The 63,479-nt window shown below is 47.7% G+C and overlaps 2 protein-coding genes, 2 non-coding genes and 1 pseudogene across 4 annotated transcripts; 4 read left to right on the forward strand and 1 right to left on the reverse strand.

Moving 5' to 3' along the window:
* The first annotated feature begins 6,892 nt into the window (after positions 1-6,892).
* Positions 6,893-30,569, forward strand: LOC132591476 (glutamine synthetase-like). The gene is given in 9 exon segments (XM_060270110.1): positions 6,893-6,970; positions 22,067-22,241; positions 24,346-24,507; positions 24,630-24,776; positions 27,111-27,238; positions 28,045-28,244; positions 29,523-29,694; positions 29,696-29,811; positions 29,813-30,569. Coding segments are annotated over 8 exon segments (1,152 nt in total). The 5' UTR covers positions 6,893-6,970; positions 22,067-22,075; the 3' UTR covers positions 29,874-30,569.
* Positions 30,570-33,768: 3,199 nt separating this feature from the next.
* On the forward strand, positions 33,769-39,193 carry LOC118077786 (large ribosomal subunit protein uL11-like). Its single transcript, XM_035101513.2, has 7 exons — positions 33,769-33,925; positions 35,146-35,219; positions 36,131-36,229; positions 37,591-37,672; positions 38,365-38,451; positions 38,874-38,986; positions 39,096-39,193. Exons 1-7 carry the CDS (start codon positions 33,889-33,891, stop codon positions 39,099-39,101), a joined length of 498 nt encoding a protein of 165 aa, XP_034957404.2. The 5' UTR covers positions 33,769-33,888; the 3' UTR covers positions 39,102-39,193.
* Positions 35,341-35,409, forward strand: LOC118077787 (small nucleolar RNA SNORD38). The gene has a single exon (XR_004691682.1). It is a non-coding gene; the product is annotated as a small nucleolar RNA SNORD38 (small nucleolar RNA).
* Positions 38,112-38,243, forward strand: LOC118077788 (small nucleolar RNA SNORA65). Its single transcript, XR_004691683.2, has one exon. It is a non-coding gene; the product is annotated as a small nucleolar RNA SNORA65 (small nucleolar RNA).
* Positions 39,194-55,460: 16,267 nt separating the features above from the next.
* On the reverse strand, positions 55,461-59,454 carry LOC118083839 (protein SCO2 homolog, mitochondrial-like; annotated as a pseudogene).
* Between the last annotated feature and the right edge of the window lie 4,025 nt (positions 59,455-63,479).

Raw genomic sequence — 63,479 nt, forward strand, 5'->3', positions numbered from 1 at the left:
TGGCTAAGTGAGCTCAAGTTGCTGTGCCTTCTCTTTCAGCAGCTCCCTCACCATCCATGTCTCCTGGTCCTGTGTACCCAGTGAGGCAACACTTGGGACCTTCCCCTCAAACCAGCCTCACAAATGCCCCTGTTTACAAGTTCATATCATAATATCACACAATAATGATATTATCATACAACCATATTTTACAGCCATATCATTAAATCACGCAGTCACAAGATCACATTATCATACAGTCATAAGATCCCAGTATCTTACAATCATAATATCATACAAGCATACAAGCACAACACCCTATAGATACATAATCACAACATTGCAAGGTCACACAATCTTAATATCACAAAATCACTATACAGTATCATAATATATCACACAATCACATCATAACATCATCAGATATAATAGCCCTCAATGGTACCCCCCCCACACACACATATGATTGGATGAATGTGTGACAGTGTGATATGATTTTATGATATTGTGATTTTGTGTTATTGATTGTATGATATGATGATTGTGTGTGTAAAAATTTTTTATAGAGACAAGCTAACCAGATTCATTTTGCACATTTGGCCATTCTGTTCCCAGGATGGTCCTTGGAGTGGTATGTGTAAGGTGGGGCATCTGGTTGGCCGCTGTGAGATCAGGATAGGCCTTTGGCCTGATCCAGCCGCAGGGTCCTTTTTATGTTCTACCCCCATCTTCTTTGAAGAACAGTTCCTGGGATTGCAAGTGCAGAGGGCGCTCAGGTCCTGCCTCTGGGCTTCCCGTAGGCATCTAGTCTGTCAAGGTGAGAACAGAATGCTGTACTAGATGCAGGGGCGAAGGAAGCGTCATGACATCTGGGGCGGGCATCGCTATGTATGACGCATGCACCGTATGTAGCAACACTGCACATGCGCTGTATAGCTGTTTGCCGGCACTCCAGTGCTGTACAGACGGTGCCGGGATCCTCTGCTCGCGGCTGCTGGATGTTCACAAGTTATACTATTATGAGAGAGGCATAAAAACTTTTCTCTATCCACTCTCTCCATTCCGTACATCAGTGCTTCCCAATCAGCTAAGTACTGTGAACCCTCTGTTTTTCAAAAGCCAAACCATGGACCCTCTACATTTGAAAATTTTGATATCTCTATAGTAGTTTTTGTTATGTGAATGGACCCCCTGGATGGATTATGCGGACCCTCTGGGATCCACGGACCACCAATTGGCACCCACTGCCATGTTAGGATTTCATAGTAGATTCTGTTCCACCTTAAACAGGAACAGGCTTGGCAGAGGATGTTGAATGTATCACAAGCAAGAGACTGTGATCTGCGTAGCCTGAAGTTTTATGGCGGGCAGTAAAACTTTCACAGTGATTAATGACTGTGAGGACAGTGGACAGTGAAAGCTGCAAGCATTTTCCCAGTTAGTAAGAGAGAAGGGAAAATGGAGTTTTTGCACAGCTCTCAAAGTGAAGTTTATCAGAAATGGGCAAAATGTACACAGAAGAGGCTGCAGGATGCGGGGGTGTGGTACACAGTTGCCGCAAAGAGGGGGAAAGATAATTCCCCAGACCAATTCCCCAGCTGGAGGTCGGATGATTCGTTTGCGAGAGGATTGATTATTACAAGTTTGTGTCCGGGACAATTGATTTATGTTGGTGCATGCAATTCAGCTTGCGAGATGTGGGAAACATTGAAACTAGCTCTTGGAGGGGGAGGAAGCTGTGATGGCGATTCCCCAAATGATTGCTGGAGTGCTGGAGCACCCGGTTGCAAACCACAGGAAGAGCTGGCTGTGATGTCAGACCTGGTGGGGGTGCAGTCTCCAGTGAATGCAAGAGCTGAGGGCGCCACTTGGGAATTGCAGCAGGAGCTGACTGTCGCGTCAGACCTGGAACAAGTGGCTGCACAGAATGCTTCAGTGGAAATGGCTGAGAGCGCCAGTTGCAGATCTCAGGGGGAGATGGCGTCATCATCCCACACAGACGTGCAGTCCCGTGGGAACGAAGGTCAGTTTTCAAAGTCTTTCTTGAAACCCAGACGTAAACAGAAGCCTGCAGCTGCAGCTGTGTCACGAAGGAGGGGCAAGGAGATACCCACAGAAGTGAAGCTTGTTGCTAAGGCCCAGCCGAAGGGGGGAGAATTGCAGCCCACAACAGGGTCACGAGGCCAGGAGCAGGGGGGCAGAGAGTTGAAGCCCACAACTGCAGCTGGCAAAGAGAAAAAGTCTTCGGCTGGAAAGAAGAAGGGGGGCGGCCAGGAGCAGAAGCCCACACAGCAGCAAAACGGGACTTTGCTGGCTCGAAGAGTTCAACGCAAGTTTTTTGTCAGTTCCACAGTTCAGAAGCACATTTGCAGTGACAAAAGTTTGTTTACTTGCTCTTGTGAAAACTAGTGGAGGACTTTTAAGTGTGCAAGGAACTGGAAATGTTCACTTAGGAGGACTGAACTTGACACTATGTGATGTTTTGTATGTGCAAGATGCACAAAATAATTTGCTTTCCATTTCACAGATTTCTGAAGAAGGGTATGGAGTTTCTTTTGAAAATGGAGGCTGTCTCATCAAGAAAGGCGATGAGGAATTTCTGAATGCTCCAAGAGTTGATAATCAATATGTGTTCACTTTTGATTATGTTGTTGATGAAAATGTGGTTGATATGCCTGAAGTTGCCTGTGATGCTAACACTAATCAGCTTCTTCTTACAGGTGGTTTTGATCACACCAATGTTCACCTGGGTTTGCAGGAGGTGTCCAAGGAGGAGCCTGGAAGGGTTCAGGGTTTCAAGGTTCAACCCTGTGATTCTTTTGCTGATTGCAATGAGGTATTTGCTGATGATGGGAAGCTGTCTAGCAGACAGACTTCCACACCCTGTGAAGTGATTCATATTGATCTAGCTGATCAAATGACACTTTCAGAGGATGAAGTTGCAAATGACCAAGATGGTCAACTGACTCCCTCGGAGAGTGAAGAGGGGTACATCAGGAATGATGGTAATGCCGATCCCATTGGAGTGAAATGCTCCAGTCCCAGTGAAGGAGAATTCACCTCTCAGGAGCTAGATGCTTTCCTGGATGAGAAGCGAATTCAAAAGGATCTCTCACGTCCCAAAAGTTCTTGGGAGGGTGGTTTGTGTGAGGGAGCTGGGAATTCTGGAAAATCAATGCAGCAGGGACTTACACCCTTGTTGCACAGTGCCAATCCAGAGAACGTGCAAATGGGAGGTATTTCCCAGGTTCACCCAGATGGTGATGTCAATCCCAAGGGGATGGTAAAGGAGGAAATTTCCCTGATTCACCTAGGTGGTGCTACCAATCCCAAGTGGGAGGAAGGTGGGGGAATTTTCCTGGTTCATGCAAATGATGTGATTCACCCAAGTGAGAATGTAATTATTCCAGGTGAGGATGGAGCAGCACAAGCTGCAAATGATGGTCAGGATGGTTCAAATTCAGTGGGAGGTAGTGGTACTGCTGTAGCTGGTGATGCAGCAGGCTACAAAGGTGTTGAAACCTCACTCAGACCTGCAGTTGAGTCTGACACTGAATTGGGAGAACCACTGCTCACCATTGGTCATTTTTCTCCAGAGAAAGAGGAAATGAGTGTTTGCAAATCTGAAGGGGCCACAACAGGCAAACAGCCTGAGAGATTTGCTGATGAGTTTGCTAAGACTGCTGTTGCTGGTCTTAGTAGCTCAGAAAAGGTTTTTGAACCTGCAAGCTTCAAGGAGGTTCAGGAAATGACCTCAAAAGATGCTCAACCATGGCTAGCTGCCATGAAAACAGAGATTGATTCCTTAGATAGGAATCAGACCTGGGAACTGGTCAAAATGGTCCCAGGAATGAAGCTGGTAAACAGCAAGTGGGTCTTTAAGGCCGAAACTGACCAACATGGCAAGGTAGTGAGGCACACAGTCAAACTGGTCGCAACAGGGTTTTCACAGGTTCAAGGTGAAAACAACATTGAGACTATTGCACCCAATGTGAAGTATGAGAGCTTAAAGCTTTTGCTCAAGATTACTTCACAAGAGAAAATGCACGTATCACATTTTGTATTGGATACTAATGATGCAAATGTTTTGACTGGGATTTTGCAGGAGGATCTGTTTTTACTCCCACCTGCAGGAGTGCACGTACCACAGGGGATGGTCTGCAAGTTGAAGAAATCCCTGTTTGGTCTCAAGAAGAGTGCCAGGTGTTGGGACATAACACTAACAGAGATGTTGCTTTCTCTAGGTTTTCACCAAAGTATTGCTGATTCATGTGTGTTTGTCAAGGAAGAGGGGGAGCACAAACTGTATTGCTTTTGTTATGATGCTGAAATGCTTATCTTCTGGAAACACAGGGATTTGTACCAGCGTACACTTGCTCAGTTGCAGGAACACTACACCGTGGTGGATCTTGGTGAGGTATCCAACTGTTTTTCTCTGGAAGTTGAGAAAGACACAGAAGGTAATTTCCTGGTGCACCAGACCCAGGAAATTACAGAGGTATTGAACAGGATGGATTTGGGTGATGCAAATCCTATAGACACACCTATGGTGCCAGGTTATCTAAGAGATGATAACGCAGAGGCATTTTCTGACACCACTTTGTATAGATGTGTTCTAGGCAAGCTATGCTTCATTGCAAAATGTTCAAGACCTGACATTGCTGCAAGCTGTGATTTGCTTGGCAGGCATGCAAACAATCCTACTGTTAAGGATTGGCAAGCTCTGCAGCGCATAGGTTGCTATCTTCGAAGCACTATGCACTGCAGGCTGAAGTTGACAAGTCAGAAGACTGGAGGTCTTGAGATTTTTGCAAATGCAAGTTTCGGAGGTGATGCCACAGGTGGCACAAGCTTTTCTGGCATTTGCTACTCGTACAACCACTGTCTGGTTGGCTGGATGTGCAAGGAGCAAACAATAGTGAGTTTGAGTTCCTATGCAGCGGAACTCAACACTCTCTCATTCTCGCTCACAGATTGCGAGTGGTTGATGCAACTGTTTCAGGATGTCAAAGTCAAGGTGACTTGTCCAGCACAGGTGTATCAGGACAACATTTCCTGTTTGGATTTGCTAGCTTCAGAGGGTTGCAAGCAAAGGTCCAAGTTCTTGCAGATGAGGTTACGTCATGCAAGAGAGTGTATCAGGAAGGGACCAGGTCAAGTGTCCTACATGCCAGGTAATGATTTTCCTGCCAATGTGTTGTCCAAGGTTGTTAACAGAGAACAACTAAAGATGGATGTGCCAAAGCTACAGTTGGGATTACTGAAGTTTAAGGTTACACAGAATGGGGGAGTTTTGTTAGGATTTCATAGTAGATTCTGTTCCACCTTAAACAGGAACAGGCTTGGCAGAGGATGTTGAATGTATCACATGATGTATTTTTCAGTTTGGTTGTACTATTGTAATGTTAGTTGCTTTCGCTTTGCTGATGGAGACAGACATGCTTGGTCTATCTTCCGAGATGCTATTTAATAAACGCTTGTAAATATGCAAGGACTTCTCTCTGACTTTGATCTGATGCTGCTGCTGCTGCCAAACCACGCTGACAGCTGGAATGAGCTCTGCTGATTGCGTGCTCAGGTCACCGAGACCCTGAGTCGTGTTCCCTGGGAATCACCGGGACTGAGGAGAAGAGGAGGCTGCCGGCTGGACCTCCCAATGGTGATATCCCAACATGCCATGCATTACTTCACAGACTCCTATAATGTCTAACTCTGGGGCCCCAAACTAAGGCCTGGGGCCGGATGCGGCCCAATCACCTTCTAAATCCGGCCCGCGTACAGTCCGGGAATCAGCATGTTTTTATATGAGTAGAATGTGTCCTTTTATTTAAAATGCATCTCTGGGTTATTTGTGGGGCATAGGAATTCGTTCATATTTTTTTTCAAAATATAGTCCGGCCCCCCACAAGGTCTGAGGGACAGTGGACCGGCCCCCTGCTGAAAAAGTTTGCTTACTCCTGGTCTAACTCTTTCTTGCCTTATCTCTAAACTAAAAGGGCTCAAATGCTGCAGCCTTTCTTCATTTTGGCTGCCCTTTTCTGGATCTTTTCCAACCATACAGTATGTTTTCCCCTCACTGTCCTAAGGATTTGTTTAAAAACATACGGCTGTATCCAACTAAGTTTTACTCAGTCAACCTATTGAAATAAATGTACCTAGGTTAGTTGGTTGGTGGATCTACTTTGTGCAGGACTAGCAATGGCTACAGCTGGGGGGAAGAGTCAGGCTGGATCAGGCAAAAGGCTTCTCTCTTCCAGCATCCTGTTCTCATAGTGGCCAAACAGATGCCTTTGACTGCTGTTGGAGGTCTTGGAAGAGACCAGGGTTCAAACGCCCCTCCTCATTGAGGCTCACAGGGCAAACTTGGGCCAGTCACTGCCTTACAGGGTTGTTGGGACAATTGGGGGAATCACGTGCGCCACCTTGAGGTCCTTGGCGGAAAAGCGAGCGATAACCGCAACGAATAAATAGGCTAATAATAATTAGAAACAGGTAGGTAGCCGTGTTGGTCTGACGTAGTCGAAACAAACAAACAAACAAACAAAATTCCTCCCAGTAGCACCTTAGAGACCAACTAAGTTTGTCCTTGTGCATCCACACTTCTTCAGATACACTGAAACAGAAGTCACCAGACCCTTATGTCTAGTCAGAGGGTGGGGAGGGGTGTTACTCAGAAGGGGAATTAGAAAGTACTGGCGAGTCCCACCAACTGGCATTGAGGCGCGCACACAAAGGCTCTGACAGTAACCATCGTGCGTCTTTGCCGCTGATAGCCTTTCTCCCATGAAAAGTGTACAGTACAGTGTTTCCAGCGCCGCACCCACACTGTTTGCGGGCGCCCACCCCGCCGTCTTCCCCGCCCCTCGTAGGGGGCGCCTATAAGAAAGGCCGGCAGGAGCCGGCAAAGGGGTAGCTGCTCCGCGAAGCTTGTGGGTTGGGATCGCGCTGCTGAAACCATCCGAGCGCTCCAGAGACGCCCCCACAGCTGGAGGTAAGCGCGCCGCCGCCGGGCAGGCACACCCGTGCGCTCCCGCCGCGTTCCCCGCGACTCCCTTCCGAAAGCGGGCGAAAAGCAGCGCGCCGCAATTCGGAAGTCAAGTCCCGGAGTGAATCCGTATACAGTCTTCTTGCTTATGAGTGAAGCCTCGCGGGCGCCCCCAGCCCCAGAGCCGCGTTCCGCCGGATAGAGAGGTTAATGGGCTTGAACGCGCAAAGGAGATGAGATTGGGGTTCTCGCTCTCTCTCTTTTTTAGAAGGGCTTCCTCCATTTATCGTCTACCCATCCCTGCGTCAAAGTTGCACACGCGCGCTGGTCTCAACCGGGAAATGCACTGTTTTCGCCCGTTTTCTGATCCACGTGGGCTCTTGGCTCTGAGTGTCGCGGTTTGGGGGGGGGGTGGTCAAGTTGCTTTCTTCCGAGTAGCCCACACTGAAATCGCTTGGGGGCGGCGCTCCTGCGTAACAGCACCCAGGGGGCTGCAGTTCAACAAGACTTGGGTTTGTGTCCAGTCAAGTTCTTCTCCGGCTTGAAGTTGTGTAGTTCTCGCGCCGGCGTTTTCTGCAGCTGCGTGAAGCTGCTGGTTCATCTCCGGCTGGCGATTGTCCAGCCCTGGGGCCTTTTGGAAAAGGAAGCTGAAAGTGAAAAACTCAAAGCGTATTTAACGTATGTACATTTACTGGAGTTATTAGTAGTTGTATTGGCCCTTTAGCGGGTCTTCATGAGCGGGCATGCTTTAAAACAAAACATTAAAAAAAAGATCTATTAGTTCACAAAATGTTATCTACCTGCATTGTCTTAAGTTGTGTTTTCTACAGATCAATTACATTTGTGGAGATACATTAGTGTTATATGCAGTATAAGGTTGGAGAAGAAAATGGGGGGGGGGGTGGTCCTCAGTGCTATGTGTGGGGTTTTGTGTCTGTCCCTTGGGTAGGTTCCCTTTCTATTTGCTTGTTATATTTCCTTGGTAGTGAGAGGTTGGAGAGGACACGTTTTGTAAGTCGATCAGGCATTTTGTGAAAAGCTATGAATTAATGTGATTAATCATAACAGCAGTGAGTGAGATTTTGAATTCAGTAAGACTCTTTTATCAGGCTGGATGTTAATTTTTATTTTTATTTTAAAGCAGAGTTGTTAGAAATTTATTCGTAGTTTCTTTAAAATATTACATGGGACGCATGTGGTCTAAACCTCTGAGCCTCTTGGGCTTCCCGATTGGAAGGTCCACAGTTTGAATCCCCCTGAGGGGGTGAGCTCCCATTTCTTTCTCCCAGCTCCTGCCAACCTAGCAGTTTGAAAGCACACCAGTGCAAATATATAAATAGGTACCGCTGTGGCGGGAAGGTAAATGGCGTTTCTGTGCACTCTAGCTTCTGTCACGGTGTCCTGTTGCACCAGAATAGGTTTAGTCATGCTGGCCACATGACCTGGAAAGCATTCTGTGGACAAACGCTGGCTCCCTCGGCGAGATGAGCACCGCAACCCCATAGTCGCCTTTGACTGGACTTAACCGTCCAGGGGTCCTTTACCTTTTCTTCTTCTTTTTTTTAAACCTGGCTTCTATCTTAATCTGTATTTGACGCATATTTAATACTTAATGTAGAACAATGGTAGAATAAAATCACCACTTAAATGAGTGTTTTTTAAAAATTGTCCAAACTAAATTCCACCACGTCAACAACATAAACTGTTAGCCTATTTGACACTTCCGGTTTGCCGCCATTGCCGATCGGCGGGGATCGTCTCGGTCTCCGAGACCCCCACCGCCACCAAGAAGGGGAGAGTCGCGCGAGCGCCGCGACCACCCGTAGAACCCCAGATTGAGCATTCTGGGGGCTTGGATTTCCCAGCTGTGCCCCATTTAGTCACGATTCGCTGCCCGGAAAGCCCCCATGCCGGGGGCGCCGAGAGCAGAGGGAACGTGACGGAGCCTTGGGTCCAGTGCTACTTGGATGGCGGAAAGCTCCGATCCGACGACAAGGGAGCGGCAGATACCTTCAAAAATAGAATTCGACTGTGAGTAAAAGAACAAGACTTGATTTGAAAAATTTAAATTTGGACACGGGAGGGGAGTTTAAACTACAAGGGAACGGAGGTCGCTCCCCCCCCACCGATATTTCAAGCAACAGCTAACTAGCCTGCAGCCGTGCTTTTGAAACGACAAGAACTCTCTTAAGAAAGTTAACTTGAGCCCTTCCCTTAGGCGGCAGAGGCAAGGGAAGAGAGGATTTTAATCTGGGATTTCTGCAAGGAACGTCGTGAGGCTAAACGATTCCCCCCCCTGGACCCTGGGAGCGGGACTCTGGAAGCCATTACCAGCGGAGCCGGGAGGAAACAAGGGGAAAGATTGTAGCCTTAAAATAGCCTTTATGTATCAATATTGGTGAACTTTGGATTTATGGTTACAATATAGTGTGATTTTGAGGCAACTTTGAGAATTAAGAAGCCTTGAACTCTGGATGCTAAAAAAAAGAGAGCCTTTATTTTGGATAAAATAAATAAAAGACAATAGCAACACCCTGGGAACTAACGTACATGCCTCGTGGTGTAATACGAGAAGACAAAGAACTCAGCTAGACAAAACAACCGACATGCAGTCAGAAGAGATCATTGTGCAACAGATTTTGGATTTTATCCAAGAAATGACTCAGGAACTGTGTAATCCCAATAGGATTTTACAGCCCCAAGTGGGGATTTTACAGCCCCAAGTGGATAATCTACAACCACAAGCGCAGGAGGAAGAACAGGACTGTAAGGAAAATTTTCAAGAAGAAGAAAAAAAGGAGCAGTCGGATGAAGAGCAACCAGTGAGAGTGGCAGAGAAGGACTTTTGTTGGATTCAAGACTCTCCAGATGGAGACGAAGTCTGGGGCTCTGGCCTGTCAGTGAGAGAGGGAGGCCAGACCTCAGTTAGAGACAATCAAATTGTGGTTGAAAAAGATGATTGGGACTGGTTTGGTGTCTCTCTAGTGAGAGAAGAGGGACACAATCCAGTCAGAAGTCTCATGATAATAGGGGACAAGGAAAATGAAGATGTGGGAGGGAGACAGGCTTAAAGAATGGTCTGGAAAGGAGTGGTTTAGGGAGGGTGTGGGGTAAAAATGTATTTTTTGTGAAGTATTATTTAAAGGACGGCTTATGAAGTCTAAGAATTGGAAAGGATTAAGGTTCAAGGTCTAAGGATTACGGATCTGGGGGTGGCTCTGAGGGAACTGCTACCCAGGAGAGGAAGGGGGAAGAATTAAGAAGTATTGTAAAACTTTATAAAGAGGGAGGATTTGGGAATACGATATATTTCTTAGAGAGAAACTAGAGGCTAAAGGATGTAATTAGAAGAAGTTAAGAGGGTTACCAAAGTTTGAACAAATAATAGTAGTGATGTAAGATTAAGAATTGTAATTGTTTAATTATTCGTGAGTATTGCGAAAGCTGTATAAGAGAGAGAGAGAGAGAAAAAGAGTCGGGCAGGGGGGACGGGGAAGTCGATGATAAGATGTTAATAAGATTACGTGATGTTTTTATATTTTCTTTTTTCTTTTTTACATTTTTTTAATCGTTTTTGTACCTTTTTTTCTTATTTTTCTTTTTTAATGTATCTTTTATAAAATCAATAAAAATATTATTAAAAAAAAAAACTGTTAGCCTATTTGAATGCCTCTGGGAATAGGTTTTAAGTGCCAGGAAAGAGAAAAGCCGGGTGAATAACCATTGAATACAAAAGATTAATTACTCTTTAAATACCATTTTAAAAATATATAAAAATTAATCAACACCTGATTTCCCTGGAGAGAGTGGTAAGCAATTCTACCGTCATCATGAAAATGATATTGTGGGTTGTATACAATGTCAATCTTAACTCAGAATTGACTTGTTGAAATGAATGGACACCACAAACTTAGATACCACTCCACTTCTGCTAATTTTTAAAGTGTATAATATATTATTACTATTATTTATTTGATTTATTTATTTAGCTTTGTATACAGTCCTATATCTGTAGATTTCAGGACCAGTGGACAACATAAATTTGCAATATAAAAAGCACAAAATACATAATAAAAATCAAAACAAAAACAATTCAGTAATCCCCCTTTTATAGCAAAGGAAGCCCCCCCCACACACACACACCCAAAGCCAACAACTTTAAAACATGGCCATAAATACGGTAAATTACAACTATTTTGAAAACTTTGTATAAGCTGTCCAGGAACAGGGCGAATGATAGATAAAATTGAAATAGCTAATCCCCAAGAAGAGGCTGACTGCTGGGTTGAATGAAAGGCCTATTTAGTCCAGCCTCCTGTTCTCACAGTGGTCAATTGGATGCCCCAATAGGAAGCCTGCAAGCAGGAACGGAGCACAACAGCAACTCTCCCCACTTGTGACTTCCAACAGCTGCTACACCAGGGGTCAGCAAACTTTTTCAGCAGGGGGCCAGTCCACTGTCCCTCAGACCTTGTGGGGGGCCAGACAATATTTTTGGGGGAAAAACAGTATGAACAAATTCCTATGCCCCACAAATAACCCAGAGATGCATTTTAAATAAAAGCACACATTCTACTCATGTAAAAAACATGCTGGTTCCCAGACCATCCGCGGCCTGGATTTAGAAGGCAATTGGGCTGTTCTAAGCAAAATCTGCTCTTATTCCCTTATGGGGTACACAAGAGCCTTATTGGGTTCTCCATCGGTCGGAGAATATATAACAGAGGCCAACCAGAGAAGTTTGAGAAGCAAAGCCTTTATTTGCTGTTGCAACAGGGTCCTTCCCCTCACGCAGGAGAACAAGGAAGGAACCCAGAACAAAAGAGAACCTCCACTTTTATCAGTTTTCCCATCACCAAGACCGCCCTCAACACATCATTCCTACATCACAGCTATGTAATCAATACCTCACAAAAAGGAGGGTTCAAGGTAGAAATCTGAGCACTTTTGACACCTCTCCTAGTCCTCCTATCACCCCTCCCAGGTGTGAATTCCTAAACACAAAGAGAAATTAACATTTTAAGAGTTGATCACTGTCTTTTGTTCAGAGGAGTCTTCCATTGTGAATGAGATACCATTGACAGGGAATTATGGCTCCCAAGTTGCTAGTCATGTGGAAATGTGCGCATATGCTGATCCTTAAGCCTTCCTTAAGGCAGGGTTGAGTCCAAGCGGGAGGGGTGCGGGTCTCTGGAGTGGAGCAGAGGCGAAGAAGGTGGTGTTGCGAGGGATTCTGGGTAACTGCAGCTGTCAGATTCGGTCACCCCTCTCTGTTCATTAATAATGGTGTCCTGCAACCCCCCCCAATATGATTTTATAACAGGGCCACATTCGGCCCCTGAGCCTTAGTCTGGGGACCCCTGTGCTACACACAGAGGCACATAAGGAGTGCAAAGAAGTCTTGCTGTTTTCAGCTGCACAGGTGAAGCAAGGGACCCCACCAAGGAAAAGAGACCTGTAGGTCTCTGCATGATTAGTTTTCTCACATTTTCTCAGAATGCTAGAACACTAGAAGGGAAATGGTTTTTGTTGCTTGGAGTGTTGGAAGAAGCCCACCGCGGCCTTATCTGCCTCTAGGCCCTGGAACGATTGTGCAAAGGGCGGAAAGCCTCGAAGGCTGATCTTAAGGCACTGGTTTAGTCTGTGGGGGTGCAGTTGGTTTTTAAGGTAACAAGAGCCCTAAATTATTTACATCAGGAATGTGGCATCCCAGGTGTAGGGTGTAAGACAGCTTTCTTCACCCCCTGACCATTGGCCATTTTGGCCAGTGCTGGTAGGAATTGAGGGGGGCACAGCTTCCCCATTCAAATTTTCAGCCTTAAAAGTCCCCATCATTTCTGTTTAACTGATGGAGGAGGGGCAGGAAGAGAAGTCAATGGGCGTGAATTTTTTGCCATGCCCCATAAAAATTCTCTCTTCATCTTTCACTGCCTCCGTTCTCTTAACATTCAAACTTAAGAATCATTCTGTTAGTCTCAAAAGCTTCTTTGCCTGCTTTGCAACATAAGTTCAGTTGGCCCTAAGATACACATTTTGCCCAGAGGTGAAAAGAAGATGTAGTACCAACCAAGGAAGAGTGGCTAATTAAATTAATGGATTATGCCGTAACGGGTGTAATAAGAAACCAAGAAGGGGGGAAATGGTTATTAAAGACTGGGGGGGAATTGTGGAATATTGGAAAAATTCATGTGTGCAAATAAGTTCATTAAGAGGGTTAATGTAAAACAAGCAGTTAGACATATTACTAAGAGAAACTAAAGAATAATTTAAAGATGGAGTAATGTGGAAAATGCAGTAAAACTAAAACGAAACCACAAAAGTGGGGGGAGGGAAGTCAAACGTGTGTACAGTATTAGAAATGTATGTGATTTGTGTTTTTGTAAGTTGTATGTCTGTAAATTTTTGGACCCCCCCCCCCCCCAAAAAAAAATTATATTAAAAAAAGAAAGATATTTGCCTAGTGTCATCTTAAGGTGGGCTCTACTTCTTCCTCCAGCCTTGAATTGGCCTACAAATTCCAGTGTTTGTTTTTTCCACTTCCTTGCTGGGTGTTGGCAAGTTCCTGTTTCTCCCCTGATACTTTGCTAGCTGGATCTCTGCTCAAGGAGAAAAAAGCTTTAGGCTGAAGACTTGTTTAGGAAGCCAGACCAATACTTTAACAAGCATAGCTGCCACCTACCCCCAGTGCGGATTAGTGCAGGGGTGCAGACTTATTTCTTGTTTTGATTAAGCTCATCATACATTTGCATCAGCTTCCCCCTCTTCCAAATCTCCAGGTGCCAATTCGTACCCTTATCCAGGGATGGAAGTAACCTGTAGCCCTCCATAGGTTGTTGGACAACAACTCACATCATCCCTCACTATTGTTCATGCTGGGTGGGCCACTGGTGGGAGTTGGCACCCAAGATCTGGAGGGTCAGAGGTTTCTAACCCCCCCCCAAAAAAAAATGCAACTGAAACTGTGGACACTTCCATGTTGGATGAACATCTTTTTAAAAAAATAAAAATTCTGTGTGCATGCAGAGTGCAGTTGTGGAATCTTTTTGATGTTACTGCTTATTAGCACTATGTGGAATTTAATGAGTTAATGGGGAAGGTTTTTTGGGTGGGGGGGAGAGGAAAGAGACAGGGGCCCTCCCAGGAAGAGTCTGTTATATAAGACCCCTCCTCTTCAGAGAGGGGGGGATTTGCGGGCGGGACCTGCTCTACGCAGCGGGCAGGGGGCGGGATCCGCCCCCTGCTCCACCTTTACCTGCCGCGCTCAGGGCTGGCCAATAGGGCCAGCTGGGGGGGGCGGAGCTAACAGGTCTTTAAATTAGCGCGGCAGGCTCCAGATCGCCCCTCTTTGCCCCTGCACCACATCGGATCTTCTTCATCGCTGGATCTTGTCGTGGAGCTTTGTCGCTGGATCACCACGTGCCGCAGAAGCCTTTTTTCCTTGTTCTTCCTTGTTGCGCCTCTCAGCTGATCAGCAAAAGCTTCTCTGCCGCCAGCGGACCAGCTGGCCGGGTGGCTGTTTCGAGCGCTGCTGATCGCGCTCCCCCTTGCCGGCTCCAAGCCAGGCAGCACAGCGCTCCTTGCTTTCTGCTTGGATTGCCGCTTCTCTCCCGCACGCTCCCGCCCTCCAGCTGATCGTCGGGTAAACAGCCGCCGGGAGACGGGGTCCTTAGCGCGCTGTGCCTCCCACCGCCGACGCAAGCCTCCGTTGCCGCTTCCTTGTTGCCTGCCAGCTCTTCATTGTGCCTGCGTCGCACCGCTGCCTTCGGCAGGGAACCCCCCTGCTTCTGCCGCCGCCGCTCGGATCAGTCGCGCCCAACAGCTGCTTCCCGCTGGGCTCTCGTCGGTCGCCTCAGCGCTCCTCAGGAGACCTGTCTTGGATCTGAGCCTGCCGTGATCGCTGCCTGCTGTTTTGCATTAGGACGTGGTATTGTTACCTGTGGGGACTTTAAGCGGGGTTGGTTGATTTCCCTGGGTTTGGGGCCATTTCCAGTCCCGGGATCTACATGCTCCTGACCCCTTGGCTGTCGCCACGTGTTGTCCCCCTTTACTGGTTACCTAGGTTTCGTGGGGACGCCATTTAGGTGGACCACGTGTGAGGCGCCATCTTGAGTGCCCTCCCTAGTTTGTTGTGGTCCCTATATTGAGCTTGGTTATTTTGAATCGGTGGCCCCCTTTAAACTCAGCGCCATCTTGAGTGTCCCCACGTGTGCAAACCCTGGCAGACATTTTGAGTGTGTCTCTTGGTGTTTTTGTTTGGCAACCCCGCCCGGCGCCATCTTGAGTGTCCCCCACGTGTGCAGCCCCGGGCAGCCATTTTGAGTGTGTCTCTTGCTGTTTTTGTTTTTGCAAACCCGGCGCCATCTTGAGTGTCCCCACGTGTGCAGCCCCGGGCAGCTATTTTGAGTGTGTCTCTTGGTGCTCTGTTTTGTTTCCTTGCCAATTTTCCTTTTACATAATAATAATAATAATAATAATAATAATAATAATAATAATACAGCAGTGCGTTGCCTGGGCAACTTTATATGCGAACTAATTCAGGAATCTTGGCTTTAATCTGAAAGTTACTTAGTTGAGGTTTTCTTGTGCCTGATTCATTGCCTCTCCTTGGGGGCTGCATTAACAGCGATAGACACTTAATTGCATTGTGAGTTCTCTCCGGTATAAGTCTTTGTTCCCTCTAGGCTGTAGCGGCTGTGCCCCAGGCAACCTGATTGCTCTCTGCCTCAGGTAATTGCTTCCTTTGTGTGTTTTATCTGGCCCCTTGCTACAATTTAGCTTGCCTTCTCTGATCTGAGATTCAGCTTGCCTTTGCTGGTGCCTGCTGACTTGGACCCCCTGCTTGGTTTTTGCCTGTGATAAGGCCAAGCCCCTGCACATAGTAGTAAGAATAATACAGTTTAGCTTGCCTTTGCTAATTTGGCTTGCATTTGCTGGTATCCGCCTTTAATAAATAAGTGAAATATAATAAATAATAATAATAATAATAATTTTTTAAAAAAACTAAACTAAGATAAAATAAATAAGTGAATAAATAAATAAATAAAATAACAACAAAATAATAATAATATTATAAAATAATTATAACATAATTAATAAATTGTTTGGACATATACTGTTGTCATTGATCCTTGTTGGTTGGTTTCCACATGGAGTCAGGGAACAAAGTCGCCCTGGACGTGCAGCCACCAAAGGAGGTGGAGTCGGGAAAGAAGCCCGCCCATGGTGACACTGCCTCTAAAGCGAAAGGGCAGGGAGGCAGCAAACCGCGGGCTCCTCGTAAGAAGAGTGCTACCCCAAAGGTGGTGACTCAATTCTTCAGCGAACTAAAATCCTTTATGTTGAGTTTCGAGGACCGCATGACTAACCCTTCTTCTAGGGAATCTAGGTCTTCATCGCCCGATATTATTCCTGATACGCAGCAGGACGATCGGCCGGGCACGTCAGCGTCTTTGTGTCACGGTCCACAGTCAGGTAGGCTGGACAGGTCTCCGGTCGCTGCCTTAATATCTGCAGCATCTCTGGCTAGGGACCAAACGGTGCAGGCTTCCCTCCGTGACTCATCTTTGCCCCAGTCTTCCTTGAGCATTCCACAGGGTCAGCGGCATAGCGTCCAGCATCCCGTGGCCGATATCTCTTCCGGAGGCGAAGAAGCACAGCCTCATGCCCCGAGGAGCCAGCAGCCGGGTGGAAAGCGGCGTGCCAAGACGAAGCATATCCAGGAATCCCACACCTCTTCTGATGGGGAGGATGAGCAGCGTCAGGTCCGGAAAAAACACCAGGCGAGGCGAACAGGCAGTTCCGGGGGTAAGCACGTACAGGACTCCTACGCCTCTTCTGGAGATGATGAGGACCACGGGGACAAGCCAGCACGAAAGAGACATCATAAGAAGAAACATGCCTGCAGGAAGTCGCGTTCTCACAGTTCAGAATCAGGTACGTCATCCGATTATGATAGCGATGCATCTCTGGAGTCTTACTGGGGGAAGGCTGAGGGGATTTCCGGCCTTCCGGACTGGGCATGGCGTAGGAGGGCTAATTCCCACCGTAAAAAAATTGGGGGTGCGTTGGAATGGAAGGATGGGGCCCTAGTAGCGGATGTTACTTCCTCCACGCACACTGAATCGGACACAGTTCCCGGTGACCACCTTTCCCCTAAACTGAGGGAAAAAGTATTGAATGGGGAGTACGTAGATATGTTCGATTTGGTCCCACCTGCTGAGGAGCTGGGTAAGGGAGAGGAAAAGCCTTCTTACTTGAGGCGTAGAGGCAAGCCGAGGGTACCTAGGACCTTCGAGAACTGGCTGGACGGCTACCAGGCATTCATGGGGGCCGTGGTGGCCGCATACCCCAAGCGGGCCCTGCATCTGGTGGCCTATCTGACCAATATTAGGACAGCCTTTTCCCTAGCCGGTGAAGCGGCTGCTATTAGATATGACGAGAAGTTCCGCAGGAAGGCTTCTCGCATTCCTAATGCGCGCTGGGACAAAATTGAGGGTGGCATCTGGAACGTTGTGGTTGGCCCGTATGTGGAAAAGAAACCGCAGGAGGCTTACCGCTCGGGCCGTTCGGATGCCAGGAAGGAGGTAAGGCGAAAACTGCTGTGTTGGGAGTACAATAAAGGTGTTTGTAACAGATCTGTCTGCAGGTACTCGCATGAATGCGAAAAGTGCGCGGGAGCTCACCCAGCAACGTCATGCCACAAGGGTAGGCAGCCCTTTCGTGGGGGCCGGGGACACTACCAACAAGGGCCTAGAGGTGCCCCCGGCCCCACCAATACAGCAGCAGGGAACCGCAATTGACATGAGACCGCAGGAAACCAACAGGGAACCGGGGCTGGCGTGTTCCCCCATTAAGCTTGCCCCAATGCGTCTCCTCCTAGATATCTATCCTAACAGGAAAGCCGCTAATTATCTCTGGCTAGGTTTTTCACAAGGTTTCAGGATTCCTGTAGCGGGTTCACTTACAGCCAAGGATTCCCCAAATCAGAAATCCGTCAGGGAAATGCCCGAGGTTGCCATCAAAAAAATTGGAAAAGAGATTGCAGCGGGTAGGGTGGCAGGCCCCTTCCCTGACCCCCCCCACTTCAAAACCTACACATCTCCCCATTAGGCATTGTCCCCAAGAAGTCCCCGGGAGAATATCGTTTAATTCACAACCTTTCCTATCCAAAAGGGGGCTCTGTTAACGACGCGATACCACCCGAGTTATGTTCAGTCAAATATGCCTCATTTGATCAGGCAGTAAAGCTAGTTAGGGGACATGGGCCGGGTGCCCTCCTGGCAAAGTGTGACATTGAGTCCGCCTTCCGGCTCTTGCCAGTTCATCCTAGGGATTTTCATTTATTAGGTTTCAAGTTCCAAGGAAATTTTTACTATGACAAGGCCATGCCGATGGGTTGTTCGGTTTCCTGTGCTGCGTTTGAGACCTTCAGCACCTTCCTGGAATGGGCCCTGCGTTTTAGGACTGGCCTATCAGGGGTGTGTCATTATCTGGATGATTTTTTACTCGTGGGAAAAACAGACACAGCTGAATGTGCTTTTCTTCTAAATGCATTTGCGTCCCTAGCTCATGAATTAGGTGTTCCCTTGGCTGCCGATAAAACGGAGGGTCCAGTGCGCTCCCTCACCTTTCTTGGCATTGAGCTAGATACCATTTCTCAGTCTTCCCGCCTACCCCGAGATAAAATTTGCGCCCTTAGCGATACCATACGTGAGGTCCTTCCACTTAAAAAGCTTACCCTTAGGCAGATCCAATCCCTCCTTGGCCATCTTAATTTCGCGTGTAGGGTAGTCTCTCCTGGCCGCCCTTTTTGCTCACGGCTGTCTAGATTGTCCGCCGGCCTCAAGTCGCCTCATCACAGGGTCCGCCTCCCAAAGTCCGTCAAAGCAGATTTGGAAATGTGGTTAAAATTCTTGGAGCATTATAATGGTATCTCATTGTGGCAGGACACCTTGACGTTATATGCAGACTTTCAGGTCCAATCTGATGCGGCGGGGTCCCTTGGGTTCGGCGTCTACTTCCGAGGGCGCTGGTGCGCTCAGCGTTGGCCCAAGAGCTGGCAAGGCAAGGCCATCACTAGGGATCTCACTTTTCTTGAGTTTTTCCCAATAGTGGTTGCAGTGCACCTGTGGACGGCCGAATTCCGGAACCGCCGGGTTTGCTTCAGGACCGACAATCAAGCTGTGGTAAACGTATTGGCCAAGCAGTCCTCACGTTCTGATAGGGTTTCCAGTTTACTCCGCTCATTTGTGATGCTCTGCCTAGAGTGTAACATACTGTTTTCAGCCAAGTTTGTGCCCGGGATAAAGAATGACATAGCGGATGCTTTATCTCGATTTCAGATGAACCGCTTCCGGTCACTGGCACCTCTAGCTCAGCAGTGGCCAGAACCCTTCCCGGACCACCTCTGGAGCCTTGGAAACGCAACGTGATACAGGGAGTATTGGCCTCCGTGGCCCCTTCTACTCTCCGTTCTTACAATCAAATCTGGGGTAACTTTTTGGATTACCGGTGCAAAGTTCTTGCCCTTGCACATAATATCCCACCGACTACAGATCACGTTTTACAGTATTTGGAGAATCAGTACACTTTGGGGCGGGCAGCAAAAACTTTAAAAATACATACAGCTGCAATTACTTTCTTCAGTAAATCTCTGTTCTCCTTGGACCCTTGTGTGGACTTCATCGTCCACAGGGCAATTGATGGTTGGGGTAGGCTTCAGCCCAAAAAAGCCGAAGGGCGTAGGCCAATAACTTACGAATTGCTCTGCTTGGTTCGCCAAAAGTTAAGGTCGATTTGTTGGTCTAGATACGAGGCACGTTTATTCTCTGCAGCTTATGCCATCTCCTTCTTTGGGGCCCTCAGGGTCGGAGAGATAGTAGTGGAAAAGCACTCAGACAATGAATATCGTGGCCTTCTTTTGAATGACATTCAGTTATCCAGCGCAGAACTGTTAGTACATATCCGCAGTTCGAAAACTGATCAGCGTGGCAAGGGTGCCTGGTTAAAATTAACAGCTTCTGAACATCGAGGTCCATGTCCTGTAAAGGACACTAGGCGTTATTTGTGCCTGAGACCTGCTGGCGCTGGCGCACTATTTATTCATGAGGACGGTTCCCAGCTGATGAGGCACCAATTCACGCGGGTCTTGCGTATGGCAATCGATGCATGCGGCTTTCCGGCAAAAGAATATGCCGCACATTCCTTTAGGATAGGGGCTGCTACCTCGGCAGCACATTTAGGCCTCCCTACAGACAGGATTAAGGAATTGGGTCGTTGGAAGTCGAATGCCTATAAGGGGTACATTCGTAAGGATCTTTAGCTGGCAGCCACTTACCTCCCCCTCTCCTCCCTTCATTCCGCAGCTTCACCCTCAGTACGAGTCTGGATTTGTGGGCACAGCATCGTGCACTGGGCACGAGTGCGGGCGTGCGATCGGGGCCTTGGCAACAACCTGGGTTTGCCGGCTGACGTGTGCGTTTCCTGGATCTCAAGGCGTGGGATGCGTTGGGAAGAGCTGATGCCTGCTGTGACAGCTCGAGCTGCTGCTTGCGGTCCCCCTGATGTCCTCATTATCCAGCTGGGGGAAAATGATCTTGCATACAGAAAGAGCGTGGACTTATTGCTCCATATAAAGAAGGACTTTGATGGACTTGCTGCCTTGTTCCCTGCGACTACCTTGTTTTGGTCCACACTGCTCAAGAGGAGAGTGTGGCGCGACAGTCATAACCCACGGGCCTTGGAAAAATCCAGGAAACTGCTGAATCGTGTTTTGGCACGCAAACTGCGTAGCATGGAGGGCAATGTTGTGGAACACCCTGAAATCAAGTTCAGTGAGGCGGCTCTCTACCGTGATGATGGCGTGCATCTTTCAGATCAAGGAAACGACATCTGGCTTGCTGATATCACACAAAGCATTAGGGCTTGGTTACGGCGGTGAGGGTATTGGCGGCGAGCCCCGTTTGGGCTCGGGTGGCGGTAGGCATTGGAATATGGAGTTGTCTGGTGTGTTCGAGGACTGGTTGTGGCCATCATCCAACCCTCCTCGTATAGGGGTATCCCCTTAAGGGATCCGGCGGTCGTGGATCCCGTCCGACGCCCTGCGGGTGGCTAGGGCCATGGCACGACCCCGGTGGCACCAGGGGGAGCTTTCAGTTGTATTTGCATCAACAGGCTCCTTCCTTGGGGTGTTAACCTGATATGACCCCCCGCCGAGCGGGGTGGAGTCACGCTTGCTAGGGAGTCCAATGCCTAAGCCAATACCTCTCACTTGCTTTAACCAATAAAGTTGTGGCCTTATTCTACCCATTAACCTTAATACCACGTGTCACTGTGTCTTTATTTCTTGCGGGGGGCGGGTCCTCGAACCGCAATTCTCCTTCCAAAAGTATTAACCCAATCTTCAACCACTGTAAAAATGGAGCTGCCTGATACCTCTTTCATTGTCCCCCCTGCTCGCAAATCAATCTTGCATTTCCCTAGAGCAGGCTAGCTAGTAGGGGTGGGGTTGATTCACAGCAGATAACTCCTCCTCAGCTGTGAGATGTTTGAGATAACAATCCTATTTGTTCCACCTCTGGTCTGGGCGTGTGGTTAATCCAATCATACTAACCACTCCCTTCTCCAAAGCGTCTAGCTCCTTCGCCTCTTTCACGGACAGCTGCTGAGGTTCCAGCTGCTTAGTGAGGAGTGAAGCTGGGAAAGGAGATGTTTTTGGGGAAAGCACCAGTTGTGCAAGTATGGTGGTGCTTTCATTTGCCTAGGAATACAGGGAGCTGCCTTATACAGACCATTGGTCCATCTAGCTCAGGCATCCCCAAACTTCGGCCCTCCAGATGTTTTGGACTACAATTCCCATCATCCCTGACCACTGGTCCTGTTAGCTAGGGACCATGGGAGTTGTAGGCCAAAACATCTGGAGGGCCGCAGTTTGGGGATGCCTGATCTAGCTCAATATTGTCCACTATAAGCAAGCGTTTTTATCGCTTCATTCACCTAGCAGCACTAGGAAGGTTTGGTCATTTACCCCAGCAGATGAGCTCGGAGAAAGAGTCCCACCCAGAGTTTGAAGGGGATCTAAAATGTCTTCCTTCCTCTCCCTAGGTTGCCACCATGTCTGTGTCACTCAGTTCCAAGCTGAACAAGGCGGTCAGGGACCAGTACATGAAGCTGCCCCTGGGGGGGAAGGCGCTGGTCACATACATCTGGATCGATGGAACTGGCGAAGGCCTTCGCTGTAAAACCAGAACACTGAGCCAAGAACCAAAGAGCATTGAAGGTAAGGCTGGGCCGTGGTTGCCCTCATCCTCTCTTGCAGGAGCAAGGAACCTTTTCTTTTAACCTACAGGCCACGTTCCCCTCTGGCGAACCTTCTAGGAGGCCACATGCAAGTGGCAGGAGGAGCCAGGGGCAACAGTGGGGAGAGCTTTGGGTGTTACATGTCACCTTTGTAGTGTAGGCTAGTTTCTGCACAGCAAAGGACAAGGACACATCCCACCCAGGCGAAAACGCTCAGGGAATGGTGCGAAGCAGGGCCAGTAGGAGGTGTGGTTTGGAGACTCCCGAGGGCCAGATAGAAAGGCTTTGAGGGCCACATCCAACCTCTGGGCCTGAGGTTCCCTTATTCCTGCTCTCTTGGGATGGCTCTGCTTGTGGTTAAAAGTCGTTCCAACACCTTGTGCAATGTGGCTTCCTCTGTTCTCTCTACCTGTTTACAGTCCAGCTTTGGATCTGTTGACTCCCAGCATAGTCAAACCCAAGTAGCAATCTAGTGTTAGGAGCTAGAAAGTTGCAGAATCCTTTTTAAACAGGCAGGTCTCCAGACACCTGGCTGCTATTATTATTATTATTATTATTATTATTATTATTATTATTAATCTACTTCTGCTTCCTGGAATCTTTGCCAATGTAATTGGAAGCGACTTTTTACTTCCTAAGAGGATTCTCAACTGCAGGCTGGGCTGTGGTTAATGTGGATGCCACTTGACCTAAGCAGATCCTCAGTGACAGGTACATGAATGAACCTGCCAGGCTTTGATTACAGGGAGTGGAAGAAGCCGGGCTGGGTTCCTTTTGATGCCCTCTTCGTGCATCTTAAGGAGAGTTATCTGTTATGTTTTTTTTACAGGGAAATGTCACCCCAAGGTGAATAACCCGTTCATTCAATCATGTGTGAGGAACCTCTAGACTGCAGGCTTAATGAGGCCTACCAGTCCTCACATGTTTGGCCAGGCCTCATCCACCTGACGTCATAGGAACATAGGAGATTTACTTGTAGTGTATCAAGGCGCTGGTCAATGTAGTTCAGTTTTTTTACACTGATTTGCAGCAGCTCTCCAGAACATTCCCAACTCTTCCTAGACGTCCCAGGAATGGAACCTGGGGCGTTCTGTGTGCAAGGCAGATGTTCAACCTTCCCTCTGATGCCTGAGGTGTGGAAATGCAGCAGAGTTTGCCCAAAACAGGCTTCTAAAGTGCCGCTGAACTGCTGATCCTCAGAACTTCAGATCACAGCATGTGGGTCTTAGAAAACCGGATGATCAGCTGGTTTTTCAGGGCTCCAGAGTGCAATGCAGGGCTCTTTACAGGCCCCTTGCAAAGTGGCCTGTGCTGTGCTGTCAGACTTGGACCACAGTAGGTAAGGGAGATCGGTCTTGCTGACCAGGTCCAGTTTTCCCAGCTGATGGTCTGAACTGAACCTAAAAAGCTGCCTGATGCCACTGGCAAGGTGTTGCATCTTTTAGTGCAGCACCATCTTCTCTCTGGAACTCCCTGCCTCTTGTTATTAGGCACGGTGCCTTTAATGTGTTGTTCTTGGAACCTACTAAAAACTGGTCAGCTTGCTTAGGTCAGGCTCCCCAGACATCTACATTTTTTATTAAGCATAAAGGTGTTTATAAACAAAAATAACTGCTGGTTTTATTTATATTTTGATAAATGTTTCTGCTTTTCTGTTGGAAAGTAGTTTTTCTCCTTTTTAATCTTTTTTTTATTCTCTTAAGTGTGTTTTCTTTTTGTTTTATGCAAATTGCTTAGAGGTTTTAGTTTATGTAGTATATATAAACTGCCCACTCAAAGGAGTTGATTGATTAATAAGTAAGTAAGTTAGTTAGTTAGCTAGTTCAAGTAGCTGAGTATTATTGCTGCTCACTGGAAGCGACTCTCCAGGATATTTTCACACCTGGGGCAAAAGCAGGGTGTCTCCCCTTATCCTACCAGGAGATGCCAGGGATTGAACTGAGATCTTCTGCATGTAAAGCAGATGCTCTACCTCTGAGCTATGGCCCTTATTCTCACCAAGGATCTTTTTCCGGCCAGCCTCTAATAGGTCTGGATTCAGTGGAGTGATACCTAAAACACCTTTATTTCAACCCCTCCTGCAGATCTCCCAGAATGGAACTTTGACGGATCCAGCACAGGCCAGTCCGAAGGCTCCAACAGCGACATGTTCTTGGTCCCTGTTAAGATTTTCAGAGACCCTTTTACCCTTGATCCCAACAAGCTTGTCTTATGTGAGGTTCTGAAATACAACCGGAAGCGGGCAGGTAAGGTCTTATTCAGTGTTCTGTGTCCTCCCAAGTTGGGCAACCAATAACAGCCTTTGCACACCTGCAAACCTTGGACTTGAAGCAAAATGCCGTGTTGACATAACTCTTCTTCCTTGCAGAAACCAATTTGAGGAGCAGCTGCAAGATAATCATGGACATGGTCAAAGACAGCCAGCCTTGGTTTGGGATGGAGCAAGAATACACTTTGCTGGGTGTCGATGGGCACCCATACGGCTGGCCCAAGAATGGGTTTCCAGGCCCACAAGGTAAGAAGAATAAGGCTTTCAGCTGAAATGGATGGATGCAGCTAAGGGCATGAGAGTACCTGCCTTCTGGCTGGCACCATATCAGACATACCGCAAGACTCTTTGGCTTTATGATGTACTGTATTACATATATACTGCAAGAATGAGCGGCGTCCTGTAAATTGCCCTTGGACTACTTGATTGATTAATTAATTTATTTGAAGCATTGCTGTCCTGCTCTTCAGTCGAATAAGGGTCCTAGGGTGGCTTCCAAATTTCCTTTTGTCCTTCCTGCCTTCAGGCTTTAACTATCTAAAAGGCATGAAACAAAAATTAAAAAAGAGATGGGGAAGGAGGAGGAAAAAACCTTTCATGTGGTTCTTGGCCTAATTTAATTAATATGGTGAGGAGGGCGAAAGGAAGTGGCAGAGCAACAGACAAAAGATGTTGCTGAGCTTTGCCAAGCTTGGTGAAAATGCCATTGCAGCAAGGGTGGGGTGGGGTTTTTCTGACGGGGCGGGGGGGCAGGGGAGATCAGTCTTTGAACCTCTGCCTGTTGCTAGCAGGAGAACTCACAAATAGCCCCCTTTCCCCTAAAGGTTTTGGTAGATGTTGACTTATGGTATAACAAACATCAGGCTTAAGTTGGTAGGGTAGTGCCTTACTTGCCCTAACAAAGCAGCCGGCCAAGATCCTATATAACTTGGTGATGGAAACCTTTGGTGGTAGTAAATCTGCCTTGCATGCAGAAGGTCTCGGGTTCAATCCCTGGGATCTACAGGTAGGGTGGGAAACTGTCCCTGACTCAAAACCTGGAGAGCAGCTTGCAGACAATAATAAGCTAGATGGACCCAAGATCAAACCTGTACGAGGCAGCTTCCTACGTTTCTATGTTCCTGCCCTGTGGGACCAAATGGACTGTCCAGGCCTCTCCACCTGGTTTTCTGTTTGCCAGGATGGATGATGGAAGAGATGTGAGTCGGTTAACACTTGTTGCTTCACCCACTTTTGGCTGCTCCTGCCAATGGCTGTCGGCTCCCAGAAGGTTCCTTCAGGAGGGAATGTGGGTTTGTCTTAAGAAATGTTCCCCAACTCTGCTACGAATTGATGGGTCCCTGCTGCTGAGTCACAGATAAGGGCCTCAGAATGGTCATGCGATCAAGTACTGTCTTGCTGATGGAAGCAACACACACACACAGAGATACATGCATGCTGCCTTGCAATTGCCATCTGTGCATTGTGTATCTTGCAAATCATCTGACCTTTCCCTCCCTGACGTTGCTTGCCTGACTGGGCATTGCACAAAAGTTTCCACTCGCTAACCGGTTTGGTTGCGAAATCTTCCTTCATATGAGGAATTACTGAACGGTGCATGCCAGGCCCTTTCAGCAAAGTGTGTTCTGCCCTTGCTATGCGCCTTGCAAGCAAGTCTCTGAACTGGGGCAACCAGTGGAGGCTGCTTTGTTAGGGCAAGTAAGGCACTACCCTACCAACTTAAGCCTGCTCTCAGCCAGCCCCCTCAACATTTTTCTCTGTCACTGCTTTCCCCCTTCTTTCTCCCAAGCCTTGGTCACTGCTGTGTTGTTGCAGACTGCCTCTGCTTTTGCTCCAATCTCCTGCCCTGCCTTCACACAAATCCAGATTGCGACGCAGTGCCTCAAATACTACAATGGGGGATCCTTACATTTTTATTATATAGAGATAAGTGATGTGGCCCCTCTGGCCCTCCATATATTGTCAGACCCTTTCTTCCACCAGCAATGGCCAGCATGGCTAATGGTCAGGAATGATGGGAGTTGTAGTCCAAGAAATCAAAAGGGCCACAGCTATAAACAGAGGTAATGTTTGGAGGTGTTACTTGCTATGTCATAAATAAATCTTGGCAAGTGATGGGACCCAGTGCTTTTTTCCCTGGAGGTACTCAAGGGTACTCAGTACCAACACTTCCCCCCTCCAATGTTAAAAGTGTGGCACTTTCTGTAACAACTTCATGGTGAATCCTGGCACCTTTTTTTTCTTTTTAAAAAGCAATGGCTGGACCTAACATTTGGACAGGTGAAGACTCTCTCTCTCTCTCTCTCTCTCTCTCTCTCTCTCTCTCTCTCTCTCTCTCTCTCTCTCTCTCCCTCCCCCTCCCTCCCTCCCTCCCCCTCTGTGTGTGTGTGTAAGGAAGAGGAGGAGATAGATCCCAATTGTGGGTTTTTTCCAACTCGGGGGAGGCATTCCCTTGCCCCTGTCTCTCTGTCTGTTTCTTATGCACTTCTTTTCTAAGAGGGCACCTCCTATTGGATATGCACATACCGCCTAAGAAAGCTGCATGCTAATTGTATGTGTCATGTGCTTTTTCTTTTCTAGGGCCTTATTATTGTGGGGTTGGGGCTGACAAGGTGTATGGGCGCGACATAGTGGAGACCCATTACAGGGCCTGCATTTATGCTGGTGTGGAGATCTGTGGCACCAATGCTGAAGTCATGCCTTCTCAGGTATGTAGAAAGAGGACCTATAGGGCATCCTCAGCTGAAGGAAAGGGCCATAGCTCAGAGGTAGAGCATCCGTTTTGCCTGCAGGAGTCCCAGGTTCAACCCCCAGTGGCATCTCCAGGTGGGGCTGGGTGAGACACGCACCTGAAATCCCAGGAAGCTGCTGCTGGTCAGTGTAGACAAGACTGAACTAGATGGGCCAGCTGTCTAATTCAGTATAAGGCAGTTTCCTGTGTCCCTGTGATGTGGAAGTGTGCATTCCCTGGGTGCCTATACAGAGGGTGGGAGGGGAGATCAAGAGCTGGATATGCCCACTAAATAGCCAGTTGCTGGCTCTTACTACAGCTTATTGCTTCCCCTTATTGCTCCGACTTCCCAGCCTGAAGTTTTGATCTGCCACCTGCTCCAGCCCTCTTTTCTTTTAGGGGCACCTTTGCCATAGGTGCCAACTCCCAGATTGGAAAATCCGGGATCGGCAGCAGCGCGGCACCAGAAGTTGCGCTGCGGCCATTTTGGAACTGGGCAGAGCAGCACCGGAAGTCGCTTCTACGCATGCTCTGCCCATTTCCAAAATGGCCGCAGCGCCAGAAATCGCTTCTGTGCATGTCCAGAGACTCCAGACATGCGCAGAAGGAGCCTCCCTGGGCCGGTAAGAATCCGGGGGATTTACGTTTTTTTTTTAAAAAAAAATCCGGGCTGCCAGTGGGAAACGGCTGGAAAAACCTTTGCCCTGGTACAGTGTATTTGGCAACCTTGAAGACTAGGAACCTGTTTCTTTTTGCACTAACAGCATCTCTTTCTACCTGCAGTGGGAGTTCCAGGTGGGGCCTTGCGAAGGTATTGAGATGGGTGACCACCTGTGGATGGTGAGATACATTTTGCATCGGGTCTGCGAAGATTTTGGGGTAATCGCCACTTTGGATCCAAAACCAATAACCGGCAACTGGAATGGCGCTGGGTGCCACACCAATGTCAGCACGAAAGAAACAAGGCAGAAAGGGGGTATCAAGTGAGTAGAGTTTTTTCTCTAGGGCACTTGAGTGGATCATTTGAGGGTCTGTGGGTGGAGCTGGAGCCTCCCCAAGACACTGCGGCAATGTTGTCTCCGTTTGCTTGCTAAGTTGTTTGCCCTGGTGTTTTTTCTGTAGCCCACCCTCTCCCATCGTTTCCACTGCTGCCGTCCTCTCGCTCCCCTTGGGCAGAGAGGATGAGTGGCCACGCCCTGCAGAATGCCAGACCTCTTGGCAAGCGGAGTATGGCTGAAGTGGTGGGGGTGCCCAGGATGTGGCGCATTCCCATTTTGCCTCAGGGTGGCAAGGCGGTGCAAGCCACCCCTGGCTATTTGATTGTCAAGTGTGGCTCTGAATTTGCCAGGCTTGTAGCAAGGGCTGCCTAGGTGATGATGCTTCCACTTGGGCTTGTATCATGAATGAATGCGAAATTGTGCAAAAAGTGTCTGGAGGCTCCTGTTCCTCAAATCATATGTAATTTCCCCCATTAAAACTATATTGCAGAGGGAGTGGTGCCATGCTTCCGGTATAAGATTTGGGGTTGTCCCTTTCAGGGGAAATACATAAATAAATAAAATAAAAGATTTCTGTTGAGTTCCAATTATGATTCAAGTTGCCAAGATCATAGGTAAAGGTCAAGGGACCCCTGACGATTAGATCCAGTTGCGGACGACTCTGGGGTTGCGGCGCTCATCTTGCATTATTGGCCGAGGGAGCCGGCGTACAGCTTCCGGGTCATGTGGCCAGCATGACTAAGCCGCTTCTGGCGAACCAGAGCAGCGCACGGAAACGCTGTTTATCTTCCCGCTGTAGCGGTACCTATTTATCTACTTGCACTTTGACGTGCTTTTGAACTGCTAGGTTGGCTCGGTCCCAACTCCTGCCAACCTAGCCAAGATCATAGTATTAATTCTTTTGACAATATCTACAATTTGTACAGTGGGACGCAGGTGGCACTGTGGTCTAAACCACAGAGCCTAGGGCTTGCCAATCGGAAGGTCGGTGGTTCGAATAGCTCCCGTTGCTCGGTCCCTGCTCCTGCCAACCTAGCAGTTCGAAAGCACACCAAACGTGCAAGTAGATATAAATACTCTCTGTCTTGCTTTTCTAATGTGCTTCTTCTGACGCTTGAGCCTGTGATTGTCCTGCTATCCAGAAAAACACACTGTCTCTGCCCCGCCATCACAGTCACCCCCAGTACTTTTTGCTGCGCTTATTTTTCCCTGGTGTGCCTGCAGTTCCTCAACCCGTATTTTTTTCCTGCCTCTCCTCTTCAGGTTCATTGAAGCTGCCATAGACAAGCTGAGCAAACGCCACAAGTACCACATCTGCATGTATGACCCTCACGGGGGCCAGGACAACTCCCGGAGACTGACGGGCCAACATGAGACTTCCAGCATCTTCGAGTTCTCGGCCGGCATTGCCAACCGTGGGGCCAGCATCAGGATCCCCCCGCCAAGTCGGGCAGGATGGGTGCGGGTACTTTGAGGACCGCCGCCCCTCTGCCAACTGCGACCCCTATGCAGTTACAGAGGCCATTGTGAGGACTGTCCTCCTCAATGAGACGGGACGAGCCCAAGGTTTATAACTATGAGGAGCGGTCGCAGAAAGCAGCCTCCAAAGACTAAGCCTCCATGGCCCCCTCTCTCCCTAAAGTGTTGTCCTTTAGCAGTTAGTAAATGGCTGACATCTTTGGAACTCCTGGCATCGTGACTTACAGAACATATTTCTATATGTATACATATATATTTTTAGGAGAGAAAAAATATTTTCCTAGTGGGCTTAATGAGTTTCCTGGTTGTTGTTGTTGTTGTTGTTTAGATCACAATGTGGGCTTTTGAAGTAGGGGTGGGGGAACTTCTGGCCGCTCCATTGGTTGTTGGACTCTAGTTCTCACCAGCCCCAAGCCAGCAGGGCCAGCGCTCCTGGATGATGGGAATTGTAGTCTAGTGGTATCTGAAGGGCCTGCATGCTCCCCAACCTTGCATTATGGTTGGGCTTGTTTCTTTGTTTAAATTGACTTTGTAAGTGGGAAGATCAAGTTTTGTATAAATTTGTACACTCTTCCCACCCCTCCCCTTTTTCTGTCTCCACAGCAACGAAATAATAAAGTGCAAGATCTTAGCTGCTGTTGGCCCCAGTGTTCATTCAGTTCATGCATTCTTGAGCCAAATCATTTACAACATGTCCCACGATTGCAGAGGTGTGATCTCCCAAAGCCACACCATTCCCTAGCCCTGCTTTGCACCCTGAGTGCCTTTGCCTGGCTGGAATGTGTGGGTGGAGGACAGAGGGGTATCTGAATGTGTGCAGAAGCTAGCCTACGGTACATAGGCAAAACTTAGATTTGTTGCTCCACCCACTTTTGCCTCTGGCCCCACCATAGCTGCCAAGTTATCCCTTTTTTTAAGGGATTTTCCCTTATGCTGAATAGGCTTCCTTGCGAGAAAAGGGAAAACTTGGCAGCTATGGGCCCCGCCCACCCCTGGGCATGTAGCCAGAAAGGGAATGTGGCCCTCAGGCAAAAACAAAAAAACTTCTGCACCCTGTGAAGATGACTAGCAGTCAACAAGTAAGATTGCTGCAGCAGCCAAGAACTGAATTGGGGAAGCATATTCTCCCTCACACTCGCACACAAAACCGCAATCCTGGGAGGTATGTTAGGCTGTGATTGGCCCAGGTCACTCAATGCACTTCATGGCCAAGTGGGAAGAGTTGAACCCAGATCTCCCGGCTCCTAGTCCAACCCTCTAGACCAGGGGTCAGCAAACTTTTCCAGCAGGGGGCCGGTCCACTGTCCCTCAGTCCTTGTGGGGGGCCGGACTATATTTTGAAAAAAAATATGAACGAATTTGTATGCCCCACAAATAACTCAGAGATGCATTTTAAATAAAAGGACACATTTTACTCTTGTAAAAACACCAGGCAGACCCCACAAATAACCCCGAGATGCATTTTAAATAAAATGACACATTCTACTCATGTAAAAACATGCTGATTCCCAGACCGTCCGCGGGCCGGATTTAGAAGGCAATTGGGCCGCATCTGGCCCCCGGGCCTTAGTTTGGACCAAGCATAGGCAACCTTGGCTCTCCAGATGTTTTGGAACTACAACTCCCATGATCCCTAGCTAGACCAAGCAGATACCTGCAGTGCTGTGCTATGACATGAACCCCTCGTGGAACAAAGAGTGCTAGAGAATTTGGGGCGGGGTTCCTTATTTTAAAAAATAGAGAAATGTCAAAGTCTTGTTGACAAAGACAGATGCTGCCCAAGGAGCACTGGAAATGGCCACTCCTAGTGTTACTACATGGCATGTGAACACATGGTATTGTAGCCTTATCAGCTAGTGAGGGTCCTTTTAAGTTGCACCCAGGCAAGGACAAAAGATAATCAAAACGACACCGGGGTTGAGTTCTTCAAGAGAAAGAACTTTATTTCTTATTAATAAGAGACTCAAGGTGGCTAGTTCCACAACGAGAGTAAAGAAACACAAATTGCAAAGCTCTCTTATACCCTTCTTTTGGGCTCTTTCCCCCTCCTCTGTAAGAGTGCGCACGCAAGGGGGTCACGCATGCAAGGGGGTCACTAGTACACGTCCTGTGCGTAAACACATGCTGGCTTGGGCAGGGGTAACAGAAACAGGGCTATAGGGGACAATGGTGATTTACGCATCTTCCCCCCCTTCACATCATCTATGCGTATTGTCAATTACTGTCGAATTCATATCTCTGGGTGTAGAGAGTTTACGCGTCACACTAGCAGCCTTGAGTAAGCAGCAGCCTTGAGTAAGCCTACGCATCAGACATAGCCAGCCATCATCCAGCCTTGAGCTGGGCATCCTGTTCCTTTTGCTTTGCCCTTTGACACACTTTGGTGCAGAGACACAGAGGCACTAAAAAGCATTTTAAGCAAGACATCCCAGGGCTACAGCCATACAGTCAGAATTCATACAATGCAAGCAATGCAAACTATAGAATCAGATCTAGCTCAATAATATAACTGGCAATTCTTCCCTTCATTATAGCAAATACAGGTTTGGGCACCCTGCTTCAAGGCCAAGTTCAAATCCCAAGAGCGCTGCAACACTTGCAGAATGGGAGAAAGCATGTTTCAGAACCGAATGAAACAGACACTTTACCTTATGTCTGTTAGTGAGCACTCTATTGCAAGAGGCTTGTGCATCTTCAGATTCTGCTCAAGTTCTCTTAGGGAGACAGTATCTATAGTTTTAGTTATGCCAAAGTCAATGAGGAACACCTGCAAAAGACAGGTACAAGAAAAATACAGTTCTTCAATGGCCCAAATTAGACTTATCACGGACCTACAAAACTCTGGCTGGCCTTTCTAGGAAACTTCTCTTAGCCGGCTAGCTACAGAGTACAACCTCATTATGATACTGCAAAAATCTCTCATCCATTTTCAAAAGAAGTAATACATCATTTAGCCTGTTTGGTTTTATCTAGGATAAAGAATGCATTAAATTCCACGTATTAAATCACTAAATGAGTGCTTCCTAGTCATAATGAACGCAGTGATACTTATCTACATGAAGTAGTGATTTTATAAAGGCATTTACCTCAAGTTTACTTTCTGAAACAATCCTGCGGATTTGGCCTCTCTGCCACTGATTCAGATCATGTACATAAGCAGCACAATTCATATCAATTTTCCATTCAACTGTTTCTCTTTCTGATTCCAAGTAAGTGGCTGCCATCTTTTCCTGTAAACTAGTATTAAAGGTAAAGGGACCCCTGACCATTAGGTCCAGTCGTGACCGACTCTGGGGTTGCGCGCTCATCTCGCATTATTGGCCGAGGGAGCCGGCGTATAGCTTCCAGGTCATGTGGCCAGCATGACAAAGCTGCTTCTGGCAAACCAGAGCAGCACATGGAAACGCCGTTTACCTTCCCGCTGTAGCGGTTCCTATTTATCTACTTGCATTTTGACGTGCTTTCGAACTGCTAGGTTGGCAGGAAAACTAATATTATAAGTAGCCAAATAGACAATCAATTCTACATGCCAGTATTGTTCTGAAAGAAACCTACTCTTCTAAAGGCTAAAGATCTATACAGTAGGGTCAATAATTTATTTAACTGTTAAGATTACAACTGTACATTATTTTCTAGTCTCGAACATAATGCACAATCTCTTCTGCTTTGTGCGTTTAGAACCCGCCCTTCATCATTTAGTTTCAAAGACTAACAAATATGACATTAACACAAAATAATTACGGTAGCAATATTTCTAAAGGGGAACACTAGAGTCTCGTGAGGTTGTGGCTGGAAGAGCAACGGTGCTTGCTGGGCAGCGGGAGGGTAATTCGCATTGGCAACCCAAAGTAGAGAAGCACTACCGGTACGTACTATGAATTCAAAGAGAACACGGCGGTTTTTCAGTAAAGGACCGGAAGTTTGGTCCGTCCCTCTTGGCCAGGCCTAAGATGACTTCCTTTGACTCAACCTTCAAAGCCGCAGAGAACGGATGAGAGCACTCTCGCGAGATCTCAGATATTATATTCCGCGGGATCGCACGCAAGCGGTCCTTTTGCCACATCGATCTTGCGGTAGAGGCAGGGTTCGCTGTTCTCCTGAATCCGACGCCATCCTCCTTGGATCTTAGCTTGGCATCCAATTCACAGCCATGCCGCCCAAGTTCGACCCCAACGAGGTCAAAGTCGGTAAGTCTTTCGGCTCGAAGCGTTTTGGAAGACCGCTTATTTGGGGTTGGGGCCCGATCAACTCGCCTGGGCTGGCCTACCGTATGGAGTGGTAACGTCTACATCTCGGTGGGGGCGGGGGACCGGCTGGCACGTGTGAATGATTGCCGCGTGTTCAGCTTGCTTTTTAGCCTTTATTTGCTATGCGTCACCACAGAACCTCCCATAGCCCATTTCAAGTTACTGGTATATATTTAAAATTACATCGACCAGTGTTCCTTCATCTCATTCAAACGGCACCGGTACTTTAAATAGATAGATAGATATAACACATACAAAATACTTTATAAGTGATAAGTGTATTGTATTCCCGGTTTTTAGGTTTCCCTCCCCGTTATATTTTTGTTTTATCTATTTTTGCATGCATTTGTATTGGTACCTGTACATGACCGTACCAACAGCGTGCAAGCCCTGTGTTTATTTCCTGTACTATGTTTATAGTTTCCTATCTTTGAAAGCAAGATGCCTTGCACCACATGCAAGGGTATTTATGTACTCAGACTGGCAAACCGCACTGTGACCTGATTATTTTAACTTGAAAACCAACGACTGAATATTCTCACTTTCTGCATTAAGTGCATTAACAACACTTACATGAAAATCAAAGAGTGCTAAATCATTTGGGAGTGGTAGGATTCATAGTCTTGATTGAAACGCTCTTCAAGTTATTCAGCTCTGGTGATATATTAAGAACATAATACTAGCCCTGCTGGATCAGGCCTATCTAGTCCAGCTCACAGGATTGCTTTCTGCTCATGTATTTGCTTCATTTTTAACCTTTCTACAAAGGCCCTGAAGCAGCATATTGATATGGTTCTTTTTACGTGCATGCATTATTTTTATCTTCAGAACAACCCTGTGTATATATGCTGTGCTGGAAGACGAGAGTGTCAGACTGAAAGTCACCCAGCTTTGTGGCTTAGCTGAAATTTGAACATGGTTCTTAGAATCATAGAATTATAGAGTTGGAAGGCCACCGAGGGTCATCTAGTCCAACCCTCTGCAGTGCAGGAATCTCAGATAAAGGGAAGTGAGACCTTGCTTTAGGGTAAAGCTCTTACCATGTTCCAGCAGTTTATCCCCTGTATGAATTTTTGTATTGGTGTTTTGCCATGATACCATAGTGGCTTATAATTGTATTTAAAGTGCTGGTTTTCTCTCTCCCCCCCCCTTTCTTACAGTATTCTTAAGATGCACTGGGGGCGAAGTTGGTGCCACTTCAGCTCTGGCTCCAAAAATTGGGCCTCTGGGTTTGGTAAGTCAGTTCTTATTCAACCATAGAAATGCTAAGAGGTAGAGTGGGAGTAGAGAGCCACATGCCCAAGGGCCAGGTGCAGCAATCCAGACCTCTGTTCCGGTACCACACAGAACCCAAAGCCTTGTGATGAAAACTTTGTCCAGTTCTGCTGCTGAATGCAAGTGGTGACAGTTCAAATTCTGAAGGCAAAGTAGCACTATTGGCCCATTTCCTGTGGAAGGCTCTTCCCATAGAGATTCAGCAGGGTACCTTTATAAAAGTTTAAACACGTGCAGAAAACTTCAGTGCCAGTTGGCTTAGGCAGGCAACTAAGCCAGCTGCACATTTTCTGCAATGCTTATGCTGTAAATTGTTTGGATTGTTTAAATGAAATTGTGGTACACTGGTAAGTAAAACGTTCTCCTTGCCCAGCAGTTTCTTAATTTCTGTTTTTATGCAACTTGATTTGGGGAGTGGAAATACTTGAAGTATACAAGTATACATACCTGCAGGCTTTTAAATTACAGTACCTACTTGCTGGTTTCGGTCACCCCTCTAGGACAGTAGGCAAGGAAGCTCTTCAGAATTTGTTTCCCCTGAAGAAGTGTGCATGCACACGAAAGCTCATACCAGTGACAAACTTAGATGGTCTCTAAGTTGCTGCTGGAAGGAATTTTTTTATTTTGTTTCTCAATGCGAATTAGTTAATAAATAATAACAAATTTTAAAGCTTGTTTGCAAGGCAAGCATTGTATGTCTGGAGTGCAGGTTTCCCACATGTCTTGCTTGGGTGGTGCATGGCTTGAGACTTGAGGCAGAATGTAGTTAGTGAAGCACCTAAATCTGTGGTCAGTTGCTGGTTTAGCGGGGAGGTTTGGGGGGGACAGGACTAAAATATCCCATTGGTTTTTTCTTTTTTTTTCTTTTAGTCTCCCAAAAAGGTGGGTGATGACATTGCCAAGGCTACCGGCGACTGGAAGGGCCTGAGGATCACAGTTAAGCTGACCATCCAGAGCAGGCAAGCTCAGGTACAGACAACGCCACAAAGGACGTGTCTGTGGCCAAAAGCACTGGCATTTAAAATGCCCAGCTGTGCTGGTGCCGCAGAGCCATCATCCTGGCAAGGTTGACTCAGCCTTTCATCCTTCCGAGGTCGATAAAATGAGTGCCATGCAGCTTGCTGTGTGGGAGGTCTCTGGATCCAGACCTTAAAAACACGGTCCTGGTCATTAGGGGGTTGCAATGTATCCAGATGTTGAACTACAGTTCCCATCATTCCTAGCTAGCAGGACCAGTGATCAGGATTGATGGGAGTTGTAGTTCATGATATCAGGAATGTCAGCAGTTATTCTGCGTTAAAGTATATTAAAATAATTGATATCATGCCAATTAATTGTTTTCTTGTGCCATATGGAATTTGGTGATATCAAGCTGTAGAAAGCAGCTTGTCAAGATGATTTAGACAAGGGATGTGAAACCGGTTGACCGCGATCAACAGGTCAATCCCTGGTTGATAGCAGTCGATCATGGGCTCATTTTCTTCCGCAGGGGCAGAAAGGAGCATCTGGCCCCACCCCCTTGCTCTGTTCTTTATTCATGCACGATTTCCATAAGGGGAGACGGAGTTGCTACTTGTTTTGCTTTTTCTCGTGCTGCACCCCCCCCCAAAAGCAGCAAAGTGTCAATTAAAGGATTTTAGATAAAATTGCTATAAGGTTGTTTTGTTTAACAGTAGCCTTGTGAGGTAGGCCAGCCGTGGTCTTCCCTTGCTATGCAGCTGTGTACCTTGAGACAGCTCCAAAATGTGATAAACTATGGATCAGAGCTAAGTTCCTGGGGGACCCTGGGCTTTCCTGACAGCCACCCGCCACCATGCCTTTCGTGCAACAGTGACTGGCATGTTCCAGTGGTGAGCTAATAACAAACTCCAGCTTAGGAAGCAGAACTCTTCTATCTTACCCGTGGAGAGTCCTGTGCCGAAAACTGGGGACACGAACCTCACAGAGGAGAGGATGGTTTTGTTTCATGATAAGTTAAATTAATGTTTAAAAGTTTTAGGAGTTTATATGTGAAATAATGCTTTGTCATCCAGCGTTTACTAGCACAAGTACTTCTGCCTTTGTAACAGAATGTCTGCTCCTCATGGGCCCCTGAACAGATTGAGTAGGTGCACAGGAGGCAGAAAGCAAGGAGGGTGTTCTGTTGCACAAGCATAAGTCCTTATGTGAATGAAACAACTTTGTTAGATAACAGCCCTGAGAGTTGGGAGGAGCTGTGGTGGAGGATGGGATTTTTCTTTCCATGTCAGGTTTTCTGTAGTCAGTGTGTTGCTCCTCCTTCCCACCCCTGCCTCACACAAGTCTCAAATCTGGACTGTTTTGCTTTCTAGATTGAGGTGGTCCCATCAGCCTCTGCCTTAATCATCAAAGCTCTGAAGGAGCCTCCCCGTGACCGCAAAAAGCAGAAAAACAGTGAGTGTCTGGTGGTGGTGGTGTGCTTAGGTCAGGCATCCCCAAACTTCGGCCCTCCAGATGTTTTGGATTACAATTCCCATCTTCCCCAACCACTGGTCCTGTTAGCTAGGGATCATGGGAGTTGTAGGCCAAAACATCTGGAGGGCCGCAGTTTGGGGATGCCTGGCTTAGGTGGTGAATTGCAGCTGGGCAGTTATGAAAATGGAAGTAGAACCATGGTTTGTTTTTCAAAGATTTAGGATAAAGTGATTAAAAACTTAATTCCCAGAATCAGGAGGCCCTTTCAAGGAACTGTACTAGTGTCCTCAATCATGCTCATAAAAAAATCTGGTTTGTATGAGGGTAGATGGGAAATTTGGAAAGCAACAACGCCAAAACAGCTTAAATATATATAATATGGATCAGTGTGATGCTGTAGTTCTGTATGCAACAGCCACCCGCCACTGTGCCTGCCTAATTTCATCTGTGGCTTGTACATTCCAGTGGTGAGCTAAGAGGAAACCCCCATTCAAGGAAACAGGGTTATTTCTCTTCATGGGTAACTCTGTGCCGAAGAATGGGAACAGAGCCAGAACAACACTGCCACAGTCCCTTTTTATTTTTTTAAGAAGACTGACTGATGTCTGTATGTTGCCTTTGGTGGTCTGCTCCCGAAGCCTGACTAATGTGAGTTCTCTCTTTGTTTACAGTTAAGCACAGCGGCAATGTCAGCTTTGAGGAGATCGTGAACATCGCCCGGCAGATGCGGCACCGATCCTTGGCCCGGGAACTCTCAGGTAAAAATAGGGAAGGTGAGGGCGAAGCGTCTGGATGTATGATCAGCTCATGGGTTCCATGTAACTAATGCTGAAGCAAATGAAGCTGCCTTTTATTTAGTTGGCTCCCAGGCCCCCTTGTACCTCACTATTACAGCCCCCCCCCCAAGTTTTGCTTAATTTCTTTGAATGTCCTGTGAGACTCAAGTTATTGCCATCATTGCCAGCCAGCATGGCCCTTGGCATCAGGGATTCTGGGAGTTGTAGTCCAACAGCAGTGTCTACCCATATTGGCTACCCATGCCTTCCGTAAAGTTGTAGCTAGAGTGATTCAATTCAGGGGGCTCTAATCTGGATGAAGCTATGCTTTGCTGACCCATCTAGCAAAAAGGTCATGAGCACAGCAGCCATCATGACATAATGTACTCCTGCCCCGTCTGCAGGAACCATTAAGGAGATCCTGGGAACAGCCCAGTCTGTTGGCTGCAATATCGATGGGCGACACCCTCACGACGTCATTGATGACATCAATAGTGGTGCAGTTGAACGTCCTCCAGTAAGTGCCTGCCTTCCCATGAAACAGACTGCATATGTATTTTTCACATTACCTTGGTACCAAATTAAATTATCTTTTTCTAATTACAAACTTAATTCCTTCCCAACAGAGCTAAGACTGCTACCTGAATGGACATGATGCAACTTAAGCAAGTTCTGTATGCTGAATATTGGTAATAAATGCAGTTTCACACTTGTGGTGATAATAGCTCTCTTTCTGATGCGTACTTCTATCAAGAATATTTCTCATGTTAGAGATTCTGCGGCTGTTTTTTTCTGGATTTCTCCTTCCCAGTTACCTAGAGTGTAAGCAGGCTTGTGTTTATACTCTTCACTTATGTTTCTGTGTACACTGCGGCAGCCTTTGGCTATGTGCAATAACTGACTGACTACTCCGCACTATAAAAAAAAATGCACACCAGGCGACTTCCGGTTTGCCGCGGCCATCGATCTGAAGCGCAAGACAATCCTCCAGGGAGTCTCGAACGCTGTGGGGGCTATTTTAGGGGGTTTTGTGAAGACTACACGAAACCCGGTACCTCAGGGGGGGTTACCCTGAGGGAGGTGTACCCGGCGGCGTCCTAGAAGCTCTCCTTTACTCGGGGTTTTGACCGTAAATCCAGGAGGAGGAATAGAGCTGTGGACGCAAAGGGGAGGTATCGCAACCCCCTCAGCGCGAAGTCTCAGGCTTCTGAAGAAAGCGGTAAGCTTCCAGGGGAAAAAAGAGTCAAGACCCTTTCTGAACATATTGGATTATAAAGAACACCTAAAACTAAGGGACTCTTTGATTCGGACTGCTGAGAGTGTAAAAAGGGAGTCCGCTCCAGCAGGTGGGAGACTACGGCGTATGGCGACTCATTGCGGGAGGAAGAGATCAGTAAAAATGTATCCATCTAACGAGAGACTGTAAAAAGACCTCAGATACTTTGTAAACTTTTAGCAAAGTGCTGGGGCAGAATTTTATTTGATTTTGCTGGTGGGAAAGCGGGACTTTTCACTTCGTGCTACCTGGAATTCTTTGGGCGGAGAGGCATGATTTGCATTTTCGCTGCGCTCCTCCATTTTGAATAAGTAGAAATGTGCTGATCTAGATCTCAACGTTTTGCAACTAAAGACTTGAAACTGTATCCTTTACGATTCCTTTATTTTGCCTCTCTATTTTGGACACTTTGAGATATTCCGTTGAGACACTCCGCTGAGGAAGTTACAAAAAAAAGGGGATCCTCTGCGTATTTCTGGGGAATAGAAGTGTGGATCTCTATCCCCCCCCCCTCCTCCCTCCTTCCACTGTTTGTTATAATACAGCGCAAGCGACCGGCTTTTTTGCGATTCCGAATTTCTAATTTTCAAAAGCGGCAGTCCTTGTGTTTAAATATAGGCTGCCTGAAGGCACGGGGTTGGAGAGCGAGGGGATATTCTGGCGGTCTTGAATTTCCAAAGGGGAAGAAGACAAAGAAGCTGATTCTCGGGACTCCATTTTAGAAAAGAGGAAAACAGGGAGAGTCCATTTCATGCCTGGTCTGAGTGGATTTGAGCCATCAAGTGGCGGAAGAGCGAATTGCAGCACTCTACGTAAAGGCAACGCAATACATAACCCCAGAGACTGCAGCCAGACCACAAAAAAAATAAAGAGAAAGATTGGGCTCTACACAAAAACTCTTTAAAATATAAGGAGAACCCTGATTTGCCGTATATTTAGGGGCTTGAGTAATCGTTTAAGTTTTGCTGGAGAATATAAATTGTAGAGTGTTGTCTTATATTGACATATAGATTCATTGATATATTTAACCAGCCCCAGATTGTTCTCCCCCCCCAAGGAAAGATATTTGTCTATTGAAGCTGTGTGGTTTCCCTCCCTCCCTTTTTGAATCCAATCCCCCCGTTCCCCTTTATTCTCCCCTCCCCCCCTTTCTTCTTTCTTTCTTCTTTTCTCTCTTTTTTCTCCCCTCCCCCCCCTTTCCCCCCCTCTTTTCTCTCTTTCTTTTTCCCTTTTTTTCTTTTTTCCTTCTTCTACAGGTCGAAGTCATGTCGGGTGCGGGAAAGAAAGGGGCTACGGGATCCACAGAGAGACGCCTCTCAAGACAGGAGAATGGAAAGGAAAGCAAAGAAATTAAAGATTACGATAACCTAATGGCGGAAATTAGAAAGGAATTTAAACATAATGAACAATACATCGACAAGAAGTTGTCGGAGGTTCAAGAGACATTGGATAAAAAACTTGAAGGCTTAGTAACGGAAGTAAATGACCTTACGGTAAGGTCTAAAACAATGGATGACAATATTAAAAAGACTCAAAAAGACCTTAAAGAAACTAAAAAAGAGACGGAAAAAATAAGGGAAGAAATGTCGGATATGAATAAATTACATGAAGATATATTGGACAGCATTGCTCTGTTGGAAATGAGACAGAAGCAATTGAATTTGAAATTTAGGGGGATCCCAGAAGAAGCCAATGAGAACATCCGGTTGAAAATAGTGACAAACTTAGCAGTGTGGCTTGGCTTGAAAGAGGAAGAGGTAGACAGTAAAATAAGCAATGCTTTTAGGATAAAAGTGCGATCAGTAAAGGCAAAAGCTAAAAAGCTACCAGGGGATTGTTTAGTAACGTTTACTTCAATGGATTTTAAGAACAGGATCATGAGAGAGAGCTACAACAACAGTATGAAGATGGAGGGAAGGACCATCATTGTCTTCAAAGAAGTACCAATTAGATTTCTGAAAAAAAGAGACCCGTATAAAGAGCTGGCTGGCTTACTAAGTAAGAATGGGGTCTCCTATAGGTGGGAATACCCACAAGGGCTAATTTTCTACTATAAAAATAAAAGATTCACATTGACTAATGCACATGACTTAGATAAATTTGCCAGAAAGTACTATAAGTTCCTCGGCAAACCAGAGCTGTTGAAACCTAAAACAGACCAAGAAGAAAAAGAAAGTAAGGAAGGCACAGACGAAGAAGACGGAGAGCAAGAAGAAGAAACTGAACCACCTTTAGATATTGATACCGAAACACAATCTTAAATTAGTTACCCGTGATTTTAACCCAATTTGCTGAAATGACATTAAAAGTAATATCCTGGAATGTAAATGGCCTTAATGATAAGAATAAGAGAAATAAAATTGAACATGTTTTGAAAAAGAAAAATCTTGACATAATTTGTTTACAGGAAACTCATATTGCAAATAAACACAAAAAGATTCTGAGTAATAGAAGATTGGGTAACGAATTTGTAGCATCGGATCAGAGTAAGAAAAGGGGTGTGGTTATCTATGTAAAGGACAAATATGAATCGGAACTAATATACAAAGATGAAGAAGGTAGAATTTTGATTGTAAATGTTAATTTGCAAGGGGAAAAGATAACTCTGGTGGGCATTTATGCTCCCAATGAAAGAAAAGCTGAGTTTTATTCTAAATTAAAAGAAATTATGTTAGACCATCTTGATGCCAGAATTATCCTTATGGGAGACTGCAATGGTGTAGTTATGCCAGATATCGATCGATCGGAGAAAAGAAAAGACAGAAATGAAGGCAAACTACCGAAATCCTTCTTTGACCTAGTAGAGGATGTAGGAGTTACAGATACATGGAGATTTAAATATCCCACTATTAAACAATATACCTTCTTCTCAGGATCAAGCAATAGTCTGGGAAGAATTGACTACATTTGGGCCTCTAATGAATTGATTCCTAGAGTTCTCAAAGTAGATATCCTCCCCAGAACTTTCTCTGACCACAACGCAGTGTATTTGGAATTGAAATTAAAAGATAAAGTTAATTTTAGGTGGAGAATGAACGAGAACCTCCTTTATGACAAACAGATAACGGAGAAAGCTAAGGAAACGATTCGGGAATACTTCAATTTAAATATGCATAAAGAAACATCAACCGATATCGTATGGGATGCTAGCAAGGCTGTCATGAGGGGGTTCTTGATACAAAAGAACTGCCACAAAAGAAGAGAAAGAGGGAAAGCAAAGGAAGAAATTTTGAAACAATTAACAAATTGCGAAAAACAGTTAATATCTATGCCGACGGATGAAACCTTGAAACAGACTATTAAAAGACTCCAGACACAGCTCTCCATGCAAGTAAGTCATGAGGTCGAGTGGAAAATTAAATGGTTAAGACAAAAAAAAATTGAATCTGCAAACAAATCAGGTAGATTTCTGGCCTGGCAGATAAAGGCGCGGCAAAAACAAAGTACAATCAATAAGATTAAAGACGAGGGAATTGAAATAGAAGACCCTAAAGAGATAAGAAAGGCCTTTCAAAGATATTATAGAGAGTTATATAAGAAGGGAAAAGAAGATAAGATTAAAATAGAAACATATATTCAAAATTATGGCCTTCAGAAAATACCATCAGACAAAAAAGAGTTTCTTAATAAAGAGATTACAAATTTGGAAATTGAAAAAGCCATTAACAAAATGAAATTGGGCAAGGCCCCGGGCCCAGACGGTTTATCTGCAAAGTATTACAAAGTCTTAACAAAAGAAATTACACCGGTACTTTGTGAAGTTATGAATAATATTTTTAATGAAGGGACAATCCCAAATACCTGGAAGGAAGCCCACATTACCCTGATCCCTAAAAAAGACACAGACACACAAAATGTGAAAAATTTTCGGCCTATTTCTTTACTCAACAACGATTATAAATTATTTACAGATATTTTGGCAGATAGATTAAAACAAGTTTTAAACACAATCATTCATAAAGATCAGGCGGGGTTCCTCCCAGGGCGTCAGATGCGGGAAAATGTGAGAAACATTGTTAACATAATTGATTATCTTGAAGTGAGAAACGAAAAACAGGCCGCACTTCTGTTCGTCGACGCTGAGAAGGCGTTTGACAACGTCTCTTGGCAATTTATGCTGCACAATCTGAAAAAAATGGAAGTAGGTGAATGGTTTTTGAGAGGCATCGAGGCAATCTACACAGAACAGACAGCTAGGCTAATTATAAATAACAATCTGACAGAAAAATTCAACATTACAAAAGGGACTAGACAGGGTTGCCCTATCTCCCCTCTGCTATTCATCTCGGTGATGGAAATTTTGAACAACCGTTTGAGAAACGAAGCAGAGGTAAAAGGCATTAAATTAGGGGGGAAAGAATACAAAGTAAAGGTTTTTGCGGACGACCTCGCACTAACTGTGGAACAGCCAGATACGAGCTTACCTGAAGCCTTGAAAATTATAGAAGAATTCGGTAAGGTGGCGGGTTTCAAACTCAACAAGACCAAGACCAAGATGATCCTAAAAAATTTATCAAAAGAGGAAAGCAAGAAATTGGAAGATCAATTAGGAATTTTATGTGCCAAAAAGATAAAGTATCTAGGAGTGTGGCTAACGGCGAAAAATATTAATCTGTTCAACGACAATTACAAAGTGGTCTGGAAAGAAATCAACAAAGATATGGAAAGTTGGAAAAAACTCAAGCTATCTCTCTGGGGAAGGATAGCAGCGGTAAAAATGAACATTCTACCACGGCTTTTATTCCTTTTCCAGAACATCCCCATAATAAAGGGGACCTCTCAGTTTAAAGATTGGCAAAGATCTTTATCAAGATTTGTGTGGCTAGGAAAGAAACCTAGAATAAAGCAAAAAGTTCTGGTAGACAAAAAAGAGAGGGGGGGCTTTGCCATGCCTGAGCTAAAGTTATATTATGAGGCAGCCTGCCTTGTATGGATCAAGGATTGGATTATGTTGCAGAATACGGATTTGTTAGATCTTGAAGGGTATACAAATAGATTTGGCTGGCATGCCTATCTTTGTTATAACATATATACTTTCGCAAAAAAGCCGGAGGCTTTTTTGTTGGGTTTATTAGATAAAGAAATTTAAAAAATTGACCAAAATTTCTTTTTATATGCCACTGTGGCGGCGAGAATTCTTATAGCTCAGAAATGGAAAATCAATGAAATACCATCAATTAATGAGTGGCAGTCGAAACTCTTAGAATATATGGAAATGGCCAGACTCACCAATAGAATTCGGGAACAGGACGAAGGAAAATTCAAATTGCAATGGAGTAAATTTATTGAATATGCTAAAGTTAATTATAAACGTATGAAAACGTTAGTGGTAACAACATAACTCTCACAATGGCACATATATAATGAATTAAATAATACGATATGAGATTGAAAGAATTTACCATTTGCTGGAAGGAAGGAAGTCACGCTGTTGATCTCGATGTAGATGAAGTTTTTTGGATGTATTAAGTTTGTTTGTTGGAAAATTAATAAAAATTTATTAAAAAAATAAAAAATAAAAAAATGCACACCAGACGTGTAAGCCTGTAAAAAAATAGTTACACCCACATGATTTCCTACTTTTTGGACAGTGCCATTTCTCCACGGCGAAGCACTGTAGTTAGAAGGTCTTAAGACAGGAGTGGGGAAAAGAGACGCCCCCCACAACATCACTGGTGGCACCAATAGTCTCACTGTTGAACTTCAACTTAAGTTGTGGAGCCTTCCTAGTTATAAAACTGCAGCTTAAGTTAAATGGTATATATTTATTCTGAACAGACTTTACAGAGTCCCATCACCCCACTATTTTTAAGGAGTTGCTAGGGTGGGACATCCATGAAAAAGAGTGAAATAGTGTTGGTCCTTCGACTGCACAAATAAGATTCCTCTGCTTTGTTATTAAGTTTTTATACCCATGTAGCTTCTTTTTTTACGTATGTGCTGTACATTATTCCCCCTCCCATTAATTTGGGTTAGGTGGATACCCAGATGGCTAAGATAACAGGATTTGTGCTTTTAACAAGTCTAGGCCTGTATTGAAAGTTGCAAAAACTGCCTGGAATGTTAAACACTGGGCAGAAATGGGGCATGCAGCGTCAGGGCAATCAGGCTTTTAATCAACACTCCTGGTAGAGGGGGTGTCACAGCGTTGAAAATGGCCCTGTCTCGTGCTTCTTGGGTCGCCTCACGCCTTGGATGAAGAAGCTGGGGGAGCAAGGTAGGCGAGCCATGTGCCCTCTCTCCACATTGTAAGTGCCGGGACCAGGGGTGGTGTCTGCAATCAAGGAAGAAAGTGGCAGAAGGTAACTAACTGGATGGCAGTGACCAGAACTGCACATGTAAATGTTTTGGGGCTCAGGCTCAACAAGCAGTCATGGCAATAGCTCCAAGTGAAGCTTTTAACCAGCAGTCACTATAAAAAAACGTAACCGCCTTGCAAAGGTTAGTCTGATTTCACCTAGCCTGTCTATTTACTAAACGTCTTAGAACGGGTGGGTAAACTTCTGCTGGTGCTTTTGGATTGCAACTTCCATCATCCCTGCTCATTGGCCATGCTGCCTGAGGCTGGTGGGAGTTGGAATTCAGAAGAAAAGTTTCTGGAGGCCCTTGGGTTTTCCCCAGCCTGTTCTAAAACACACTTAGTATTAGCTAGTCAGTGAGAATTATCACTGCACCTGAACAGTAAAACAATGCAGCAGCAAAAATACAAAAGAACATTACACCACCATCTAAAAGTTTGCAGAAGTCATAAGAGCAGCACTACTGGATCAGGCAAAAAAGCCCTGTCTGGTCCAGCATCCTGTTCTCATGGTGGCTGATCAGATCCTCTGGGAACCTGCAAGCAGGATCTGAGAGCAGTGGCACTGGTTCTTAGCAACTGGCATTCAGAGACATATTGCTTCTGACAGTGGAGGGAGAACATAGCCTTATCCCCCATGTATTTGTCTAATTTTTTAAAAAAATGCCGGCTGGGTTAAAGCCTGGACCAAAATATATTTGGCAGTGAACCAATTGCTGGATGATGATACACTTGTAATGGTGCGATGGTCAGGGTTACTGCTAACCCTTGCTAATATTCCACCTGCCCCTTTATATACAGTCATACCGTGGAAGTCAAACAGAATCCCTTCTGGAAGTCTGTTCAACTTCCAAAACATTCAAAAACCAAAGCTCAGCTTCTGATTGGCTGCAGGAAGCTTCTGCAGGCAATTGGAAGCCTTGGAAACCCTCTTGAATATTTGCCTTCTGAAAGAACATTCAAAAACCGAACAGTCACTTCCAGGTTTTAATCGTTCGGGAGCCAAAATGTTTGAGAACCACCAGTAGGCTGTTTGACTTCCAAGGTACGAGTGTAGATAGTTAAAAAAGTGGTGAGAGGGAACCTGTTACCATCCCTCACCTTTCCTGGTCCACCTGTGCATAGTTTTTGGGGGAGGGCTGATGATTATAGAGGGTGATCTAAACATCACACGTTTGTAGGCACTTTCTGTGTTGTACCTATTGGGTGCTGGATCCATCATATTATCTAGGGAAGAGAAAGGGGGCGTCAGAGAGAAGCCGGTCCAATCTGTGGTGCCAGATACTAATGGGGAGGGAGGGGAGAAGTTGGCATTGCCAGGCACTGACTTGGAGAACTGCAACCCTGACAGAGGCACTCCTGGATATGCTTAGCATACCGGTAGCTCTACTTGCTGTTCCTGCCAGGAGCAACTGATTGGAAGGCAACTTGTTCTCCTCTTGCCCACCCCCTTGTAGTGTTGAGTGGACCCAAGTGAAGAGGTCAAGTTAAATGGGCAGTGTAGATACCATATGTATTTATGAAACAAAACACACAGGCAACTTACCCGTTGCACACATTCAACGAAAGCTTGACCATACACAGTGCATCCCTGCAGCTTGGACATGGCTGGAAAAGGGTAGGGGCATAATGGGTGGAGCAGGTTTACGTGTGGTGTGCCTACATGCATGGTCAGGAATGCTGCCCCCACACAAAACAGTATTGTCTGAACGTAGGAAAACTGCTAAATAGTTTACAAAAGCAGTTTTAAAATATCGAGGAATCGTTTAAACCAGGCATCCCCAAACTGCGGCCCTCCAGATGTTTTGGCCTACAACTCCCATGATCCCTAGCTAACAGGACCAGTGGTCGGGGAAGATGGGAATTGTAGTCCAAAACATCTGGAGGGAGGGCCGAAGTTTGGGGATGCCTGGGTTAAACCATGTAATTTAAAATACTCTAGTTAAAATTAACAGTAAGAGATTAGATCTTGTCGGCATCTATGTCTCTGGACAGGCTGGCCTAAACAATAATGTTTTCAGCAGGTGGTGATACTGCAAGTATGGCATAGGTTCCTGCCTGGTGTCAATAGGCAAGGAGTTCCAAAATGGGTCCTATAACAAAAGAATTATTTTCTTGGCAAGTGCAGAATAAATGGGTGGCAACTTGGCAACTGTAACAGTGTCAGATCTGCAAATTGAAGCGGTCGAATGAGTTTATATAGACAAGGCAATGTGCAAGTAACTGGTCCCAAATAACTTTGCCTCATAACAAATCTTTGAGCAGAGGTGTTAGCTACTGGCAATGTCTCACTAAGAAGGGAGGAACCCTACCGAAGACAGATTTCTGGTAAAAATCTGGAGTTTGCACTCAGCAAGTGCTCAGCTTCCTGACTGGCAATAAAGGGCGAGAATAGAGTCCTGGGGCACACCTTGACCCAGATAAGGATAATAGCTGGTAGAGCATGAGACTCATAATCTTAGGGTCATGGGTTTGTGACCCATATTTGTCCAAAAAAAATATTGCATTGCAAGGTTTGGGCTAGATCAGGCTTCCCCAAACTAAGGCCCGGGGGCTGGATGCGGTCCGCAAGGCTTTTTTTATGCGGCCCCCGCCGCCCACTGCTGCCGCATGCTCTTAACAGCGCGGCTGCCCACTTCCGGGTCGCTGGAGCGTCGGAAATAGCTTGTGTGCATGCACAAGCGTCATTTCCGGCGCACTTCTGGGTCGGAGGAAGCCCATGTGCATGCGCACAAGCTATTTCTGGTGTTCCGGTGACCCGGAGGTGCGCTGGAAATCGTGTGTGCACACGCGTATGGGTGCACGCTCCCACGTGCTCCGGCCCACAACGCAATTGGTGCTGGCGACACCGGCCCTCAGCAACATAAGCTTGGGGACCCCTGACATAAAACATGAAATCATAGATAAAGCATCAGTAAAACTGTACATGGGATGTCATTCCACCCCATGGACCTTAATCAGCAGCAGTAGCACAAGAAGTGACTCATCTCAAAACGTTCTTTCAAATATTTAAACCCCAAGCGTGGGAAACAGTTTTAAAATCGGGAGAATACGGGAGACTTGGCAGCTATGGTGGTCGCTCGCCGAAGTGGTCGTTCCCCGAAGCGGTCGCTCCCCGAAGGCACGCTTCTGCGCATGCGCGAAGTGCCGATAGAGCGTTTCTGCGCACGCGCCTGCACATCCGACGCCGCGGAACCCAGATGTAAACACTTCCGGGTCCACGGCGGTCACTCGCCGAAGTAGTCTTGCACATAACAAATGGGAGCCTACACAACACAAAACACTGTTGCTGTATGTAGGTTTTATTTTGTTTTGTTTCTATCTTATTCACACATAACAAAATATGTATTTTATCAAAGTAATTGTTGAACTGAAATACAATTAAGAAGTATATTAATAGTGAAATAATGATTAAGCTCTAACTTAAAATGATTATCTGAAGAAGTGTGCATGCACACAAAAGCTCATATCAATGATGAACTTAGTTGGTGCTACTGGAAGGAATTTTTTTATTTTGTTTCAACTACGCCAGACCAACACGGCGTTGTTGTTGTTTAGTCGTGTCCGACTAAACTGTCAATAAAGATGTTAAGGGGGGGGGGGAGAGAGAACAGGAATGGTTTATGATTGGAAGAAAGGGGCATGCCCTTAAAATACACTCCTTTCCTGTGGTGTGTTTGGAAATTGTCTTGAGACACATGGAACAGGTGGTTGATGGATTGATAGTAGTAGATTCTCCAGCTCACTGGAAGGACAAATCCTGAAGCTGAGGCTCCAACACTTTGGCCACCTCATGAGAAGAGAAGAGAAGACTCCCTGGAAAAGACCCTGATGTTGGGAAAGATTGAGGGCACTAGGAGAAGGGGACGACAGAGGACGAGATGGTAGGACAGTGTTCTCGAAGCTACGAACATGAGTCTGACCAAACTGCGGGAGGCAGTGGAAGACAGGAGTGCCTGGCGTGCTCTGGTCCATGGGGTCACGAAGAGTCTGACACGACTAAACGACTCAACAACAACAACAACAGTAGAGTCTCCAAGCTTGTCCAGGACAGAAATTTTTTTTTAAACATTATTTCAGGTGTTTATGTAGCATGTTTGCAAATCGCCTTGGGACACATGTAAAAGTTGATTTGTAAATTGATGATAAATGGGTAAAGAGGGAGTCTTCAGCATGGGGTAGAAAACAAGACCCAGGGTTCTGAAGTCAGGCTGCTTGGTTTTGCCAAGGTGTGCAGCCCTGACTCCCCCCTCACCTCTTTGCCCTCTGAGCCCTGCAAAATTAGTAGGTGCCTTGCAGGGGCAGATTGCCGGCACACCCACTAATGCATTTAGCTCAATTGAGATGCTGGATTTAATAATGGGATCTCCCACTCAAAGAGAGCTAAGCTGAGGCCAAGCTGGGTTGGGCAGGATTTGAGAAGGGATTTGGGAGTCAGCCATGTAAGAATCTGGGGATGGGAATGGAAACCGCGGCGGTTTTTTCGACTTACGAATTTTTCCGTTTCCAATGTATTCCTATGGGAAATTGCGTTTCCAATGGCGCTTTTTGACTTACGAATTTTTCGACCTACGAAGGTGTCTTCGGAACGGATTAAATTTGTAAGTCGAGGCACCACTGTATACACTTCCAGATTACAGACGTCATTTCCTTTCCCCAATCAAAGAATCACAGCAGTCTTGTTAGCTGCAACCCAAAGTCATCATCCTGAACCAATCTAAATCATTTGGTTCTTCAGATCAGCCCTCATCATAATATCATGTATAACCATTTTCTGCTGTCTTTCCTTATTAAGCCTTTGACTAATTTTCCTCTTTGTTAAGTCTTCCAATGTCCCCTTTCATTTGTCTACAAAACAATTGAAGATTAATTGCAATTGCCATGCCTAGCTGATTCTCTTTTCAAGCATATTCAATGGCCACGATGGATTTACTCTTTCATAGGTTCCACGTACAGTACCTAAAAGCAGCTAGTTCTGTACTGTAAAAGACAAGTACAGGCGTTTTCAGTTTAGCTAGGCCATAGACTCAAAACGGAACAATCAAAATGCAGTTTTGTGAAATTATTATTTTCTCCAGCACCTGCTGGATCTGGCCAGCAACCTCGTTCAGCATCCTGTTCACAGTGCCAACCGGGTGCCCCCAAGGGAAACCTGTAAACAGGACCCGAGCGCAAGAGTCCTCCCCCTCTGCTCCCATCGACTGGGATTCAGAAGCATCGCTGCCTCGGATTGTGAGGGCAGAGCATAGCCATCCTGGCTAGTAGCCATCCGTAGCCCTTTCCGCCATTAAATTCTCCAGTCCTCTTTTGAAGCCACCCAGGTTGTTGGCCATCATGGGGGAGGGAGTTCCACCGTTTAACTTCCTTTTCCAAGGAAAGTAGTTGGCAGAGAGAGCTTGGCGGTGAGAGCGCAGCCCATTCCACGGCTGCTGCTGCTGCTCTTCTGCAGGGCTGGAAGATCACCTCCCTCTTCTTCTTTTCTCCCTGAAGCAGGCGCAGCAGCACCCATGTGTGACGATAATGACGACTGCGACAACTTCCTGCCAGCACTTCCCGAAGAGTTCCTGGGTGGCTCCCCAGCTCGGGTGGAGGAGGACCATGTTGAGCACCAGATGGTATTTGGCAGGATGAGGGGAGGAGAACGGGAGGCTGCCTGGACCTGGTGACAAACCCTTAACAGTCTTGTTCCTCTGCCTTCTAGAGCATCCCCCAGAGGAGAGGTTACATGCTGCGGGAGAGAGGCCCTGCCCCGGATGCCTGTGTCAAGGTCAGGGGAACAAAATGCCCCAGCCTTGCGTCATGAGAGCCACTGTGGGGTTGTGGCTGCATCATTCGCCTACGGGCTGGGAGACCTCAGTTCTAGTCCCCATGTGGGTGACCTTGGGCCAGTCGCTGATTCTCAGGCCGGCCTACCTCACAGGGTTGTTTGAGGATAAAATGGGGAGAACCCTGTATGGTGCCTTGAGCTCCTTGGAGACAAGGTGGGATAGAAAGGCAATAATATAAGCACACAAACATGGGCAGAGGGCTGTCTTTGCAAAAACACCTCACTATTTTTAGCTGGGTTCTCTCGTACATTAAATTGAAATTTTCTCCAATGTCCTGCATGTGCCAGAGGAAATCAGAACGTGGGCTTTGGCACAATTGTTTTGCACCTGCCGGCATCGCACAAACATTACAAGTGCTATGATGCAGCAGCCATGCCTCTCCCCACCTCAAATAATCCTGGCAACTGTAGTGTGTTAAGGGTGCTGAAAGTCATTCAGAGATCCCTCCCTATTCCCCCTTTCACGGCTACAGTTCCCAGAGTGGTTCATCAATCAATCCATTCTTCTTCACAGGGAATTGTAGCTGTGGTAGGGGAATAAGGAATCATAGAATCATAGAGTTGGAAGAGACCACAAGGGCCATCCAGTCCAACCCCCTGCCGAGCAGGAAACACCATCAAAGCATTCTTGACATATGCCTGTCAAGCCTCTGTTTAAAGACCTCCAAAGAAGGAGACTCCACCACACTCCTTGGCAGCAAATTCCACTGCCAAACAGCTCTTACTGTCAGGAAGTTCTTCCTAATGTTTAGGTGGAATCTTCTTTCTTGTAGTTTGAATCCATTGCTCCGTGTCCGCTTCTCTGGAGCAGCAGAAAACAACCTTTCTCCCTCCTCTATATGACATCCTTTGATATATTTGAACATGGCTATCATATCACCCCTTAACCTTCTCTTCTCCAGGCTAAACATACCCAGCTCCCTAAGCCATTCCTCTCAGCACCCTGAACAAGCTACAATTCCCAGGATTTTATTGATAAATAGATAGATAGGAGGCGGCTCCCTGATGTTTCAAATTGGTATGGTAGAACTTTAACTGCTAGATGTTTTGACGGCCTGGTGGCTTCGATGGGCAAACAAAACACTGAACAAATTCATGGAGGAGGAGGAGGAGTCTATCAGTAGCAGAAGCCGTGGAAGTTGGTTCGGACGTTTGGATGCCAAAGAACGTTTGAAAACCAGAACAATCACTTCCGGTTTTCGATCATTCGGGAGCTAAAACATTCGACTTCCAAGGCGTTTGCAAACGAAGGTACGACTGTTTGCTCCAAATTGCTCCTTAAGCCAGGGTTACCGTCGCCAAAACAGAATGGCTTGTTGCCATTTGGGGACCAGACAGCTCAAAAGTTGATTTTTCAACACAACATTTTGGTTCCTGAAATGCATCCTGATTGTGCAGATAAAATGTAACAGATAGTATTCGAGAGGATGTGGTATTAGTGTGTGACCCCCGGGCACCTTCACTTGGTCACAAAGGCCAACAGCTGGGCGCAAAAAGTGCCTGGCAAATTTTGAACGGTGGTGGCACATGACAGCCTTTGGCCGTTATCTTGGTCCCTTTGTGGGGCACAGCAGATACCAGAAAGGGAGGGAAAACCGAGAAGGTGTTAGAAGCCTAAAACGGTAAGAGAGGAGTCTTGGCTGTTGACTGCTGGGAATTCTTTTGGGGACTGGGAGGGCCTCCGTTTCTGCCACTCTGACCCGATGTAGGAGGGCAGCCCCTTCCATTCCCCTTCCCCTTCCCTTCCCCTTTAGGCAAGCCATTCACGGTGCCACATGGCCTGGAGAACTTGCCTGGCACCAAGTGGAAGAGGAAGCTGTCCGGCAAGCTGCAGGAGTTCACGGCCTGGTTTTCAGCCACAGGTGAGTCCAATGGGGCGCGAGTGTGGGGCTGCTGTGGGACTTTGCCACCTCAAGGCTGAGGGAACCCTTAGCTTGCTGTATCCAAGAAGCCTGTTTCATGAACGCAGCTTGTTCCACCTCCGTGCCCCCCACCACATAGGTCAGAGGCTGCTTCTGGTAAGGCCTAAGAACCGAAGAGGAGCTTGCTAGATCAGCCCAGCTTCCTGTTCTCACAGTGGCCAACCAGGCGCCTGTAGGAAATCTGCAAACAGAACCTGAGCACCAGAGCTCTCTCGTGTGGCTTCCAGCAATGGGTATTCAGAGGCTTTGCTGCCTCCGAGTCTCTGCCAGGGTTAGTTGCATCCTGTTCTAGCTCTTCTTAGTCGTCATCTTTGGCGATCCCTCGTAGCTGAGTAAGATTGTCTTCCATAAACCCGATCTTAACAGTGAGTCCGTAAGCGACTGTGGGGGCCATTTCTGGATCCACACGTCCTTCCACAGTGGGGACATAGGTTCCTGGGCGGGAGTTGATCCCGGGGGTGAGGGTTTGCCAAGCGTGCCTTCCTCTTAGCAGGTTTCTCCCTTGCATCCTGAGTTCGAGTGTCTTCAAAGCCCATGACACCTTTGGTCAAGGCTGTTCTCCAACTGGAGCGCTTGCAGGCCAGTGTTTCCCAGTTGTCAGTGTTTATACTACATTTTTTTAGATTTGCCTTGAGACAGTCTTTGAACCTCTTTTGTTGACCACCAGCATTATGCTTTCCATTCTTAAGTTCGGAATAGAGGAGTTGCTTTGGAAGACGATCATCAGGCATCTGCACAATGTGACCAGTCCAACAAAGTTGACGTTGAAGAATCATTGCTTTGGCATTGGTGATCTTTGCTTCTTCCTGGTATTAGTTTGCCTGTCTTAGTATTCACTGCTCATTCTTAGTATTCACCGCTGTTGCAGCAGCTCATAGGGAAAGGGCCGTCGCTTTGCAAGCAGGGCTGCCTTCAGATGTCTTCTAAAAGTCAGATAGTGATTTATTTCCTTGACATCTAGTGGGAGGGCGTTCCACAGGGTGGGTGCCACCACCGAGAAGGCCCTCTGCCTGGTTCCCTGTAACCTCACTTCTCACAGGGAGGGAACCACCAGAAGGCCCTCGGCGCTGGACCTCAGTGTCTGGGCTGAACGATGGGGGTGGAGATGCTCCTTTAGGTCTACAGGGCCAAGGCCGTTTAGGGCTTTCAAGGTCAGCACCAACACTTGTATGTTTCTGAGCACAATTCAAAGTGTGGACCCGGGGGGGGGGGGGCTTCCCGCTCTACAATTCTCTGATTCCACGTCTTCCTCTAGGCCAACGACTACACAGTGGAAATCTCCCAGAAGCCTGGCCTGGAGGAGGGCATGGACACCATGGCTCTGCGCCTGCTGACCCAGGAGAAGGCACACGAGCGTTTCCGCACCTACACGGCTCCCTCGCTCGGCCAGCACTGACGCCTCTCCTGCGACATGTGTGTGTGTGTGTGTGTGTGTGTGTGTGTGTGTGTGTGTGTATATGTATATGTTTTTGACTCCAGCTGCAAAAACTGAAGCTGCTGAACACACTGTTGGGCTGGGGAGTTGCTGCCAGTTTTTTGTATCTTCGTTTCAGATCCTGTTATGATTTATGTGGAAACTGTTCAGTTTGATTATGCAGTATATATATATTTATATGTTCTGCTTACTGTTTATGACTACTTTAGTTGTAGTTACCGGTATGTGGTTTTTTTCCCCATGTTGTAAGCTGCCTTGAGCGTGGTTTGAACTGTGGAAAGGCAGCATACCAATAAAATGAGGTTTGCATGTACCCAGCAAACCTCTGCGGAGAGGTTTCCACAATGTGTGCCACCAGAAAAGAAGGCAGTCCACATGATGCGCAGGGAGTGGGTGGGCTCTCTGTGACATTCTGGCCACTAGCTGGGGCTGGTGGGAAATTGAGCCAAAGTCCAGAAACATTGGGAAGGGACTCAAGTATTAGATACTCAGCTATATCAGGCGTCAAATGGCTCCTTAACCCAGGGTTACCGTCGGCAAGAGATTTTAAAACTTAATGGAAGGCAAGATTGGTCATAATTAGGAGCTGCTGTGGTCGTGTGTCAGACTTTAGGAGAAGGGATGAACTAGCATCTCTGGGAGGGAACAGCAGGTCCTCACCCCAGATTAATCAAACTGCTGCAAGCAGAGACCCCCATTTTATAGTGGGGGGGGGGAATCTGTGCTTAACTTGGAGGCTTTGCACTTTAGAGGGAAAGAATTAGGGAGCAGCAGGGGCGCCCATCCACAAACAGTAGCTCTTTGGAAAGCAATCTTGAAAGCCTTTGCTGCAGCTCTCGGAAACCACAGAGGACAGACAGACAAATAAGTATGTTTGTGTTTGTTAAAAAGCACCCCAAAATATTTTGTAGGAAGCAAAGCAAACCTCTCTTCTCCCCCAGGTAACCTAATAAATGAACACACACACAATATCAGAGCATGGATGTGAGGGACAGAAGCTATAGACAGCCCCCTCCCATCTTAAACACGAGCTCTTCGCCCAGCGCAAGTGGGAGCGGGGAGGGGGATGTTTCTAGTGGGGAATCAGGAAGTAGGAGCCAGGGCTTGGGCAAGGTAGCCGAGCCAAGGCGCCGCTTGGGAAAGGAAGGGGGAAGCAGGGAAACCGCGGGAAGACCGATCCCAGCGACCCCAGAATTGCGCAGGAAGCGACGTGGGCGGAGATTTAGTATCCCCAGGCTACTTTGCTGGAGGAAAACGCGGGAATCTCCATTCGGAGGTTCTGCACCCGACTGACAACATGTACATACCACTGTTTCAGCACTGTAAATAGACTGCACTAAATAAAAGGATAAAAATGCAGAGCTGTGAGGAGTCGTTACTCTAGAGTAGCCACCAGCGCCACTGTGACAATAGCAATATAATTTCTCCCTTCACATAGCCTCCGGAACTCACCACCACAAGGTGCCACTACAGAAGCTTGTAAGTTGAAACAGCTCCCTCCCTTCAAAAGAGCGGCGTCGAGAGAGCCGCCTGCCAGGCCGCCATCTCAGCCAAAGAGGCTCTTGTAGGTGTCCATGTGTCCTTGCACGCTCTTGGCGATCTGCGCCTCCGTCTTGTTCCGGTTGTAATAGTCCAGGAAGAGCCCGTCTGGGCTGAGCAGGTAGATGATCACGGTGTGGTCCACAATGTAGTCGCCGTCCTCGTCTCGGGGGCCGGCGCTGGCGTAGACCCGGAAGGCCCGGCCCACTTCCCGCACCTGCTCAGGGGTGCCCGTCAACCTCAGGAGGCGCGGGTGGAAATCCCGGATGTACTTGGCCACCGCCAGCACGTCGTCCCTCTCGGGGTCGACCGTGATGAAGACGGGCTGGACTCTTGTCTTGGCAGGTGGGATTCGCCGTCCAGCAGTTCCACCACCCGGCTCATCTTCTCCAGCTCCTCGGGGCAGATGTCCGGACAGTGGGTGAAGCCAAAGTAAAGCAGGACCCAAGAGCCAGCTTCCGCAGTTCCTCAATGCGCCTCAGTTTCCCCTGCCGGAGCTTCTCTTCCCGCAGGTACAGCCAGCCAGCGAGGATGCCGCCCCCAAAGAGGACCGTGATGAGTAGTCGAGTCTTGAACAGGAGGCGGGGGCTGGATGAGGGGCTCTGCGGGGTCCCCTGGGAGAAAGACCTCCAGCCGGCCGCGTGCCACTGTGTCCTGCTGGGGTGCAAAGCCCCTCTCGCTCCCAGACAGGTGCCCTGGGCTGCGGAGTCAGAAGCGCCCTTTTCCAAGGCATTCAGCAGAGATGCTTGCAGGCCTGTGCCACCAACCAAAGATGCAAGCCGGCTGTGCCAGGCTGGCTGGGAGTGGCACCTGGCTTGTTTGCAGAGAAACGGGCATCTTCTCCCCCAAAGGCGACTGCTCCTTCCGGAGGTCTGGCCTGGCACCACATGCCAGAGGCTCAGGCTGACAAAGGACCGAAGCACCCCGGACAAATCTGGAAGGAGACAACCTTATGCGCTTAATTCAATTCATGCCCTTGCATGGTTTCCCCTGCCCACATTTTCTCCTCAACCAGCCTACGTTGCAGGTTGCACTGAGCGACAGCAACTGGTCCCTGGTCCCCCAGCAAACTTTGCAGCCAAGCAGGAGCTCGTGCCAGCGCAGTGTGCAAGCTTTTGTGAAACACCAGATTCTTCCTCAAGTTAGGTAGTTCCAAAAAAGGCAAGGAAGAATTGGAGAGCGTCTGAGCAATGGAGCGATGTTAGACTGGAAATGCTAACAGGAGCTTTTATGGAATCCCCACTTAGCCGCAAAGCTCCCTAGGGGAGCCGCTGCCTCTCAGCCAACCTACCTCGCAAGATTGTTGTGAGGATAAAAACGGGAAACACAATTGCATGCCAAGTTGAGCTCCCTGGGTGAAAAAGGTGGGCCATAAATACAATTGATAGCCAAAATTAACAAGAATGGAACCTTCTGTTAAGGGAAATAGGGGTACAGGGACCCTCCAATTCACCTGGGAATTTGGGATGTGAACCCACCGAGAAGGAGCACTCTAGCACTCTTCTCCCAAAGGACTATGGGTGGGGGGAGATTTTGAAATAGCTCGTAGGCAGTGCAGTAGTTGAAGCTGGCCTGTGGGTGGCGAGTTCAAGTCCATCCCCTGCTGTGGATTCAGAAAGCCCCATTTCTTGGCCTCATGTCTCCACTTTTGCAGCTCGGGGCAGTCACTCAGGGCGGCTGCAAGAACCACCAAGGCACAGTCCCCAAACCCAGCCTTTCCTTTCCACAGAGGCCATTCTCTGCCCACCGCAGTTGCTGCTGAATCCCTGTTGCTGGAAACTGCAGGAGGAGAGAATCGCTCTTGGGTTCAGGTCCTGATCCAGCAAGGAGGAGGAGGAGGAGGAGATTTAAATTTGTATAACTGTTCTTTCCTAAAGCCCCCTCCTTGCTTCCTTCTTGGGAGACCCTCACCCTCCCACTCCTCAAGCAGGGTCCTAACTAAAAAACCACCCAGGGAAGACCCTACCCCACCCTGGGAAGCCTCAAAGGTCCTTCGGGAGCTGGGAGAGGGAGCAGATCCTGCTGGAGGAAGGAACGGGGTGCAATGTGAAAATGCCCCCCTCCCATTTAACCCATTCCCTGGGAAGCTTTGAGGAGAAAGAGGCAAAAGCCAAGCCGGAGGGCTAATGCGAACCCTGTGAGGATGTTGGCAGGCAAAGGCCTGCGAGGAAGAGAAGCGGAACTTGTCGCTCTCTTTCACCACCTTTCTTTTTTTGGCTGGGTTTCTCCACCTGTCAACCTTTTGGCAGGCAGAAATTCAGCGGGGGGGGGGGGGGCGAGGATTTGCCTCCATTGCTGTTGTTGGAAAGTTTGCTTCCATTTGAGCCTTGCGATGGATTGCTTTGAAGTCATTTCTGCACCAGGGAAAGTAAATTTTAGCCCGGTTCCACCCCACCCCCCCAAAAAAACCTGTCCTTTATTTTGCCCGACCAAAGCTGGCAACCCTGCTCTCCTCCTTTGCCTCTGATCCAGTCCCTCCTTTTCCCAACTCAAACCTGGGGGGGGGGGGGCATCTGATCTCCTCCCCCATGAACCAAGCAGGGCTGGGACCCCCTGCAGGCTCCCAATCCCCCCCTACGCAACACATCCCCCCCATGCAGCCCCCTCCCCCGCATCTGCTCCCTCCAGCCACGTGCTTCCTCCTTACTTCCGGGACACCTTGAACTCGAGCTCGCCGCTCCTGCGCATGCGTGCTTGGGTATCCCGCCGGCTCCACCTCCCCGGCCCCCCTTGCTGTTCCCCGGAGTGGCCAGCGGAGGGAGCTGCAGCGCCGCGCGAGGAGGAAAGCAACGGGCTGCCTTTTTCTCCCCCCCCCCAGAATTAGCTTTTTTATTATTATTGCAGATTGGATGTTGTTAAGGAGTTGTTCCACGCTTCCATAGTATTATTTACTTATTGCATTTGCGCCTTTTCTCAACGTGAAATATGTAGGATTCGCCCCCTTCCTTGTCTAGTTTTGCAGAAGCCCTGGTACTGTAGATTCAGCACTTGGGCAAAACAGAATGAGGAGGGGAAAGGGGCTTTGTTCCCCCCCTTGTAGGTGACGTCTGGGAGTGAATAATAATAATAATAATTGTCACAGTGGCCGGAGTGGGCTACTTCAGAGTAACGACTCTACACAGCTCTGCATTTTATCTTTTTATTGGTGCTGCGTATTTACAGTGCTAAAGGCAGTACTATTTACAGAGACACATCTTATCCGCTTGAATCAGAACCTCCGAATGGCGTTTGGCGCGTTTTTCTCCAACATAACAACTTGGGGAGACCCATCCTCTTCCCCCTACGTTTTCTGCGCAATTCCGGAGTTGGGGGGACAGGTCTGCCCCCCTTGCTTCCCCCTTCCTGTCCCACCTGGGACGCTGGCTCCGCTACCCTGTCTGAGCCTCGGACCCCACTTCCTGCTTCCCCACTTGAGACGGAACTCTCCCTGCTTTCCCCTGCGCTCGGGGATGGGCTGGAACTCAGGAGGGGAGGGACTTCGCGATATCCCCTGTCCCTCACATCCACCCCCTCCCAAGCCCCCCTTCTCCCCTCCTGAGGGGCTCCAAGGGCGTCGGTGACGACTGAAAGCCTAAAAACTCTGTGCTGTCCGAGCCGGTTGGTGTGAACACCTCTCCCCAATCCCTCGAGCTCCCTCCTTCCGCCTGAGAAGACTGAAATCCCAAGAAGTCCGTGGCGTCAGAGCTGGTGGGGGTAAAAATATGCTGCCAGTCTGCCTCTTCCTCTGACAGGGTGGACCTCGGAGACGCCCATACCTCTTCCTCCGGGTCCTCAAACTCCGCTTCCCATCTCCACGGTGAACTGCTCTCTGCAACCTGTTCCCCCTCCCCATCTCCCTCCCTTTCCATGTGCCAGGGCTTGGGCCTGTGTGGGAAGAGGGCGTGGAATTCTTCCACCAAGAATTCCTCCTGTATCTGAGTGGCTGGGACCCATTCATTCTGGGAAGGCGGGGCATCCTCCCATGCCATGAGGTACTCCAGGCCCCCCACCCCTCTCCGTGAATCAAGGATGGCCGTGGCTTCATTGAGTTGCTCCCTGCCTCCCCTCTCCCCCCCTCCCTCGGGGGTCTGTTCGCTGCCTCGGAGCCTGCTGCTTTCCCTGTACGGCGACAGCAGCGATCTATGAAATACTGGGTGCACCCTCATGTCCTCTGGCAGTGCCAGCCTGAAGGCAACCGGGTTGACCTGTTGCGTGACCGTGAAGGGGCCCAGCCGTCTGGGCGCCAGCTTTTTGCACCGCCCTCTGGTGGGAAGGCCCTCCGAGGACAACCAAACCTTGTCCCCCACCCTGATGACCTCCCCCTGTCGCCTGTGGCGATCTGCCCCCTTCTTGTACGCTTCCTTGGCCCTCTCCAAGTGTTCTCTGAGCTGCTGGTGCACCGTCTCCAGTTCCTCTGCCCAATCCTCTGCCTGTGGGCCCTCCTCCTCCTCCCCCTCCCTCTCTGGGAAAGATCTGAGGTCGCGCCCGTAGTTGGCCTTAAAGGGCGACACCCCTGTGGAGACGTGCAGCGCATTGTTGTAGGCAAATTCTGCCAGTGGCAGGCGATCCACCCAGTCTGTTTGTCTCTGGCTGACGTAGCATCTCAGGTACTGCTGCAAAATGGCGTTGACCCTCTCCGCCTGTCCATTGGTCTGCGGGTGCCGAGCCGTCGACAAGCTGACCTCCACCTGCAGGAGGTTCATGAGCCGCCGCCAGAACCTGGAAACAAATTGGCGGCCTCGATCCGAAATAACTCTTAAAGGTAATCCATGCAGTCTGAATACGTGGTCAACAAACAGTTTGGCTGTCTCTTCTGCCGAGACCGCCCTGGCACATGGGATAAAATGGCACATTTTGGACATGAGGTCCACCACCACCAACACTGCGGTCTTGCCCCTGGAAGAGGGCAGGTCTGTGATGAAGTCCATGGACACTACTTCCCACGGCCTGTGCGGTGTGGCTAATGGCTCCAGCAACCCTGCTGGTGCTGCTCTGACCACCTTTGCTCGCTGGCAGGTGTCACAGCCCCTTACATAGTCCCGAACATCCTCCCGCACCCCTGGACACCAGAAGTGTCTCATGACTAGGTGAGTGGTTTTGTCCCTTCCAAAATGACCCGCCGTTGGGTTGTCGTGCATCTGCTTGAGGACCTTACCTCTGAGCTGGTTGGTGGGCAGGTACAGGGCTCCCTTGTAAAAAAGCAGCCCCCTGCGTTCTGCAAAGTCTTTTGCTTGCTCCCTCCCCCCTCGCAGCTCTCTGAAGATGCGGGTGGCAAACTCATCTGCTGCCGTCAGTGCTGTGAGTTCTGCCTCGCTCACCACTGCTGCTCCGCAGGACCATGCCGACGGGGGAAACACATGTCGGGGTGCTGGTGGCAACTCCTCCTCCATGTACTCTGGCTTGCGGGAGGGCATCCGCCCTGACATTCTGCTCCCCCGGTATGTAGTGGATGGAGAAGTTGAAGTGCGAGAAGAACTCTGCCCACCTTATCTGCCGCTGGTTGAGCACCCTGGCTGTTCTCCAGAACTCCAGGTTCTTGTGGTCCGTGCACACCTGAATGGGGTGCTTGGCGCCCACCAGGAAGTGTCTCCAGTGTTTAAACGCAGAATGGATCGCCAGAAGCTCCTTATCAAACACCGTGTAGTTGCGCTCTGGCTGGGTCAGTTTTCTGGAGAAAAAGGCACAGGGTCTCCACTCTCTGTTGGCATCCAGTTGCAGCAGGATCGCTCCCACAGCTCTGTCTGAAGCGTCGGTCTCAACGCGTAGGGGCGCATCCTGCACCACGTGGAACAGGTTCTGGTCTGAGGCGAACACCCTCTTGAGGCTTTCGAACGCTGCTTGCGCCTCCGGTGTCCACCTGAACTTTTGCTTGCCTCTCAGGCAGTCCGTGATGGGAGCCGTAACCCGCGAGAAGTTCTTGATGAACTTCCTGTAGAAGTTGGCGAAGCCTAGTAGGCGTTGGGCATCTTTGCGCGTCCTGGGGCTGTGCCAGTCCAGGATGGCCTGCACCTTGTCCTTGTCCATCGCTAGCCCCTTGTCTGACAGCTTGTAGCCCAGGAAGTCCACCTCTTTGGTGTGAAACTTACACTTCTCCAGCTTCACATACAGGTGGTGCTCCTTCAGGCGCTGCAACACCTCCCTGACATCCTTCACATGCTGCACTGGGTCCTTGGAGTAAATAAGGATGTCATCTAGGAAGACCAAGCAGTTCTTGAAGAGGAGGGACCCCAGGACGTGGTGCATGAAGGCCTGGAAGCATGCAGAGCCCCCTTGCAAACCGAAGGGCATCACCAGATATTCAAAAGAGCCCAGCGGCGTGAACATCGTGGTCTTCCACTCATCGCCTTCCCGGATCCTGATCAAGTTGTACGCCCCCCTCAGATCGAGCTTGGTGAAGATCTTGCCCCTGCGTGCCGCTGTCAGCAGATCGTCCACTCTGGGCATTGGGAAAGCCACCGGTTCCGTCATGCTGTTCAGCCTTCTGAAATCAACCACCAGACGGCGCTGTTGCGTGTCTTTCTTGTCCACCCAGAAGACCGGGCTGCCCCCTGCTGCCTTGCTTTCTCTGATGAAACCCCTCTTGAGGTTCTTGTTGATGAACGCACGCAGATCCTTCAGTTCCTGGTCTGACATGGAGTACAGCTTTGCTGGGGGTAGTGTGGCCCCTGGCACCAGGTTGATTTGACAGTCAAAGGACCTGTGGGGAGGCAGGTGGTCGGATTCCGCTTCGCTGA

This window comes from Zootoca vivipara, chromosome W (genome assembly GCF_963506605.1).
Source record: "Zootoca vivipara chromosome W, rZooViv1.1, whole genome shotgun sequence".
Taxonomy (NCBI): Eukaryota; Metazoa; Chordata; class Lepidosauria; order Squamata; family Lacertidae; genus Zootoca; species Zootoca vivipara.

Bases quoted from the DNA above. Each gene is read 5' to 3' on its own strand.
- LOC118077786 (XM_035101513.2), top strand. From the start codon at position 33,889: ATGCCGCCCAAGTTCGACCCCAACGAGGTCAAAGTCG. The intron at 33,926-35,145 runs GTAAGTCTTTCG...CCTTTCTTACAG, and splicing joins CCCCAACGAGGTCAAAGTCG to TATTCTTAAGATGCACTGGG. The intron at 36,230-37,590 runs GTACAGACAACG...TTTGCTTTCTAG, and splicing joins TCCAGAGCAGGCAAGCTCAG to ATTGAGGTGGTCCCATCAGC.